General features: G+C 44.1%; 1 protein-coding gene across 1 annotated transcript; it reads right to left on the bottom strand.

The window, feature by feature from the left end:
- Positions 1-2,354: 2,354 nt before the first annotated feature.
- Positions 2,355-57,995, bottom strand: FRS2 (fibroblast growth factor receptor substrate 2). The gene is made up of 7 exons (XM_066634002.1): positions 57,910-57,995; positions 12,488-12,588; positions 11,719-11,810; positions 10,961-11,147; positions 5,124-5,282; positions 3,979-4,142; positions 2,355-3,467 (listed from the first exon to the last, which is right to left on the bottom strand). Exons 3-7 carry the CDS (start codon positions 11,782-11,784, stop codon positions 2,499-2,501), a joined length of 1,545 nt encoding a protein of 514 aa, XP_066490099.1. The 5' UTR covers positions 11,785-11,810; positions 12,488-12,588; positions 57,910-57,995; the 3' UTR covers positions 2,355-2,498.
- Between the last annotated feature and the right edge of the window lie 2,953 nt (positions 57,996-60,948).

Genomic DNA, 60,948 nt, shown 5'->3' with positions numbered 1-60,948 from the left:
CCCTAATTTCCCCCAAATGTCCATTGTTTTCCACACACCCAGAAACTTTTCCTGGCCCTGCCCTCATAATTTCTGTAAATAATTAACATCCCTATATGCATGATACCAGCTTACATCCAATTACTTCTGTTATAATTGTATGTTCAGGTTAGTCAGTGCTGCTATAAGTCTTCTACGGTGCTGGCTGTTCAGTAAGCTTCTTTATCTGAGTCTGAGGGATTACAGACCAGGTAAGATCAGGAGATATCAGTTGTATTGGGAAAATTAAGCAATAGCTATGCTATCAACCAATCTATTAAACAGTCATGTTCACAAATCCATGGATATTAACTTTCAAAAATGCTCTTTGATGCTCAAAGATTTTAAGTAGGTTCTGGTCCTATGACTTACTGCACCAGCAAACTGTGTGATGCCTGCCGTGCTAGCAGTATCAACACAATATCACTTCCAAAGAGAAAATATTACGGCAACATAACAAGCATTTTATGCTGGCATCTTGGGTAGACATGCCAATTCAGAGGGGGTTAGGACTGGGATGTCAGTCTCAAAGAATATATGAAAACTGCTAGAATGGAACCATCTTACTTTTTTATATCAGTAAGTCAATGGACTTGCACTGCAGTCAAACACAGCATTCTGGTTAATTGTTCTCTTCTGGAAGAAATTAAAAATAAGCTCTCAATATGCCATTTAGTCTCTAAGAAGATATCACAGCCCTTTGTCCTCAACCACTTATAATGTACCCTTCCATTTGTGCAAGTAATGAAGAAGGAAATATTGCCAATGGGTCTCTGGAAAGCTTTTCCATTGCAATATGAACACTGAAAAAATGAAGCACAAAAATACACTGAACAAAGACTATGTTCAAAATTAACAATTGCAACCAAGACTGTACAGGACAGATGGACACACAAATGATAAGCAAAGAAGGGAAGTTAAAAGAACTAAAAGCAAAAAGATCACACCATAGATACAATACAATTGTGAATCACATCACAAATGCCTTTTGAGCCTAGTATCTGAACAACTGTACAGAAAAACTTGAAGCTGCCACTTGAAAATCTGTTGCAGACCTAAACAAAGTTTGATTGAAAGGTTCATCAGACTCTGATGAAAGAGAACATGGTTGTGACCTCTCACATACTGATAGTGGCAAGTCAACCTTGAAGCTCTTTTCTCAAGACGATATGAAAACACAAATCTAATGAACATATGAACTGAAATCCAAAAAGCCCTGTTACACTAGCTTATAGTGCTTCTGGGTGCAGATGGGGGGAGGTTTTTTTTTCATTCCAACTGGATGATTCCACAGGATGATGCTACAGAGTGACCCCTGATCTTCCGGAATTGGGGGGGGGGGAGAGCTGCAGTGAGATGAGAATCCAGAAAAGTTATCTGCATATGGAGACCACCATATGTGATCCTTTGTATTCTGGCCAGATAAATTATAGCCCTTTTGCCATGCACATACCACAGTACAACTCTTAATACCACAAAATGGCCAAAAGTACAATTTATCAAAACGTATCCCATTTTCCCCTGAACGGTATTACCTGCTTCACACTGATTACTATTCAGTTCATTTTGTTTGATCAAGAAAACAAAATTCTATTACATGTTTTTGCAATTCTAATTGATTTTACAACAGAGCATTTTTTTCCAAATTACTAGTTCCTGGAATCATGGACTAGTTTGTGGTCTTAAAGTGCATATGGTCATTAATTTATGGACTGTTTTAAAACTGAAACCAAGTGCTAAGTGATATATTCGTAATATATGTTCATGAAGTTTATCATTTCTTCAGTTTTTCTTCCTCCCAAGCCAGCCACTCCTAAGAAAGGGCATCCTAATTATTATAAAATCCTTTTAAAATTACTAATTAGCTTTATTAATAGGCTTGCACTCATCAGCACCATGACAAGCTGCTCCTATTGAGATGGCTTGAGGATGACAGCTGGTTGTCTGCCCTCTCTCATCAGCTAAACAATTGGTTTGTGAAGCAGGAAGTAATTTAGTCCAAGGATGCTAGATAAAAGGATTTTGTAGCAGAGCCAACTTAAACTGACCAGAAAAAAATCTCTCATTTGTGCCACATGCAGCAGGAAGATGAAAATCTACAGAGCCAGAGAATGAGAGACTACAATGATCTGCTAGTATTGCAAGTTTCTGGAGTCACACAGCATCATAATGCTTTCAGTGACTTTAGGCACGTAGTCAGTGTCAAAACTGGCATGTTACTCCAACTTTCAGTCAGTGAAATAGGCACTGTAAAAAGATGGCACAGCTTCCACAAGCTGTTACTACAATTGTAAAATGAAACAGTGTTATTTAATACTCTTTCTACTTAAATTCCCTTTAGTTAAGCAAGCACAAGAAATAGAAAAAAAATCTATCCCTCTAGGAAAAGTGGTAGTGTTCGAAGATCTGAAACTGAGCAACTCATTCAATTAAAAAAAACTTCACAAAGGTGCAAACAATTTAACTAATGCTTTCTGGGCTCACATAGGCAGGTCAGTGCTGTTATGTCTCGTTTTTCTAGATGTGCCGTCGTCACGTGGCAGTGCTTTCTGCAAGCTTGACATAGCAGCTGTTCTTTCAATGTCTATCACAGCATATAGCTCTGTGCGCCTGGTTGGAGTCTGTGGAAGTGGCGTGGTGGGAGTTTTCGGCGTTTGAGGGTTGTCAGAGTCACTGCCACCTTCCAAATCCACCTGTATGTAATTGAGCTGCCTGTGTTCCGAACTTGGTCGCCTAATATCAAAATTAAAGACTGTCGGAGTACAGTCCCGACGCCTTGCATATTCTATTTTGTGAGCACTTGATGGCACTGTTACATTCTCTGTATTGACATAATTATGCATGGGATCTAAGTTATTGTGATAGCCATTCAGAGAAGGGGTCTTTGGTCCTAAACTCTCATCATCCCCTTTGCTTAACTTGTGAGCTTCCCAAACTGGAGGCAAAGAAGGCAAATTTTCATAGTTTAGCAATGCAGTTCTCCTCTGAGCTGAATTGTTGATATTCTGAGTGTCAGAAGTACTGGAGGAGATCAGGCGACCTCTCCGGAGCCCTGGGCCACTAGGGATGGATAACCTATTTACATTTTCATATGCTAGTTTATTGCCAGAGGAGGCTTCTTTACGTTCATCACTGTCATACCCAGTGTCCCATTCGCTGTTACTGCTCCCGCTAGCTTGAGTACTGTTCCCGCTCATTTCAGTACTGTTCCCACTCAATTCCAGTTTTTCTTTTTCCATTAGCTGCCTCTGGACAGGCGTTGGTCCCAAAACAAATCTGACCGCTTCGGGTTCCAGTATGACCTGGGCATCTCTGTTCTCTGAACAACTTTCATCTTCTCTTGCCTGGCTTGTTTCTGCATTAGAAACCTTTCGTTCCAGAGGTGTACACACAGCTGGTTTGTTTTTTCTTTCTTCCTGTACACCGGTTGTATTCACATACGTATGGACCTGCAAAGGAGAGAGACAAAAATGTCAACTGCAGTGCCGTGTCTTACATTTTACCTTACTCTTTTCTTTGGGGGGGGGGGGTCATGACCACATTTTCCCCCATGTGCTAAAGCAATATTCAGTAACATAAGTATATTCTTAAAATAACTTCAATTATAGCATTTAAAATGTAAGTTTTATTAATAGTTTTATATAAAACAAGGCAGAAATGATGACTCCATCATTATCAGACAACAGGCTGCATCTAAAACTTGTCCTACACAAGTGGAATAACTTGATATACTATGGCGGGAGGGCCAATCTTTCCTTCTCCCTTGAGCACCCTGTGGCACAGAGCATCCTGTTCCAAAAGGTCTCCTAAACATCAGGAGCAGATTTTTGTGGTGCAGAAAGCTGGAGAGATCAGCAAAAATTGTTCACTCACCCACTTCCAGGATACAGGTTGTGGACACAGTCCAATGGAATTAGAATGGAATACAAATACTGTGAAACTAAATTGGAAATTACTTACTTGCTCCTCTGCTACAAGTAAAGGGTGTGTTGACTCTTCGCCCACTGAAGGAAGACGTGCACTTCCTACAGAGGGGTGTCTGCTGGAGGGATGTGATGAAGCATCTCCATAGGAGGGATACCTTGGATATCCATTCGGTAAACTCTGCCCCACCAATCCAGGCGCTGATCAAAGAGAAAATACAATTATCCTTTCTTTTTGGTAAACATGTACATAAATACTCAGTCACTACAAGCTAAGCTGTTGAATTGGATAAAGAGGGGACATGTCAGTACTGCAGGAAATATGTAGGTACTTTAAACTCCTTCAAAAGTTATGGAAGTAATAAAAAGCCACAGATTATTAGTACAGGAAGGCACATTTTCCCGCACTGAATCTAATTATGGCTACACTGTACACTTTTCCTATTAATATTTATATAAAATTGAAATCCATGACAATTACACAAGGTATAATAATATGCCAGCTACAATATACTATACTACTAGAATAAAAATCTTTTAAATAGATTAATACTTCCCTAACCTTCTTTACCAATTGGTGCTCAAGGCCATTTACAGAACACAATGTAGAGTAAAATTTGAAGGGAGGGCAAAAGTGAGTCATTGGACTGAGATTCAAAATCTCTAACATAAAAAACATATAAAAAATAAATCAGTCTGATATCACAAGATCCTGGGGAAAGAATGAGCTTTCTCTGAGCCACGATGACTAGGAAACACCCCCCACGTGTGCTTTCATCTACTAACTCAGCAATTTTCAACTTTTTTTTTATCTCGTGGCACACTGATAAGGTGCCAGAGTTGACAAGGCACACCATGCTGCTGGTAGGGGGCTCAAACCCCCCAATAGCCCTACTAATAAATGACCCTGCCCAAACTTCTGCGGCACACCTGCAGAACATCCGTGGCATGGCAGCGTGCCACAGCACTGTGGTTGAAAATGGCTGTACTAACTGGTTGAACAGGAAGAAAAAAGCACATACTTCTATAAAGGAGTTCTTTAATCAGCAATTACCACATTAAAAAAAAAAAATTCATTCAATGGTGTGGTTTGCCTAACCACCAACTCTGCTTTGCTTGCTTCATTGCTGCTAACTTGGCAACTAAGCTTACATTTCAAATTCAACAATTGGACAAGCTTACTGGTAGGTGTTCGGGGAGTTCTTGGTGCTTCCATCTCTGTTTGATGAGGATTTCGTTCTACCACTGGTTCTTCCACCACATTTATGCTATTATTCTGCATGATTTCTTGCAACATATTAAATAATTCTTCTGCACGGGTACACTTGAAAGCAAATATTCCTACAACAACAAATCATCTATTAAGATACCTTTTAAATGGAGATAGGTACGTTTTCAATGAAAGATGTTGATATAGTCCATTTAAACACATACCAGTTAAAGAGAGAGAACCATCAAATTCACCACAAAAGTAAAACCGAAAAAGGGTTCTAATCTCTTATAATCACAATTTTTTTTTAAAGATAAAGTGAACAACATAAAATAACCCAAGAGAGGAAGTTTGATATGCACCAAGAAAACAAAACAACTTTCTTGGTGAGCAGTATTCTTTGTGAGAACAAAGTTTTGCAGCAGCAAAACTGTATTTCAGTTTTCTGTACTTCAGGTTTCTGCTCAAGTACTGTAACAAACCTAAGATTCCTGCACAAAAGGAAAGGAGGGTTTGACATGGGGTACAGTTTCAGGTTGATGTAAAGGTTAAGGGTGAAGGACTGTAAAATAGATTTGGGTGGAACAGACAAAGTCAGTTTGGGTTTGTCTCAAGGATAGACACAGAAACAAAGCAGACAATACCATGGATTCTCCTCTAGTATTGTTCCATTTTGCTTTCAAACAGCAGAGGGAGCCCAACTTACCATCATCAGCAAAGAGAAAAGCAGTGCAGTTGCATCTTTGGATTATTCTTCCATTGAAAGCATTAAGTTAAAGTTGACATTCTTGTTAACAAGTGTGTGTTTTTGCTATTGCTGAACTTTAGCTTATCTACCATGCTAAATCTATTATATACTACTCTAGTTCAAACAAAGAAACCAGGTCTGCAAAGAGCTAACAAGTTGTAAATTCCAAGGATTTTGGTCTCTTAGTTATGCCAGGAATAGGCACAAAAATTGTAACATTAAAAAAATCTCAAAGGTTATAGCAGTGAAATTAGTTTTAGATATCTTCTCATACTATTAATGTAACAATAGTCAATAATTACAGACTTAAACGACTTTGTCTACAACAGTCGTCCACAACTAATTCATTTAAAAATAATGATTGAAACACGTTAATGCTGCAGATTAAGTGGGCTGTGATGGTTACAAAAGGTCCGTAGCTTCTTTAGTCAAGAATAACTTAGTTTTCCTAAGTCAACAAATAGCAAAAATGAAAAATTATTAACAGTATTAAAAATGGCAACATGGTTTGTCTTGTAACAGAAATTCCTTCCTATTTTCAACAAACTACTTCCAGAACAGCAACTGTGGGTCACAAACTGATTTCTGGTGGGTCGTGGAATGCCGCCTGGAACCACCAACACTTCTGGGTTGCCAAGCTCTCTGCTGAAGGTGAGTCACAAGACGGGAAAGTTTGAGAACCACTGTTCTAGAATTAAGGAAGTAAGTTTAAACTTGAATCACAGCACAATGGTTTTCAAATGTGTGCCTCTGGACAACCTTTTCCACCATGATTATCCACTGAAGAACTTGTAACCATGCACCTTGGAAATAATGCATAAAGTACTGCTCAAGGTAGCTCACAATCCATTAATAAAACACAACAAAACAGAATAAAACATTTTTATTTAAATTTTATTTAAGGATTTTTATTCTGCTTCTCCATGCTTTTCCCCCTGTAACTTAAAACAACCCCACATATTAAGCAGTATACATCAGTTGAGGGGGGAGGAGAGAGAACCACACATGCACACAGCATAACTTTGAGGAGCCAGAATAAAGCAACATAAATTTCAGCTTAAATGAAGTGTTTTCAGTTGCTAATAAAACAGCCAAAGTGATGGAGCCAGACTTATATTCAGGGGCCACGAGTTCCTTAACCTGGATGCCCACTGGAGAGAGGGACACTCAAGTGTCCCCAACAAAGGAACCTCTGTAAGCGATGGGACCTGCAAGAAACTCCCACCAGTTATATCAGTGGATAGGCAGTTTCACACAGAGAGCCAAAATCTTTCAAGTACTCTGTTTAGGAGCTTTAAAGTTCAAAATTACCATGTTTCCCCAAAAATAAGACCTAGTGTGTTTTTTGAGAATTGCTGAAATATAAGACCTACTCCGAAAACAAAACTTAGTTGTGATCAGGGCCAGGATGGGGGAGGGCAGGAGGGGTCCTCCAGCAGGGCAGGTGGACAACGTGACTGGAACGCTGCACTCCTGCGCGCCGCCTAGAAAGTTCCTGCTGTGCTGCCTTGGGCAGAGGACGCTGAGGAGGAGCTGAGGAGGGAAGCAGCAGGCGAGGCAACCCTGCCTACTGGGCTCTGAGGCTCTCCACATGTTTTAGGGAGTAAGTCCCATTAACTATAAAGGGACTGACTTCTGAGTAGACAAGCAGGCAGGGATCCTCCTGGGCAATTAGGGAACACCCTCTCCACACCTTCCAGGGAGTAAGCCCCACTGACTATAACTGCTGAGTAGACAGCAGGCACCCGGCACTTCTCCGCCCTCCCCCTTTGTGTCCTTCCCCGTGAAGGTGCAGAGCAGTTCTCCTCAGCAGGGCAGCAGTTTCAGGCTGCAATCCTAGTCACACTTTCTTGGGAGTAAGCCCCACTGACTATAATAAGCTTACTGCTGAGTAGACACACATAGGCTTGGGTTCACAGGCTGCAGTCCTAGCCACACTTTCTTGAGTAAGCCCCAGGAAATAAGTTAAGACCTACCCCGAAAATAAGACTTAGTGTGTTTTTTTGAGCCAAAAAAAATATAAGACAGTGTCTTATTTTCGGGGTAACACACCAGTACACTGCATTGCACTTCAAAACAGGCTGGCAACTAATAAAACACAGGTGTTATATGTTCACCATGCCTCATGCCCTCCAACAATCAAACAGTAGTGTTCTTCGATAGTTGAATTTTACAAATTGTCCTCAGGAGCAGTCTCACATAGAGCAGTCTCACATACAATAATCCAATGTAACCAGTGTTTGGACCATCATAATCAGGTCTCAAGGAAGCTGACACACCAGCCTAGATGGGCAAAAAGTAGGGCCACAGACTACACCTGATCATGCAGGTGCAAGAGTAGGTATAGGAGCATTCCCAAACTGCAAACCTGCTCCCTCAAATTCTGTCTTTTTTCTGATTTAATTTCAGTTTGTTTACTCTTATCCAGCCCAGTATCAACAGCGGTTCAGAACCCCCAGTGTCTCCCGAGCAAAAGATGGATAAGAGATACAGAGCTGGACTGTGTCAAGTGCATACGGGGGACATCCTATCCCCACAAGAGTGTGTGTGTGTGGGGGGGGGGGAATTACAGCCATTATATAGCTTACAGAAAGCCATTATGTGAAGCAACTTAGGCCCAAATCCTAACCAACTTTCCAGCCCTGGCCTAGCTGTGCCAGCAATGAGACATATGCTGCATCCTGCAGTTGGGTGGCAATCACAGAAGCCACCTCAAAGGAAGAGAATGTTTGTTCCCTTACCTCGGAACTGCACTGTCCTTATGCTGGTGCTGGAAAGTGGGTTAGGACTGCGCCCTTAGTCATGCAAGTCTACAGTTACAAAGGCAACAACTCTTACCTGCTGTTTGCTTCCTGCAACTCAACACACTGACTCTCAACACGGAGCCTCCATTTAACTAGCACGGACAGTAGTCATGGTCAGATATATGCTTCCTGAGTTTTAAGGTCATTTAAGCCAGTCATCACAACCAAGAAATGTGGTAGCATACTCCATAAATTAAATTATGCTTTGTGTGAACAAGTTGTGTTTTTTTTGGGGGGGGGGGGGTTGTTCTCGCATCTACAGTTAATCAATACTTTTGGTTGAGTTCTACTGTTATGAGAGAAAGGCAACTGTTTACTTTCTGCACACCAGGATTAATGTTATAAAACCCAGCCTACATGTGTTAGCTTTTCCTAGTAGGTTAAGTGCTCCAATGCCTCACTCATTCTGATCGCATCTTTTCCAGTTTTACAGCATCTTTTTAAAAATGGGCAACAAGAAATGCATTCAGTATTCCAAAATATGGCAACACCAGAAATGTACTGTATATAAAGGCATTACAATAATGGCATTTTCAATCAAATATGAAAATATGAATATTTGCCCTTTTTTGCTGAACACCTGTTGACGTTTTCACTGAGTTATGCACTATAAACTCAAAGTTTTTTTCCTTGTTTGTCACCACTGGTACAGACTCTTTCAGGGTATGTGAAATATAGTATTCACATCAGACTGCTGGGGCCTCTTAGGCACACCGGGTACTACCATCAGTACTGAGTGTTTAGTCAGGTGGGTCCTCTGATAAGCTTGGACACTTAGCCAGTGCTCAACCCCCAATGTCACCACAGAGGAATGGTAAGGATTTTTCACCCCATTTGACACCACATTACCTTTTTAACAGCACTCATTTATCATTTTGTTGCCAAGTCACCCAGTTTAAAAAGATTGTTATGGAACAAACTGCAACCCATTCAGATCTGCACTATCGTGAATTATTTTGTGTCATCCAAAAGCTTCACTGTTCATCCCTAAAGCCAAATCATTTCACAGCAAATTAAACAGCATTGAACCCAGAACAGATTCCTCAGGAAATTCCACTCTTTGATAGCTTTCACTGTTGAAGGAACACATTTATTTTTAGTTTCCTGTTCTTAAGCTAGACACCTCCATAAGAAAAGCCTTCCTCTTATATAGCATGGAACTTCGTAAAAAGGTTTTTGAAGATCTATATAATATCGATGCATTTGCTGACACTCAATTTAGTAAGAAAAAGGTTTTGAGAAACCATGCTCATTTTTCCACAGCAGGGCTTGTTCTTCTCTGTGTTCAAAAATTCTCACTTTAATAATGCTTCCTTTCACTTTAATTGGGATCAAGGTTAAGCTAATAGGCCAGCGATTTCTTGGCTCCCCCTTCGAAAAATGTGCTACACTGGCTTCTTCCAATACTCCGGAAAGGGGGCCTGTTAGGCAGCGAAAAATACACCCTTTTACAGGCAGATCAACAATTCCATATTTGATCTCTTTAAGAAGTCATACATTTTGGGTGTATACTGCCCATACAAATAGCTCATTAATTTTTAAATCTTCTTTTGACTTTTATCTATTTGACCAAGTTCTTCAGATGTGCCTCCCACGCATTCCATGACAGTGTAGAATTATATTTGGCATATTTTAGTGAAAATATCAAATGAAAATGCATTACTCTAAGCCAGGGGTGTCCAAAGTTTTTGGCAGGAGGGCCACATTGTCTCTCTGACACTGTGACAGGGGCTGGGGAAAAAAAGAATTAATTCACATTTCAAATTTGAATAAATTTACATACGTTTACATAAATGAATATATTAAAGATGAACTTATATGACTGAATGAAGGTCTTGCAATAGCTCAAGGCCTATAAAAGGCCTTGCACAAAGCAAGGCTGGCCTTTCCTTTTCTGCTGCTACTGCATCACAGGTGTGAAACAGCAAGCAGTGCAGGGAGCCCTCATCCCACAGCTCACTGAGAGGTCAAACAATTGCCCTCACACTGAGAGCAGTTGCATCGGGCCAGTGTGGGCTCCAACAAATCACTAGAGGGCCAGAGGCTCATTGGAGACTGGGAGCTCTGTGAGGGCCGCATTGAGAGGCTTCGAGGGCCGCAAGTGGCCCCAGGGCCGGGGTTTGGGCACCCCTGCTCTAAGCCTTAGTGATTTCACTAAATCCCTATTCTTATTACATCTTCTTTGGGATCAAAATGGCAACTGCACCTTTATTCTGCATTTCACTTATGGGCTGGTAAATTAAGAGGACATACATACCTGGTCCAGTTTGACACCTTCGACCACTTTCAAAAGAGAAGAGATTGGAATCGTAGCCATAGCGACGCAGGCAGAGGTAATGCCATTTGACAGAATCCCGTTTGCGGGTATACAAGATTAATTCTGTATCTGTAAGTTCCATTATACCAGAACCCAATTCATTACCATCATCATCCACATTAATAACCTGTAAAATAAAATTAACATATACACCACTTCAAAAGGCTAATATCATAGCTATTTAAAATGTGTTTACCAAAACTGTGTCCCATATCCAATTCAACTGAGTACATATTGTGACATATTGTGATATCATATTTAGCATGTTTCCCTAGTATAATGACCAGTTCAAATGTATTTCATCTTCTCCCTATAAAGGGCTTATGAGTGTGCAATGCCACATTTACTTTTCTCCCCTGCCCCCTGACATTTAAAGACTAGCTGGAATGTTTTCTCCCAATCATGAAGAAAGATTGTTAATATGGATTGTGTAATCCATATTTAGCTTTATAATTCTATAAGAAAACAGAAAAAGGTTATCTTAGTAGCTGCTTTTGTAGACAAGGGTAGCCCTACAATACTTGTAATGCTGTGGCTTAACAGTTAATCAAGCTATCGACTTGAAAATTCAGAATTTGAAAAATATTTCCTTTTTCCAAATAAAAGTCCCTACCAACCCCTATGATGTTTTCTCTTCCCTTCCATATCAAACTCAGAACTCTGTAGTCAAACAGATAAAATTCCACATAGACTGTTACCTTGAATTTGTTTTGATGGTTATCAGGGATTGTTTCTTTATCTGGACAGCTACAACAGCTACCCATGACTTCTTTAGAAGACCATGTGATTGCTACAACAAAGCCAAAAGTTAGAGATAAAAGCAATGCAGGCAAGTGACCTACAAGTTGCCTATAGTTCCCAGGATGTAGTAAAGAAAATAGGAAGAGGTCATTGGGCAGCAATGCTGGGTGATAGAACGAAAGCCTTATGACCAAAAATTAAGTAAAAGTACTTTGCTTATGAACAGTAATTAATAATGCTAGGAACAGACTGAATAATTAAAAAGCAAACCATGTTTACAAATTTTACAGCCACTAAGCACTATAATAATGGAATAAGCATCTCAGTTCATAACTATTTACCCATTATTTTCCAGTGAAACTGCGTTAACTATTGCATAACTTTTAAAAATTTAAATCAGTTGATAATGTTTGGGATAATTTTTGTAGTACATGCTGAAGCGCGGGATGGTGCAAAGTAACTCAAGAAACTCGTAGAAGGGCCTTGCCATAAATACATCACAATGTGTTTTAGGCAGTGATAGTTTTCATGTGAAGAATCCTTAAAAGTCACTTTTTTGGCTAATAAATAATTACTGGGGAAAGGAAGCTCCTGAAGTGCTTGGGCAAGAATCATTTCTTTTGCAAGCTACTTTCAGAAAGCAGAGAAGATTTAGCCAACTCAGGAAAATATTTCTGAACCAAGTGAAGAAGAACAGCTGCTCAAACTGAAGCTGAATGCACTCACCTCGATTTGGCCATGAATATTCCTAGCCTCTGGTGCAGCATCAGTACTTCTGTCATACTTCAAAACATCATGTTGCCCTTCCAGATCAAAAGTCACTTCACCTAGAAAACAAGTTTGAGAACATTTCAGAGAAGTGTTTCAAACAGAAAGCAACTCTGACAGCAAAACTGTTTAAATAAGGGATGACTGTAGAGAACAAATGTGTATGCTACATATGCTTGCTGACCATGTGGTGCTGCCCTCATGCACCATCATTCACCTGAGCTGAAGGTGGCTCTCAATCTCCCTCTCTGAAAGCAAGCAAGCATGCAATCACAGGCAGATCAATAGTGGAACTCTGTATAGGGGACAGGGCATTAATGATAAATGCTTGAAACCTCCAAAATAAGTCAAAGATTAGAATACAGCTTGATGGAACACTTGTCAGGTAGCAGATTTTTCCAGTTTAATTCATGCTTCATAATAAAATGCTTCCTCCATAAAGAAAATATAAACTTGATTGTTTTTACTTATTACTCCACAGCTTTCCTGCAGATTATTGCCACTTATCTCATGCATATTGCAGTTAGCTCATGCAGTGGTGAGACAAACGGGATGCAGGGGGAGGGGCAAGATGGGCTTGTGGGTATCAGGTAATTGGAGAAGGACCAGTGGTGAGACAAACGGGATGCAGGGGATGCAGGGGGAGGGGCAAGAGAGGGGATTGTGGGTATCAGGAAATTGGAGAGGGACCAGTAGTGAGACAAACGGGATGCAGGGGGAGGGGCAAGAGAGGGGTTTGGGTATCAGGAAATTGAAGAGGGAGCAGTGGTGAGACAAACGGGTAGATGAGCCTCGTCAGCCTGGAAAGGCAGCTCATCTAAGAGAAGGAAAACTCTGATCTCAAACCTCCACTGCCTTGTGGCTACATCCAGTTGTGGAAAAGGCTTCAGGAGTCAACCTCAAGGCAAAATCAGGAGCCGGAGTCCCTGAGGCAATTTGTGGCTGAACACAGTCACGCTCTGGCAACTCCTGCGACGCCGCTGGAACCAAACGTATTGGCTTCTGCCTTTCCATTGGATCATTCCAGCGACGTGGAGAGGGGGGATTTGCTGCATGGGTAACAGCCTATCCTCCATACCTTCTTTACCCAGGCTTCGCGCACTGTAGAGGACACTCCAACTTCGCCATACGGCGTCGGCACAACACGGGAAGCAGCAGTTACCGGTTATAAGTCTTCGCTTGATTGGCGTAGAGCATGACGCCAGGGGCTGCTTCCGACGGTGGGAGAGATCATGGCATCTCATTGGGCAGCTACCGCCCGCCTTAAGCTGGGCAGTCCCCAGCCAGTAAGGTGTTGCCTCGCCACGGTCCGTTAACCTCACGGGGTGCGTGGGGTTTAGGGTGAAAACCGACAAGCGGATCGACAACTCTGCACCATGCAATAGAAAACAGAAAACTCCTGCCCTAAAGCTGGGCACCTGGAACGTAATGACACCTGTTCACCTGTGCATTACGTGTCACCTGTAATGACACGTAATGTTCATAAGAATGACACCTGGTTTCTCTGATGACCTGCAAGAAATAGACGACACACGCAAAACAGCTGTCATCGACATGGAGCTGAGCAGACTGCAGATGGACATTGTCGCCCTTCAAGAAACAAGGCTGCCAGATTCCGGATCTGTCAAGGAGAGAAATTTCTCATTTTTCTGGCAGGGAAAACCACCAAATGAAACCAGGGAACATGGTGTTGGCTTTGCGGTCGGAAATACCCTGCTGAAATCCATCATCCCACCTACTGTGGGAAGTGAAAGAATTTTGTCCCTGCAGCTCCAGTCATCAGCAGGACCTGTCACTTTCATCAGTGATTATGCACAGACTCTGTCGTCTCCAGCAGAAGCCAAAGACAAATTCTATGATGACCTGGCCACCACTGTCAAGAAAATCCCCGTAAAAGAGCCATTGTTCATCCTTGGCGATTTCAATGCTAGAGTTGGTGCTGATAACAGTTCATGGCCCACTTGCTTAGGTCAGTTTGGCACTGGGAAGATTGGCCAACGCCTGCTAGAGTTTTGCTGTCATCACGGTCTCTGTGTCAGCAACACGTTCTTCAACACAAAGCCCCAACATAGAGTCTCCTGGAGACATCCAAGATCAAAGCACTGGCACCAGCTCGACCTGATTCTCACCAGACGCTCCAGCCTTCCCAGCATCAAGATCACACGCAGTTATCAGGGTGCTGCTTGCGACACCGACCATTCCCTGGTGTGCAGCAGAGTGAAACTGCAAACAAAGCAACTGTACCGCACGAAAAAGGAAGGAAGACCTCGCACTGATACCAGCAAGACCCAGGACCAGGGAAAAGTGGAGGAATTTGCACGAGCGCTTGAGGAATCTCTTCCAGGCCCGGTCGATGCAAACGCATCCAATAGATGGGAACATTTCAAGAATGCCGTTTACAACAATGCCTTGTCCATATTTGGCAAGAAGATCAACAAGACGGCAGACTGGTTTGAAGCCCACTGAGGAGTTGACACCAGTCATTGAGGAAAAGAGGAGAGCTCAAGCAGCATACAAAGCCAATCCCAGTGAGCGCAACCTGCAGGTCCTCCGAACTGCTCGCAGCAAAGTCCAGCAGACTGCCAGGAGATGTGCTAACGACTACTGGCTCCAGCTCTGTTCTGAGATACAGATAGCAGCTGACACGGGCAACATCAAGGGCATGTATGATAGTATCAAGCAGGCCCTAGGTCCAACACAGAAGAAAATTGCCCCTCTGAAGTCTGCCACAGGCGAGGTCATCCAGGATCAGACGCAGCAGATGGAACACTGGGTGCAGCACTACTCTGAGCTATATTCCAGAGAAAATGTAGTCACTGAAGAAGCGCTGAACAACACTGAGTGCCTGCCTGTGCTGGAGGAGCTTGACAGTGAACCAACCCTAGAAGAACTTCACGTGGCCCTGGACTCCCTTGCCTTTGGCAAGGCACCTGGAAAAGACAGCATCCCTGCTGAAGTCCTAAAGTGCTGCAAAGAAATCATCGTCACTGAGCTGCATGAAATCCTCTGTCTCTGCTGGAGAGAAGGTGGAGTACCTCAAGACATGAGGGATGCAAACATCATCACGCTGTACAAGAACAAAGGCGACAGGGGTGACTGCAATAACTACCATGGCATCTCTCTCCTTAGCGTTGTAGGAAAGTTGTTTGCCCAAGTTGCACTAAAGAGGCTCCAGGTACTTGCAGAGAGCGTTTATCCAGAATCGCAGTGTGGATTCCGAGCCAACAGGTCCACCACTGATATGGTAGACAACTGCAGGAGAAATGCAGGGAACAGCGACAGCCACTCTTTATAGCCTTCATAGATCTCATGAAGGCCTTCGACCTGGTCAGCAGGGATGGCCTCTTCAAGATTCTCCCCAAGATTGGATGTCCACCCAGGCTCCTCAGCATCATCAGATCTTTCCACAAGGACATGAAGGGCACTGTTGTCTTCGATGGCTCCACATCAGACCCCTTTGACATCCGAAGCGGCGTGAAGCAGGGCTGTGTTCTTGCACTAACTTTGTTTGGGATTTTCTTCGCTGTCCTTCTTCGAAGCATGTCTTTGGAACTGCAACAGAAGGCATCTATCTCCGGACCAGATTAGACGGAAAGCTCTTCAACCTCTCCAGACTGAGAGCAAAGTCCAAAGTCCAGCTGAAATGTCTGCGTGACTTCCTCTTTGCCGACGATGCAGCTGTCACTACCCACTACCCACTAAAGATCTCCAGCAGCTCATGGATCGTTTTAGCAAGGCCTGCCAAGATTTTGGACTGACAATCAGCCTGAAGAAAACACAGGTCATGGTTCAGGATGTGGACTCACCTCCCTGCATTACAATCTCTGAGCATGAACTGGAGGTTGTCCATGACTTTGTGTACCTTGGCTCAACGATCTCTGACACTCTTTCTCTCGATATCGAACTAAACAAACGCATCAGTAAAGCAGCTACCACGTTTTCCAGACTCACAAAGAGAGTCTGGTCCAACAAGAAGCTGACGGAACATACCAAGATCCAGGTCTACAGAGCTTGCGTCCTGAGTACACTTCTGTACTGCAGCGAGTCATGGACTCTTCACTCACAACAGCAGAGGAAACTGAGCGTTTTCCACATGCGCTGTCTCCGACACATCCTCGGCATCACCTGGCAGGACAAAGTTCCAAACAACACAGTCCTGGAACGTGCTGGAATCCCTAGCATGTACGCACTGCTGAAACAGAGACGCCTGCATTGGCTCGGTCATGTCGTGAGAATGGATGATGGCCGGATCCCAAAGGATCTCCTCTAAGGAGAACATGTGCAAGGAAAGCGCCCTACAGGTAGACCACAGCTGCGATACAAGGACATCTGCAAGAGGGATCTGAAGGCCTTAGGGATGGACCTCAACAAGTGGGAAACCCTGGCCTCTGAGTGGCCCACTTGGAGACAGGCTGTGCAGCATGGCTTTTCCCAGTTTGAAGAGACACTTGGCCAACAGTCTGAGGCTAAGAGGCAAAGAAGGAAGGTCCATAGCCAGGGAGACAGACCAGGGACAGACTGCACTTGCTCCCGTTGTGGAAGGGATTGTCACTCCCAAATTGGCCTTTTCAGCCACACTAGACGATGTTCCAAAACCACCTTTCAGAGCGTGATACCAGAGTCTCTAGAGACTGAAGGTTGCCAATAGGGGATTGCAGTTAGCTGCTCACCTGAGTTAATACAAAGGCTTCTTCAGTTCAGACAAAAATCAAGATCTGGCTTTGCAGTTAAAAAAATTTAGCCTGGTAATGGGCCACTTGCCCAAGACAGGTAGCAATTCCCACCAAGCAAACGTGCCACGTGAGCAGCAACTTGGAGAATCTAAGGCTGCAATCCTAACCACACTTTCCTGAGAGTAAGCTCCACTGAACAAAATAGGACTTACTTCTGAGTAGACCTGGTTAGGATTGTGCCCTAAATCACACATGTAGCCAGCTCTGCACCAAGTCAGCAGCACGCACACGATGATAGTATGGGTGCTGGCATGTCAGACTGCATGTGTAGCGAGACGCTTTTAAGGATTACAAGATTTATACATAACATTGCCAATGTGTTGCTAAAATCCTGCTTCAGCTTCCTTTCTTCATTCTGAGCACACAAAATTTCAACTTTATCAGACACTTGCTCCCCTCAAATACAGAGATACTACCAAACTGGGTTCAATTTTTTTTAAAAAAAAACCATAATCTACATGTCATAGCCAAACAGAATTAGAAACACATATACTTAAATAAAAACTGGAGGCAAGGGAAAGTGTTGGATCCAAGATAAAGCATAAATAGCTTTTCCTGAAGAAATGCACTATTCATGAAGCCAAGTACATCCAGCTCCAGGCTTTCCTCGTCTCTTTCTAGGAAGTCAGAGAAGAAATCTGATTTATTTTAGAGAGACACAGAAAGGTCAGAAAGAAGACTGTGCTAGCAATAGTCAAGGTAAGAGACAACCTGAACATATCTGAGCCGAGAGTAAAAAAAAAAAAAAAGCTTGGTGACACACTGAATATGAGCAGCAAATGAGAGGGAAGAATCCAAACTTTATTTATTTATAGCATTTTTATCCTGCCCTTCAGGTCAAAAGCCTTCCAGGGCAGTTTACAAAATCATCACCACAACACAAACCCACACACAGTCCCAGCTGCAAAAAGTCAGCAAAACAAGTCACACAAAAAAGTCAGAGCAAATAAAAAGGAATTCACTGGGTTCCAAAGTTTGAGGGACTCAAACTTCCCTAGGAAGGGAATTCCACAAGGAGGTACAACCACAGAAAAAGCCCTCACAAGTGCTCTCTCAATGCAATTCATTTGCAGTAGGAACCCATAATAGTATTGGCAACCTTCAGTCTCGAAAGACTATGGTATCGCGCTCTGAAAGGTGGTTCTGGAACAGCGTCTAGTGTGGCTGAAAAGGCCAATCCGGGAGTGACAATCCCTTCCACACCGGGAGCAAGTGCAGTCTGTCCCTGGTCTGTCTCCCTGGCTATGGGCCTTCCTTCTTTGCCTCTTAGCCTCAGACTGTTGGCAAAGTGTCTCTTCAAACTGGGAAAGGCCATGCTGCACAGCCTGCCTCCAAGCGGGCCGCTCAGAGGCCAGGGTTTCCCACTTGTTGAGGTCCATCCCTAAGGCCTTCACATCCCTCTTGCAGATGTCCTTGTATCACAGCTGTGGTCTACCTGTAGGGCGCTTTCCTTGCACGAGTTCTCCATAGAGGAGATCCTTTGGGATCCGGCCATCATCCATTCTCACAACATGACCGAGCCAACGCAGGCGTCTCTGTTTCAGCAGTGCATACATGCTAGGGATTCCAGCACATTCCAGGACTGTGTTGTTTGGAACTTTGTCCTGCCAGGTGATGCCGAGGATGCGTCGGAGGCAGCGCATGTGGAACCCATAATAGGTTGATCTATTCTATCCTGAATCTGAGCAATCTTGAGGCACCTGGTCCTAAGCCTCAGGGCACTGAAGATAATGACCAGGACTTTAAATAGGACTCAGAATGAACCAGGATCCAGTTATGTTTCAGTATTGGAAAGATGGTCTCCATACACCCAAACCCTATGATTATAATTAAGAATAAGTTTAGACCATTAATATTTATATACTTATAATTCTACACCTACATTACTAGGTTAATAACCTAGCTGCTGCATTTTGTACTAACTATAGTTTCTGAACTGTCTTTAAAAGGCAAACCCATGAAGAATGCATTGCAATAATTCAACCAGAACGTTACCAAGTCATGAATAACTACTGTATAACTATAGCCAACTCTCACCCCCCCCCCCTTTCGAAAGAAAGTTTAAAGTTGGGGAACCAATCAGAGCTGGTAGAAGGTACTTCATGCCACTTAAATGACTGGATATAACAACAGTACCTCCAAATGTGAACTTGATCTCTCAGGGGAGTGAAGTCCTATCCAAAAAAGCCAAAACATCCACACTTGGTACTGTAACAAAAGCCCTGGTAGAACACAGTGTTCTATGGCAAGAAGGGTGGATGATAATGAGGTTGACAGACACCAAGTAATTAGGGAGAGAAAGAAAAGATGAGCACTTCAGGCTGGGACAACTGCGTTTGAGACAGCAATGAGATATCCAAGTGGCCATATCAGACAAAAAAAAATGTATCTGGGACTTGATAAAGAGAAGGGGCTGAGACAGAGGTATAGCTGGTGACTATCAGCTGGAAGCCATAAGCCTGATGTCTGCCTTCAGTAAAAGGCAGAGTGGTGAGTCAATGGAGCAAGACATAACATCTAAGGATAGGGAGAAACAGAAGCCAGCAAATCTAAGAAAGGGACAGAAAAGATAAGGGAGGTAACACTTCCAAGCAATCACAGCAGACTGCTGGTCAAAGAGGAGGCAAAGTGCAGGGAAAGGCAGAAAGGTGTTAAGCTGGAAATTTATTTGGAAATTTATTTATATGGAAATTTATTTAAATATTTATACTTTGCCTTTCCCTCTGAATAAATGGAGTATTCAAGGGAGCACATAAATTAGAGTGACAAATATAAAAAAAGAAATATAATGCAAACATGGGAACAAAATATAAAGTGGAATACAATAACTGTATCTAATAAACAAGTGGGAAACCCTGGCCTCTGAGCGGCCCGCTTGGAGGCAGGCTGTGCAGCATGGCCTTTCCCAGTTTGAAGAGACATTTGGCCAACAGACTGTGGCAAAGAGGCAAAGAAGGAAGGCCCATAGCCAGGGAGACAGACCAGGGACAGACTGCACTTGCTCCCGTTGTGGAAGGGATTGTCACTCCCAAATTGGCCTTTTCAGCCACACTAGACGATGTTCCAAAACCACCTTTCAGAGCGCTATACCATAGTCTCTCGAGACTGAAGGTTGCCAACACAACAAGTGCAATAAAAAACTTTAAAAGAAAATATGGACCAGAAACCAGTAACCAGTAACCAGAAAACCCAAAAGCAACAAAGTAAGTAGGCCAGTGGGAAAGGAAAGTCTTCAGCCATCACTGGAAGGTGAGCAGTCCTTAATTTCACTGCAAGTGAGTTTCATAACAGCACCATCATTGAGAAGGCCCTGCTTTTTGCTGACTTCAATCTGGCCCTCACCAGAAGTAGCACACAGAACAAGGTTCCTCTGCTGACCTTAAGGGGCAGACCAGTTTGCATGAGAGAAAGTGGTTCCTCAGGTATTCTAGACCTAGCCCCAAACCATATGGAGCTTTAAAGGTCAAAACCAGAACCCTGAACAGGATCCAGAGAAAGATGGGCAGCCAGAGCAGCTGCAGGAGCAGTGGAAGGGCCAAGTGAAATGGCCTTTCCCCCAAGATACCACTGAATACAAAGGTAGCAGTGGTGGAATTGTTGGAGGAAGGGACACAACAAAAGTACATGTTTTGTTGGGAGAATCAGGCGACCCCTATTCTGTCCCACCTTGCTCCTCTTTATTCAAGAGGACACACATTTCGTTTAGCTTTGATAACCAGTCTTAACTCGTACTCAAAGACTCCAACGCCTCAAGGGAGTCACTTTTTAAAATGAGAATCTGTCAGGACCCACCAGAAGTGATGTCATGACCAGAAGTGACATAATCAAGGAGAAACATTTTTACCAATCCTAGGCTGTAAAATCCTACCCACACTTATCCAGGAGTAAGTCCCATTTACCATCATAGTTGAAAGCATATACAGAGTAGCCTGTTAAAAGTACAGATCTGTAACATTTCCCCAGAGCAGTCACACACCATGGTAGCATCAATATATTAAAAATAAAATATTGAAAAGAATGGGGACCCACCTGAAATGGGCTCGCAACCCAACTAGTAAATCCCGACCCACAGTTTGAGAGACACTGCCATAGGCCATTCCACATTTGATAAGTTTTTTTTTCTACACTTCTAACAGTATTTTTTTGCAAATGACTTCTACAGCTCTACCCATATATGCAGAAAATCACCACTTTGATTATATGGCACCCTCCCCCATATCTGCGGTTTCACTGACCTGTGGTTTACAGCTCTCCCCATCATGCTCATGGCTCACTGTTTTTTTTCCCTCCTGTCACTGGGTTGTACATTCAACTGGCGAATATCTCTTATGGAAACTATTCTCTGCATTGGCAATGGCTATTTTGAATTCTGAAGCCATCCCAAAGCTATGTGCAGCCATAATGAAGCTATTCTGCAGCCAGTGAAATACTGGTAGCCCTTGTTACTTCCGAATGCTTTGGAGCCACAGCCATTGCTGCTAAATTCTTCCTAACATAAGAGATCTTGCATTCTGGGCAATGGTAAGTACAGATGTGTGCCACTTAATGATGGGGCTATGTTCTCCTATCTCCATTGTTATGCAATTATATCATTAAGCGAACATTCAGCCCAATCTACTGCCTTTGTTGTGTAAACAGACATGCCTTACCAGAAACTAGCTGACTGCACAGGCTACTGGAGATAGAATCTCTCTTCTTTGCATTCAGAGCCTCTTTGTTGTGTTTAACACACACTCTGCTGCAGGCTATGGGAGACCTGACTGCCTCATTAGGAGTTTCTTAGTTGTGTTTTGACCACTGTCATATATGAGATTAGCTGTTAAGTGAAAGGTCATTAAGCGGCGCACGTCTGTATAGAGTTCACTGTTATCAGCAGTTTTGGGTATCTGCGATAGTGGTAGGAACACATCCCCTGCAGATATGGAGGGGTGCCTGTACTTCCAGTATCTTAATGAAATGACATACATATATTTTTTCTTAAATAGAACACAGTATCTTTGATATATTCTTTTGATGATACACCTACAGAAAATCCCCAACCATTTCGCCCCTGATAACAAAAATATCAGTGTGGAAATACTGCCTAGGATTCAAAAGGTGGCACTGTGCATGCGGAAAACACTTCTGAACGCCAGGGTTCTAAATATTTTGCTGTTTCCTTCTATCTGCTGCAGCCATTATGCTTCTTTAAATGTGAATCCTAAGGTTTGGGGGACCCACAGGAGCAGCATGAAATATAGCTTGGGGGGGTGGTAGATCTAGGGGAAAAAAACTGGTGAAGATTCAGATCCTTGCCTTGTGCAAGTCTAGTTTTTCATGGAAATAGCAGTCCTTTCGACTGCTATTTCCAAATTTGGAGGCCAAATTTGGAGGCCAAATTTAGGCTTTTAGGCAGGAAGCTGAAAGCCAGGACCTCAAAGGTAGCGTTCGCTGAAGTGCTACCTGTTCCACGCGCAGGGCCAGCTAGGCAGGCGGAGATCAGGGGTCTCAATGCGTGGATGAGACGGTGGTGTAGGGAGGAGGGGTTTAGATTCGTTAGGCACTGGGGAACGTTTTGGGACAAGCGGGGCCTGTACAAGAGGGACGGGCTCCATTTGAACCAGAATGGAACCAGACTGCTGGCGCATAACATTAAAAAGGTGGCAGAGCAGCTTTTAAACTGATCCCTGGGGGAAGGCCGACAGGAGCCGAGGGGCATCCGGTTCGGGACTCCTCATCCCTATGGGATGAGGATGGGGAGGTTAGAGAACAACAAGACAAAGGCAGGGTAGGAGAAGAAATTGGGAAAGGTAGGGTGATGGGATGTGATAGACGGTTTGGCACAATGAGAGGATGCGGGGACAAAGGAGCTGATAAGCAGCCCATCCTGGGGCATTCCGTGTATAAATGCTTTTATGCGAATGCCCGAAGTCTACGAGCAAAGGTGGGAGAACTGGAATGTCTGGTGACAAGGGAAAATATTGACATAGCGGGCATAACGGAAACCTGGTGGAATGCGGAGAATCAGTGGGATACCGCAATCCCGGGCTATAAACTCTACAGGAGGGACAGGCAGGGGCGTGTTGGAGGTGGGGTGGCCCTTTATGTTAAGGAAGGGATAGAATCCAGCAAAGTAGAGATTGAAGGTGGGTCCGACTCCACCGTAGAATCTCTGTGGGTTAAGTTACCAGGCTTGTGCAGCAATGTAATACTGGGGGCGTGCTATCGTCCTCCAGACCAGAAATCTGATGGGGACCTTGAAATGAGGAAACAGATCAGGGAGGTGACAAGGAGGGACAGGGTTGTAATCATGGGGGACTTCAATTATCCTCATATTGACTGGGTCAATTTGTGTTCTGGTCACGATAAGGAAACCGGATTTCTTGACGTGCTAAATGACTGTGGCTTAGATCAGCTAGTCACGGAGCCCACCAGAGGACAGGTGACTCTGGATTTAATTTTGTGCGGTACGCAGGACCTGGTTAGAGATGTAAACGTTACTGAGCCATTGGGGAACAGTGATCATGCTGCGATCCGTTTTGACGTGCACGTTGGGGGAAGAATACCAGGCAAATCTCTAACAAAAACCCTTGACTTCCGACGGGCGGACTTCCCTCAAATGAGGAGGCTGGTTAGAAGGAGGTTGAAAGGGAGGGTAAAAAGAGTCCAATCTCTCCAGAGTGCATGGAGGCTGCTCAAAACAACAGTAATAGAGGCCCAGCAGAGGTGTATACCGCAAAGAAAGAAGGGTTCCACTAAATCCAGGAGAGTGCCCGCATGGCTAACCAGCCAAGTTAGAGAGGCTGTGAAGGGCAAGGAAGCTTCCTTCCGTAAATGGAAGTCTTGCCCTAATGAAGAGAATAAAAAGGAACATAAACTGTGGCAAAAGAAATGTAAGAAGGTGATAGGGGAGGCCAAGCGAGACTATGAGGAACGCATGGCCAGCAATCATTAAGGGGAATAATAAAAGCTTCTTCAAATATGTTAGAAGCAGGAAACCCGCCAGAGAAGCGGTTGGCCCTCTGGATGGTGAGGGAGGGAAAGGGGAGATAAAAGGAGACTTAGAGATGGCAGAGAAATTAAATGAGTTCTTTGCATCTGTCTTCACGGCAGAAGACCTCGGGCAGATACCGCTGCCCGAACGGCCCCGCCTAACCGAGGAGTTAAGTCAGATAGAGGTTAAAAGAGAAGATGTTTCAGACCTCATTGATAAATTAAAGATCAATAAGTCACCGGGCCCTGATGGCATACACCCAAGGGTTATTAAGGAATTGAAGAATGAAGTTGCAGATCTCTTGACTAAGGTATGCAACTTGTCCCTCAAAATGGCCACGGTGCCAGAAGATTGGAGGATAGCAAATGTCACGCCTATTTTTAAAAAGGGAAAGAGGGGGGACCCGGGAAACTATAGGCCGGTCAGCCTAACATCCATACCGGGTAAGATGGTGGAATGCCTCATCAAAGATAGGATCTCAAAACACATAGACGAACAGGCCTTGCTGAGGGAGAGTCAGCATGGCTTCTGTAAGGGTAAGTCTTGCCTCACAAACCTTATAGAATTCTTTGAAAAGGTCAACAGGCATGTGGATGCGGGAGAACCCGTGGACATTATATATCTGGACTTTCAGAAGGCGTTTGACACGGTCCCTCACCAAAGGCTACTGAAAAAACTCCACAGTCAGGGAATTAGAGGACAGGTCCTCTCGTGGATTGAGAACTGGTTGGAGGCCAGGAAGCAGAGAGTGGGTGTCAATGGGCAATTTTCACAATGGAGAGAGGTGAAAAGCGGTGTGCCCCAAGGATCTGTCCTGGGACCGGTGCTTTTCAACCTCTTCATAAATGACCTGGAGACAGGGTTGAGCAGTGAAGTGGCTAAGTTTGCAGACGACACCAAACTTTTCCGAGTGGTAAAGACCAGAAGTGATTGTGAGGAGCTCCAGAAGGATCTCTCCAGACTGGCAGAATGGGCAGCAAAATGGCAGATGCGCTTCAATGTCAGTAAGTGTAAAGTCATGCACATTGGGGCAAAAAATCAAAACTTTAGATATAGGCCGATGGGTTCTGAGCTGTCTGTGACAGATCAGGAGAGAGATCTTGGGGTGGTGGTGGACAGGTCGATGAAAGTGTCGACCCAATGTGCGGTGGCAGTGAAGAAGGCCAATTCTATGCTTGGGATCATTAGGAAAGGTATTGAGAACAAAACGGTTAGTATTATAATGCCGTTGTACAAATCGATGGTAAGGCCACACCTGGAGTATTGTGTCCAGTTCTGGTCGCCGCATCTCAAAAAAGACATAGTGGAAATGGAAAAGGTGCAAAAGAGAGCGACTAAGATGATTACGGGGCTGGGGCACCTTCCTTATGAGGAAAGGCTACGGCGTTTGGGCCTCTTCAGCCTAGAAAAGAGACGCTTGAGGGGGGACATGATTGAGACATACAAAATTATGCAGGGGATGGACAGAGTGGATAGGGAGAAGCTCTTTACACTCTCACATAATACCAGAACCAGGGGACATCCACTAAAATTGAGTGTTGGGAGGGTTAGGACAGACAAAAGAAAATATTTCTTTACTCAGCGCGTGGTCGGTCTATGGAACTCCTTGCCACAGGATGTGGTGCTGGCATCTAGCCTAGACGCCTTTAAAAGGGGATTGGACGAGTTTCTGGAGGAAAAATCCATTATGGGGTACAAGCCATGATGTGTATGCGCAACCTCCTGATTTTAGAAATGGGTTAAGTCAGAATGCCAGATGTAGGGGAGAGCACCAGGATGAGGTCTCCTGTTATCTGGTGTGCTCCCTGGGGCATTTGGTGGGCCGCTGTGAGATACAGGAAGTTGGACTAGATGGGCCTATGGCCTGATCCAGTGGGGCTGTTCTTATGTTCTTAATATTTTCAAGACAGGCTAAAATACTTGGCACAGCCACCAAGAATGGCTTACCAAGCCTCAGCTCAACAATTCAGTGCTTCAATGTCAACTATTGAGCCCAACTTCCATTTTTGCAAATCTAGTCTGTTTCTATTTAAATGCCCACTTCAGTCAATTCTTTTCCATCTTTCACAAATGAAAACAGAGTTGCTTTACTGAGGTCTGTGGGAATCCTAGATTAATTCAGCACACATGGCACAAATTAATAAGATCAGAACCTGGCTCATATTATACAGTCATTATGACTAAGAAGAGTCTTGCTGAAAAAACTGTTTAATTATATGTATTGTATAAAGCATTACTTTTTCTTAAAGCAAGTTTTCATTGCCACTGGGCATTCCTTTAATCTGGCATAATTAAATTGCACTGAGAAGGCTCCATTTATGTTCCCTATGCTTACATACAACTACGATTGCTTTTTACATAGCTCACACATATGAGTCCTCACAACTGTAGAGCCCAATCTTTAAGAGCACCATATACAGAATATAATCTAATTTTTTTGACTTCTTTGTGGCCAAAGGGATAATTCGTAAAAGTCTAATTTTCACTGCCAAACTGTTCTTAAGTAGTTTTGGAACCCCTGTGGATTAGAAAAAAAATCAGTGGATACAAAATCAGTGGGAAAATAGCTTCAAAGACCCACTTCCAGGTTTCTTTCTCCTCCATTATCATGCCAGAATGCACTGGTATAGATGCTATACCACATTCAGCCACTAGATGGGAAGAATAATGGAATCTAATGGAATGAAAGTACGTATTTGTTTAGATTCCATTATGCACCCCATCTAGTGACTGAATGAGGTACAGTGTCTATACAGGTGCATTCTGGGGTGATAATGGAAGAACAAGAAACCTGGAAGAGGGTCTTTAAAGCTATCTTTAACTCTGAGAAGCTCGCAACCAGTGCAGTTTAACAGCATGAAGGTAGGAAATGGGATTTTGGTGCTTTTTTCCCCTTGTTACAAGGCATTTAAAAGGTGGACCCTGGTATCAGTGGTGGGTCAAATCAGAAAATACTGAAGTCCCACCTCTATGTGTGTGTGTGTGTTATATTACATTACATTATATATTATAGTCTCTCTCTCTCTCTCTCTCTCTCACACACACACACACACACACACACACGGGCCAATACTGTAAAAAAAATTTTTTAAAGTATATGCCCTTCAATATAAATATTTCCAGGGCAACATACAAGAACAACAATTCAATTAAGATACAAGGCTGAAACTTAGAAACTATAACAAAAACCAACACCTAAACAAAATTAAGAGGCAGAAGAGTCTCTAAAAGTAGATCAGACATTAAAAGCTTGTTGAAATAAAAAAGTGTTTTCTAATAACAAACACACAATTAAGGAGTCTGGCAGGTCACCAGAGCAGAGGACATGCCAGAATCTTGAAATGACCATCTCTTGCTCTGCTCATCCGATTTCACTGTGCCACAGAGCAGATACATCAGTAACAGAGGTATGACTTCTCACAACATAGCAGGTACTCATGGATTAATCTAGGGTCTTTATATGAAAGAGTAAAGGTCCTAGAGGCAACCTGGTAGACTGGAAGAGGCTCAGTAGAGCCACCCCTCACAAGAACTTACACGTGGGGGGGGGGGTGTCTGAGGACAGCTCCCTCCCACAGGGATGTTCCAGGGCAGAGACCAAGACCTGATGCTACAAGTGCTTATCCTCAGTCCTTTTCCAGGCCTGACTAGAAGAATTCCACCAGGTGCTTAGATTGATGGTGGATCAAAGGGCACCCTTCTGCCCTGGCACCACATGATAAAAACCTGGTGTGTTTTGTAGACCAGAACATGGAGGATTTCCTGGCTAAGAGCAAGGTAGCCATAACTGATTCAGAATAACCGAGGACAGAAAGGCTCTGTCACTCAACCTACATGCTGTGAATTGGAGGATGCCTAGTTGCAGGTGGTGAAATGGTCACTGCCTTCTTCACAGTTCTGCAGTCACCCCTGCTTTTGCCCTTGGGTTCATGGAACTTGTGAGATAGGGTCTTGCCTGGGACTGTAGATGGAATGGGTATGGCCATGTCTAGGGAGCTGTGTACCTCCTTAGTAATCAGTTGTTAGAGACACATTGTGAACCCATCCAGACTGGGCAGGATGAGGCCCTAATCCCCTCTTACTTCCTGGGATTGTTGGCCCAACTGGGTCTGAGCTATTTTGAAAAACCTAGAGAGCTGGTGGTAAGGCTAAGTGTTTCTCCTGGTCACTCATCTCTGAAGCTGACAATGCCATGGCCTCGTAACCCATCTATCTGGGTAGAGTAAGGAGAAATTGATGGGTTTTTGTTTGCTTTTGCTAGGCATTGATCATGGGGGGAGGCAATCACTATGTTTCCTGAAGGTTGTAGTCTATCCTGGCCCAAGGAGAAGAAGCAGAGTTGGAGTGTCTAGTCACACAGAGGAGCACAATGGTGTTGGTCACTTCAGAGGGAAAGGCCCATGCTGTTATGCGCTACCTGCTCTTCAAAGTCTGCTTATGGCAGAGTGGTGCCAGCAAAGCAGGCTGTACCCCATCTTGTGAAGACAGACAAGCCCTTGAGGAGCTGCCATCTTCTGAGCTGCTTGTCCACAAGATGCAAGTATCCGCTTCTGGGCTTGTGAGCTCCCTGATGCATCCAGTGGGCTGATGTGTGATACAGGAAGCTGGACTAGATGGGTTCTGGGCCTGATCCAGCAGGGCTCTTGTTATGTTCTTTTGCTTTTCTATGGCCCCATAGCCTTCCTTGTTGCAAGGGGAGGAATGACTGCCTTCAGGCAAAAACCCATGTTCTGTCTTCATCTTTTCCCAGGCATTTATGGGAAAGCCACAGGCTGTTTTAACCTGCTCAGGGTCAGCAGCTGTCAATCTTTACCCTGCTGCACCAATGACAGCAGGATATGGGGTCTGTGTTGATGGATCCATTGTGGCCTGCTGTTTTAGGATTTGGTCACTCAGAAGAGACAACTGAAAAGACTGAGAGCTTGAAACTGACCCTGCCTGCACAAGGGAGAGGAGCTTCCCTAATGCTCAAGACTGAGCTACTAACAGAGAACCATACAATACAGCAGAAAATTACTTGTAAGTGAGCTGCTGGACAGAACATTTATTGAAATGCTGTGATTGTTGTGGATCACATACTACCAAAATGGTAATTCAGTCCCAGGATTCAGGAGTTCAGGATTTAAGAGTGGAATCTCATGCCTTCTCTTGCTCTACAAGGTTCAATTCAAAGTATTTGAGTACGTATTTAATAGCTATTGCCTCTTGAAAATGTCAAATTTTGAAAATATGACTATAGCATTTTACAGGTTAAGTAAAAATCAAATAGAAGGAAGCAAGAAGCAACAACAGTTCACTATTCTGAAAAGAAACCAAAATATTTATTTTTAAAATGAATAACACTACCTTATTAGCCTCTCTCTATGCATCTAAACATCTTCATTAAAAACAAACAATACCATAAAAGGAGGATTTTACTACTCCCAAGGGCTCATGACCATCAGACTCACAGACTATCAATGCATTATTTGTACTAGTTTTGAAGCAGAATTTGAAAACAAGCTGACACAGTGCTGAGAAGGAAGGACTTGTGAATGGTAAAATACATTAAGCTGCACCTTAAGCACTGGTCTTTTTGCTCAAAGCGCCTTGGTTACTGATGAAACCAAAACTACGACATACTTTTCTTTGAATTCAGAAACGCCCATCCAAAATGGCAGACCCTCAGTCTCAGTAGTTGAGTGTTAGCTAAATTGCTTCAAGCTTTGTCTAAATCAAAATATATTAGTGCACAAACATCCATTTGTTAATTATTTTAGCTGCTCCTATATTAGCTTGAGTGACTGGTAGCTTGGTCCAGATCCAAATTATTCCAACAGGGCTGGAAAATACTAGGCAACTGGCTGTCAGAGCTCTTAAGACTGCAAATATTTTCCTAGTCTCAAAACAGAACTGCCTTGCTGAATAAAACCAGGATCAATCTAGTCAAGCAGACTGTTTTCAACAGTAATCAGACAGATGCCACTGAAGGCAGGCTATGATGGCCAAGGACAGCATAGGCAGTGTCTGATGTTTGATCTGTTACTTAAAGGTGTGCGACCTCTGTATGAAGGCTCCATTTAGCTACCAGGGCTAATAGTCTTCATCTATCCTGAATTTGCCCAATCCTTTCTCAAAGTCATCTGAGACCATGGCCTTCCCCATATCTACAGTTGTGAATTCCATGCATTAATAAAAAAACCAGTTCCGTGAAGTTGAGTGGGTTGATGTTATTAATTAATTAATTAACATTAATTAACAGTATTTATATACCGCTTTTCTATCATTATAAAGTCTGAATATTCTAATCCTCACTACGTAAAGACTATTTCTGAGCACAGTATAAAGTGAGACAGAAAGAATCAATCTTGTAAAGGGGATATAATCTGATCAGGTTTTAGAAAAATCAGATTTAAAATGAATTATAGGAATTTTGAAATGTTGCTTTGAATTTGACTAGTCATACCTGTTTGTACCATTTTTGTTCACCCCAAAACATATTTCCCCTCTGGTAAATTACATTATGGGGGAAAAATTCCAGGATGTTGCAAGGATTTGCTTTTCCATTGGTCTGTTGAAACTAATTATTAGATGTTAAAGTTCCCATTTTAAAGTACTCGTGTAACTAAGGGTGCCAATTTGCAACTCATGTCTGTCTGGCAGATGGAACCTTCCCCAGTGGAATCAGCTTCCCAGAACAAAAGTGACTGTCTGGGGCAAGTAAGGGCAGATTCGATTCACCAATTCAGATTCAAAGCTTGATTTCAATAGTCCAAACTTTTAACACTTAGCCACTGGATGTTATAATGTTCTTGTACCAGCATGCAAAGAAAACATCTTAAATGAGCAATACAAAAAGTCTCACACACTAAGAAAACTCCACAAAATAAAGTTTTTACTAAGCTTCAAAACAAAGCGCCACAGCTGAAAGAAGACTTTCAGTTTGGACTTTACGAACACATTCTTCAAATACCAGTAATATTAAAAGTCTCAGAAGAGGCAAGACCTTGTTCCCTAACCGTAACATTACAGTTTAATCCTTGAAACAGCTGATAAAAACCCCTGCAGTTTAGCTGGACAGCTTGAAGGGAAAATCTGGCATTCTGAAGAAGAAAAACTGAATTTGTGAAACATCTTACAATGTAGATAATATCTGAACCTCTGAGGACCCTCCATGATTGCTACTCCAAATGCTCAGATCTTTGCTGACTTATGGCAATTCTGCTGATGATTATTCAATTCATTTTCATCAGTCTTCCACATCATTCAGTCATGCAACACTTGTTCACAGTGTTGTAGTTACAAAAATAATTTTCTTACATCTTAACACACATCAGAGTACTAATCTAAATGTAAATAAATCTGTTAACACAATATTAATAGCACTGGATGAGTCAAAAGCGTGGTTTTGCAAAGACTGATTAGCATTCTTTTTTGGACAGTCTGTTGGTTACAGTTCTTTAAATCTAACATGTTGAGGGGGAGTCGTGGTAAAAACATTCAACAATACCAAAATCACACACTCAACAGCAATTCACTTTTCAAATATCTTGAATTTTATAATACATACCAATTTCACAATGTAAATTGCCACATTGTCAGCCTTAATTGAACATTTTAAGGCACTGACAATTCATTTTTGGATCCATCTATTTACCTTCAAATAGGTTTTTACTACATGAACTAGCTCAACAAATCCTTCACACGATACTTTATCAGGCATTTCTCAACCATGAAGAGAAGCTTTCAGACCTGTTAATTTTCTTTAGTATTATCAATTCCCTTTTCACCCATTCTCATACACAAGAACGTGCAAGGCAGACTATACTTTATTTAATGCATTTATACCCCGCCTTTCTTCCAGTAAGGGCATTCAAGGCAGCTTACATGACTAAAAACATACACCAATAAGACATTAAAACCACAATTAAAACAAAAGTATCTACTTCCTTTACATACTTCTATTCAAGCTTCAACAAGAGGAATGAAAACAGGAGCTGGGGAAAAATGCTATGGACCATAACTAACAGCAAAAAATGATCAGGTATGCATGCTGGGTTTTCCCTATCTTTTTTCTTTAATCGTTTGAATCAAATGATTTGGGAAACAAGAATGGCCATTAGATAAAACATTCAGAGAGCTAAATCTACTATTTTGGAGGGGAGACACATTATCTGAAGATGGGTCTCAATGTTCCTCGACAATGTGAAAAGTACACCACTGAAAATCCTGAGGTTGATGGTATCCACCTCTGTAATATAACTTTAAATGTCATCGTTGCAAATATAGCATTGAGGCTCTCATCACTCTGCCTCAAAACCTATAATGTGGGGGTTTTCGTGGCAAACTCCAGGCTCCAGTTCCCAAGAAAATGAAGTAATTGGAAGCCCCACACAAGCTTCAACAGAATTGCAAATTGTTACACACTGCCCACATAGCTCTGAGCTAGAGAGTGTGTGTGATTAGGAGGACTGATGCATGATCACACCAAATTCCTTCTCTCAACTCACAGATCAAAAACTTGCCCTCTCAGCTACATTTTTCTTTAAACAGCCACTGTTACCCTGGCAACCCTATGCTGCTGACACAGACAGCTGGTCCATTTAAAGTCAGCCCAAGCTGAAAAGTGAAATGTTTGTTCAATCAGTTGGGAATAGTTTCTCTCAATTCCCAAGCTACATATAGGAGCTGCTGCTCTCTACTTCCAAACTCAATTATTTTAAAGAACTATATCCATTGTGGTATACAATTTTTTGATACACAGACATAACTTTACTTACTTCTATGTAAAGGGAGGAGAGGGAGAAGGAAAATCTTTATAAATTGTTTTCCAGTACATGCAGGGTCCTTGCTCTTCTACATCTATAGTATAGGTTGCTGTAATTCTGTTGACATACTTTAAACATATATGAATATTGAACAGAAGTCTTCTGCCAAATTGCTCCAAGCCCAACTCAATGTCTTTCAATTTCTGACAGCTGAGAAACACAGTGTTTTCCTAATGAAAACTCTTACGACTGAAAAGTTTAACTCTTTGAACGTGTAAGAGTTAAGAACTAACCCAATGTGTGAATTACTGTTCTTGGCATATCTTGTTCTTAAAACGGGTAATTCTACTAGATCACTTGAAGAAATGATCCACTCACTCCACAGTTACCATCCTCGGCTGAGGCTGAGTGACTAGAAAACAAGGCCACAGCAATGAAACATACCAAGACACAGGGGAGAAGGGAGAGGCATCTGACAGCTGGATAACTTGATCAGATTGAACTTCCCTCCTCTACAACCAAGTACCAACACTCGCTCACACTCCAAAGTCCCTGTTCTTGGCTTTTGTGAGATCAGTCAGTATAGCAATGTCAGTGAACTAGAGTTGGGTGGTAGTTACAACAGTGGTTACCAAACTTTTTAAAATAGGGACCCATCTTTTAAAAGACACTATCAGTATACACCTTGCTTTTTGAGATTTCACTTTTAGCAGCTGCTCAAGCCTTTGTTTTTATACTATGGTGGGGGGAACTGTCTTCTGGAAAGTTTGTGGAGCACCACATTCATTGGATCAGAACCACTCTGGTGGCCTTGTGTTCTCCTTTGATAAGAATCAAGACACGCTTGCCTACGCATGAGTAAACATGCACATGTGGCTCAGTTTCTCTTTCCATAGGGCTCAATACATTTTTCTTGTCAGCTGGAGGACTTCTTTCTCAAGACTTTTTGGGGCCCGCGTTAATCAGAACAGGACCATTCTGGTGGTACTGTATTCCCTTCAGTCCGCCCTTCTAAGTGGACCAAGGCATGTTCACCTATTGCAAGTAAACAGGCACATGCTGCTCCATTTTGGTTTCCATGGGTCTCTACACATTTTCCTTATCAGCTATCAGCTTGTCAGTTTCACAACCCACCAAAAATGCGGTTGCATCCCCCTGGTGGTTTGCGACCCAGTTTGAGAACTGCTGAGTTAGAGTGTTGGATATGGCCAGCAAGACCCAGGTTTAAATCCCCCACTCAGTTCTGAAGTTCACTGGCTCTGCTGCTAAGTCTCAGCTAAACCTACCTCGCAGGTTTGTTGCATGGATAAAATATTAAAATTCACATATACCACCTCAAGGAAAATGCAAGGATGGAATATAAATAACATCACACCTGTGTGTCAAAACACACATATCTCAGCTGCTTTATAATTTATAAAAGTTACAATGTAACTTGGTTGCCTTGACTGTTATTAAGAAAGCCTTTGCAGTTCACATACGAGGATAATTTTTTATCAAGATGTGAACAAAAACGAAAATTCTCTTACTCCTACCTCCCCACCACCATAATGCTAACAAGCCAACTAATTTTAAGACTTGAAGAGTGGTTTTTTTTTTATATTGTGCCTACAGATGCTTTTTATCTCACCCCAGGATTTGCTCAATTAGATAAAAATAGTTTCTGTTGCTAACGACTTCATTTTATTGCTTAGAAAATCGTAACTGTATAGGGGCAAAATGCAGGCTAAACACAGTGAATGGCTAAGCTTCTTAAACTGGGGGGGGGGCTGTCCATTAACAGTAGTAGAAGCATTAGGGAAGATTTCATCAGGCTGGTATCAGCCAAGCACCATCTGAAAAACAAAACAAGCACAAAGACCTTTAAACACCTAGGGTAGGTGGTGCCAACTTCTTACTTTCTATTCACTTCCTTGCTTTAAAAATGCCTTGAAAATGCCATTGTTGCAAAACTTTTTGCAACTATCGGTATTCTTCCTCTTGGAAATTCTTATAGTTGATTGCATTGGCATACTAATCTTGATTGACAGTGCAACAAATAAGGAAAGCAAGCAAGAATACAGGGGGCTTTCAATCCACGGATGCTGAGCATGCAACTAGAGGTCCTCAAAGGACCTCCCAGATGCAACCAGAAGTACCTTCCAGTAATGTCTAGAAGGTCTTCTGAGGCACAGGGAGGTCACACATGGTTTGCTCTCCCCCCCCCCCGTGCATTTCACTATTCGCGGAATTCAATATCCACGGGGGACCCAGGAACAGATCCCTGCGGATACCGAGGACCCACTGTAATCTGAATTGGGAGTGATTGAAGCAAGTAAATATTAATACTAAATCAAAAAGGTATGATTATTATTGCAGAAATAGCTACCTGGAGCAACATGCAGAAAGGCAGCATATTTTTATAAGGCCTTTAATTGCATTTAAACGCATGCAACGACAACAAATGTCACTCATCTCTATCCTACTACTCTTGCTGCATATTTTTCTGTTTTTGGAATATTAAATACACATACTGTTTAGAAAAACTAATTCTTGCAAGGGTAGAGGAAATACCATTACATTCCACTGGCCTCTGGCATTTTTTGCATCGTTGCTTTCAATTGCAAGGGCCTTCATGTATGAAGAGCTGTTTTAGGACATTCACACTTCAAGATGAAGAATTATAACCAGAGAAAGTTAGCTTGATGAAGTCCCACTGGAATTTATGAGACTTCAGTTGATTATGACTAACTTGTCCCATTGATTTCAATGGTGCTTAGTCATGGCTAACTTCTTTTAGGATAGAACCTTGAGTATTTTCTTGTTTCTTTTTGCACTCCTAATGATTTCTATGCTTAACCATTACTGGAACTGTAGTGAAGTTAAATGATCATTTAGCTAAATGGAGAAGTAGGTCCTCATCAACAAATCTCTCTTGTTAGCAAGCACCACTCCCTTATGGATAATTTGCTTGCTCAAACAACAGGAGGCAGACTTTGCTGCTCCTGAAACTAAGTACATTACCATTCATTCCCCCTTTGGAGCCCAAGTGGATTTTCCACACACAGTAAAATTCCAATAATACAGAAATGATGGATTAGGGCAGCCATTTTCAACCACTGTGCCATGGCACATTGGTGTGCCGTGAATGGTCCGCAGGTGTGCCACAGGAATCTGGGGGAAGATCATTTATTAGTAGGGCCAATGGGGGATGTGACTGGCAGCATAATGTGCCTTGTTAATTGTCAAAAACCTGATGGCGCGCCTTGACAATTTTAGTGCCTTGTCAGTGTGCCATGAGATGAAAAAGATTGAAAATTGCTGGATTAGGGGGTCAATGAAGAACTCCTGCTGAAGAATGCATCCCTAGATCATTTTGCCTTGATGTAAGGACTCAAGATCAGTGTTTCTCAAACTGCGGGTCACAAGCCAATTTCAGGTGGGCCTGCACTCATTTTGGTATTTTATTTTTAATATATTAAACTTGATGCTACCATGGTATGTGACTGCATTTGGGGAAATGTTATAGACCTGTACTTTTAACAAGCTAATATGTATATTCTTTTAACAATGGGCAATGGTGGGTAGGATTGCAGCCTAGGATTGTTAAAAATTTTCCTGCTTGATGATGCCACCTCCAATCATGACATCACTTCTGGTGGGTCATGACAGATTCTCATTCTGAAAAGTGGGTCCCAGTGCTAAATGTGTGAAAAGCACTGCTTCAGATCATAAGAACATAAGAACAGCCCCACTGGATCAGGCCATAGGCCCATCTAGTCCAGCTTCCTGTATCTCACAGCGGCCCACCAAATGCCCCAGGGAGCACACCAGATAACAAGAGACCTCATCCTGGTGCTGTCCCCTACATCTGGCATTCTGACTTAACCCATTCCTAAAATCAGGAGGTTGCGCATACACATCATGGCTTGTACCCCATAATGGATTTTTCCTCCAGAAACTCGTCCAATCCCCTTTTAAAGGCGTCTAGGCTAGACGCCAGCACCACATCCTGTGGCAAGGAGTTCTCGTCTAGACAGGCTGGTAGACAGTGCTGGGGGAGAGGTAGCGGCTGTGGTGCATGTCGGCACCAACGATGTGGGCAAGTGTAGCTGGGAGGTCCTACCTGTTCCACGCGCAGGGCCAGCTAGGCAGGCGGAGATCAGGGGTCTCAATGCGTGGATGAGACGGTGGTGTAGGGAGGAGGGGTTTAGATTCGTTAGGCACTGGGGAACGTTTTGGGACAAGCGGGGCCTGTACAAGAGGGACGGGCTCCATTTGAACCAGAATGGAACCAGACTGCTGGCGCATAACATTAAAAAGGTGGCAAAGCAGCTTTTAAACTGATCCCTGGGGGAAGGCCGACAGGAGCCGAGGGGCATCCGGTTCGGGACTCCTCATCCTATGGGATGAGGATGGGGAGATTGGAGAACAACAAGACAAAGGCAGGGTAGGAGAAGAAATTGGGAAAGGTAGGGTGATGGGATGTGATAGACGGTTTGGCACAATGAGAGGATGCGGGGACAAAGGAGCGGATAAGCAGCCCATCCTGGGGCATTCCGTGTATAAATGCTTTTATGCGAATGCCCGAAGTCTACGAGCAAAGGTGGGAGAACTGGAATGTCTGGTGACAAGGGAAAATATTGACATAGTGGGCATAACGGAAACCTGGTGGAATGCGGAGAATCAGCGGGATACCGCAATCCCGGGCTATAAACTCTACAGGAGGGACAGGCAGGGGCGTGTTGGAGGTGGGGTGGCCCTTTATGTTAAGGAAGGGATAGAATCCAGCAAAGTAGAGATTGAAGGTGGGTCCGACTCCACCGTAGAATCTCTGTGGGTTAAATTACCAGGCTTGTGCAGCAATGTAATACTGGGGGCGTGCTATCGTCCTCCAGACCAGAAATCTGATGGGGACCTTGAAATGAGGAAACAGATCAGGGAGGTGACAAGGAGGGACAGGGTTGTAATCATGGGGGACTTCAATTATCCTCATATTGACTGGGTCAATTTGTGTTCTGGTCACGATAAGGAAACCGGATTTCTTGACGTACTAAATGACTGTGGCTTGGATCAGCTAGTCACGGAGCCCACCAGAGGACAGGTGACTCTGGATTTAATTTTGTGCAGTACGCAGGACCTGGTTAGAGATGTAAACGTTACTGAGCCATTGGGGAACAGTGATCATGCTGCGATCCGTTTTGACGTGCACGTTGGGGGAAGAATACCAGGCAAATCTCTAACAAAAACCCTTGACTTCCGACGGGCGGACTTCCCTCAAATGAGGAGGCTGGTTAGAAGGAGGTTGAAAGGGAGGGTAAAAAGAGTCCAGTCTCTCCAGAGTGCATGGACGCTGCTTAAAACAACAGTAATAGAGGCCCAGCAGAGGTGTATACCGCAAAGAAAGAAGGGTTCCACTAAATCCAGGAGAGTGCCCGCATGGCTAACCAGCCAAGTTAGAGAGGCTGTGAAGGGCAAGGAAGCTTCCTTCCGTAAATGGAAGTCTTGCCCTAATGAAGAGAATAAAAAGGAACATAAACTGTGGCAAAAGAAATGTAAGAAGGTGATAGGGGAGGCCAAGCGAGACTATGAGGAACGCATGGCCAGCAACATTAAGGGGAATAATAAAAGCTTCTTCAAATATGTTAGAAGCAGGAAACCCGCCAGAGAAGCGGTTGGCCCTCTGGATGGTGAGGGAGGGAAAGGGGAGATAAAAGGAGACTTAGAGATGGCAGAGAAATTAAATGAGTTCTTTGCATCTGTCTTCACGGCAGAAGACCTCGGGCAGATACCGCTGCCCGAACGGCCCCTCCTAATCGAGGAGTTAAGTCAGATAGAGGTTAAAAGAGAAGATGTTTCAGACCTCATTGATAAATTAAAGATCAATAAGTCACCGGGCCCTGATGGCATACACCCAAGGGTTATTAAGGAATTGAAGAAGGAAGTTGCAGATCTCTTGACTAAGGTATGCAACTTGTCCCTCAAAACGGCCACGGTACCAGAAGATTGGAGGATAGCAAATGTCACGCCTATTTTTAAAAAGGGAAAGAGGGGGGACCCGGGAAACTATAGGCCGGTCAGCCTAACATCCATACCGGGTAAGATGGTGGAATGCCTCATCAAAGATAGGATCTCAAAACACATAGACAAACAGGCCTTGCTGAGGGAGAGTCAGCATGGCTTCTGTAAGGGTAAGTCTTGCCTCACGAACCTTATAGAATTCTTTGAAAAAGTCAACAGGCATGTGGATGCGGGAGAACCCGTGGACATTATATATCTGGACTTTCAGAAGGCGTTTGACACGGTCCCTCACCAAAGGCTACTGAAAAAACTCCACAGTCAGGGAATTAGAGGACAGGTCCTCTCGTGGATTGAGAACTGGTTGGAGACCAGGAAGCAGAGAGTGGGTGTCAATGGGCAATTTTCACAATGGAGAGAGGTGAAAAGCGGTGTGCCCCAAGGATCTGTCCTGGGACCAGTGCTTTTCAACCTCTTCATAAATGACCTGGAGACAGGGTTGAGCAGTGAAGTGGCTAAGTTTGCAGACGACACCAAACTTTTCCGAGTGGTAAAGACCAGAAGTGATTGTGAGGAGCTCCAGAAGGATCTCTCCAGATTGGCAGAATGGGCAGCAAAATGGCAGATGCGCTTCAATGTCAGTAAGTGTAAAGTCATGCACATTGGGGCAAAAAATCAAAACTTTAGATATAGGCTGATGGGTTCTGAGCTGTCTGTGACAGATCAGGAGAGAGATCTTGGGGTGGTGGTGGACAGGTCGATGAAAGTGTCGACCCAATGTGCGGCGGCAGTGAAGAAGGCCAATTCTATGCTTGGGATCATTAGGAAGGGTATTGAGAACAAAACGGCTAGTATTATAATGCCGTTGTACAAATCGATGGTAAGGCCACACCTGGAGTATTGTGTCCAGTTCTGGTCGCCGCATCTCAAAAAAGACATAGTGGAAATGGAAAAGGTGCAAAAGAGAGCGACTAAGATGATTACGGGGCTGGGGCACCTTCCTTATGAGGAAAGGCTACAGCGTTTGGGCCTCTTCAGCCTAGAAAAGAGACGCTTGAGGGGGACATGATTGAGACATACAAAATTATGCAGGGGATGGACAGAGTGGATAGGGAGATGCTCTTTACACTCTCACATAATACCAGAACCAGGGGACATCCACTAAAATTGAGTGTTGGGCGGGTTAGGACAGACAAAAGAAAATATTTCTTTACTCAGCGTGTGGTCGGTCTGTGGAACTCCTTGCCACAGGATGTGGTGCTGGCGTCTAGCCTAGATGCCTTTAAAAGGGGATTGGACGAGTTTCTGGAGGAAAAATCCATTATGGGGTACAAGCCATGATGTGTATGCGCAACCTCCTGATTTTAGGAATGGGTTAAGTCAGAATGCCAGATGTAGGGGACAGCACCAGGATGAGGTCTCTTGTTATCTGGTGTGCTCCCTGGGGCATTTGGTGGGCCGCTGTGAGATACAGGAAGCTGGACTAGATGGGCCTATGGCCTGATCCAGTGGGGCTGTTCTTATGTTCTTATGAGTTTCACAGACCAACCACACGCCGAGTAAAGAAATATTTTCTTTTGTCTGTTCTAACTCTCCCAACACTCAATTTTAGTGGATGTCCCCTGGTTCTGGTGTTATGTGAGAGTGTAAAGAGCATCTCTCTATCCACTTTATCCTTCCCATGCATAATTTTGTATGTCTCAAATCATTAAGATCTGAACCCAGCACCTCCTCAGCACCCAGAAAGTTCAGAATCTGAAAAGATATTTACTTAGCTGGCTCCGTTGCTTTTGCCAGGAGGACTGGAGGGGCATTCAGCAACACAGATTAGTGAATGTTAACCAGTTCTTTATTTTCACTCATTATGCTAGAACCCCAGTCCAGAATTCCCTGGACAGCAGGGAAGAGGAAGCTTCATGGAAATGGACGAGTTCATCTTGTTGGACCACAATGATTTAAAACTATGAGACCCCAGTTGCTACTGTTACAGTAGCTGTGCAAGATGACAGTACCTGTAAAAGAGGGAGCACTCCAGATACTTCACAGGCAGTTTCCACAATGTTGCTTCCCAACACGGTGAAGGGCCAGAAGATGATCACAATCACAGGTTGGTGAACAAAGTGAGTTGGTGAACAAACAGTTATAGAGCACTACTTGCTGGCCTCTCTAATGCTTCCCTTTTGCCATCTGGCCACAGAGGTAGGTAACGCCTTCCTTTGCTGCCCTAGTGCCTCAAGCATACAGTCAAGTTCACATTATTAGCTAGGGTTAGGTTCCTGGAAAATCTAGTGGATACTGAAACATGGAGACTGCGGGAAAAATGGGGTTTGTTTCCAGGGAGTCCTCTTCACCATACACTCTTATGAACTTTATGAACCTAAATCTTAACTTGAAGATTTGAGTGACAGCAAGGGCTCATCAACATCTCCAACATCTAAAGCTTTCTTCTCCGTGATGGATATCTGCCGCGTACTGTAGAGGCATCTATTTTGCATTTGCATCTGTCTTCATGGCAGAAGACCTCGGGCAGATACTGCTGCCCGAAAGGCCCCTCCTGACCGAGGAGTTAAGTCAGATAGAGGGTAAAAGAGAAGATGTTTCAGACCTCATTGATAAATTAAAGATCAATAACTCACCGGGCCCTGATGGCATCCACCCAAGAGTTATTAAGGAATTGAAGAATGAAGTTGCAGATCTCTTGACTAACGTATGCAACTTGTCCCTCAAAACGGCCACGGTGCCAGAAGATTGGAGGATAGCAAATGTCACACCTATTTTTAAAAAGGGAAAGAGGGGGGACCCGGGAAACTATAGGCTGGTCAGCCTAACATCCATACTGGGTAAGATGGTGGAATGCCTCATCAAAGATAGGATCTCAAAACACATAGACGAACAGGCCTTGCTGAGGGAGAGTCAGCATGGCTTCTGTAAGGGTAAGTCTTGCCTCACAAACCTTATAGAATTCTTTGAAAAGGTCAACAGGCATGTGGATGTGGGAGAACCCGTGGACATTATATATCTGGACTTTCAGAAGGCGTTTGACACGGTCCCTCACCAAAGGCTACTGAAAAAACTCCACAGTCAGGGAATTAGAGGACAGGTCCTCTCGAGGATGGAGAACTGGTTGGAGACCAGGAAGCAGAGAGTGGGTGTCAATGGGCAATTTTCACAATGGAGAGAGGTGAAAAGCGGTGTGCCCCAAGGATCTGTCCTGGGACCGGTGCTTTTCAACCTCTTCATAAATGACCTGGAGACAGGGTTGAGCAGTGAAGTGGCTAAGTTTGCAGATGACACCAAACTTTTCCGAGTGGTGAAGGCCAGAAGTGATTGTGAGGAGCTCCAGAAGGATCTCTCCAGGCTGGCAGAATGGGCAACAAAATGGCAGATGCGCTTCAATGTCAGTAAGTCTAAAGTCAGGCAAATTGGGGCAAAAAATCAAAACTTTAGATATAGGCTGATGGGTTCTGAGCTGTCTGTGACAGATCAGGAGAGAGATCTTGGGGTGGTGGTGGACAGGTCGATGAAAGTGTCGACCCAATGTGCGGCAGCAGTGAAGAAGGCCAATTCTATGCTTGGGATCATTAGGAAGGGTATTGAGAACAAAACGGCTAGTATTATAATGCCGTTGTACAAATCTATGGTAAGGCCACACCTGGAGTATTGTGTCCAGTTCTGGTCACCACATCTCAAAAAAGACATAGTGGAAATGGAAAAGGTACAAAAGAGAGCGACTAAGATGATTACTGGGCTGGGGCACCTTCCTTATGAGGAAAGACTACGGCATTTGGGCCTCTTCAGCCTAGAAAAGAGACGCCTGAGGGGGGACATGATTGAGACATACAAAATTATGCAGGGGATGGACAGAGTGGATAGGGAGATGCTCTTTACACTCTCACATAATACCAGAACCAGGGGACATCCACTAAAATTGAGTGTTGGGAGGGTTAGGACAGACAAAAGAAAATATTACTTTACTCAGCGTGTGGTCGGTCTGTGGAACTCCTTGCCACAGGATGTGGTGCTGGCGTCTAGCCTAGATGCCTTTAAAAGGGGATTGGACAAGTTTCTGGAGGAAAAATCCATTGCGGGGTACAAGCCATGATGTGTATGCGCAACGTCCTGATTTTATAAATGGGTTATGTCAGAATGCCAGATGCAAGGGAGGGCACCAGGATGAGGTCTCTTGTTATCTGGTGTGCTCCCTGGGGCATCTGGTGGGCCGCTGTGAGATACAGGAAGCTGGACTAGATGGGCCTATGGCCTGATCCAGTGGGGCTGTTCTTATGTTCTTATGTTCTATTCCTCTCCCCCCTGCACAGTGCTGGTTGTGTTGCCTTCTGCCCATAAGGAGGCCACTGCCTCTTATTCTCCGCCTCCTGCAACCTCTCACACCCCTTTCTGCCTGTTTGCAGCTGTGCTGAGCCCCCTGCCCATGTTTGCTGTTTACACCAGCACAGTATTCGTGGATAACAAGAGCAAAAAAAATTATCTCACAGATAATGAGAGCAGGTGGCAATTCTGCCCCTTGCAGATAAGGGAATTCACAGATAGCGAATTTGCATATAAAGAGAACTGACAGTAATTTAGAAAGGGAACACCAACTTTTTCTGTCTGAAATCACTGGATAAAGGGAAATTTAGGATAAAGCTCTTAACAGCTCTTCTGGCATCCAGTGTGCCAGTTCAAATTCTTTAACGGAATGACAGTAATGGCTCTGTGAAGTTTCCTGGAACTCGCTCAGACTTATGAATATTTGCCTGGCTGCAGATTTTGCTGGTCAGACTCCTTTATGCAGATATCTCTTGATGTGCATTGTCCTTAATCAGGGGTTCACAACATTTGTGTTCGATGTCAGTTCTGCCTCTCTCTGAAAAGGGAGGGGTAGAGCCTTTTTGAAATTGTCCCATTTACATGGGAGGGGAGAATTTCACAATAGCGACTGTAGAAAACCAATCTGTGCCCAGCCCCCAACACTGTTCACAAGGAGATGTACAAAATACCAACAATCTGTTTTTACCCAGATTGATTAAAGCAGCAGCCACTGTCATAACATGAAGATAACAGCCACAGAAAGGTGGGGGTGACAACAATTGATCTTCATCCTTCACCAGAGGATAGAGGGCCTCTTGGAATGAAGTCTGTCTATCAGCTGAGAGAGAGGATTACTCACCAGGGAGCACTGCCTAGTACCAACAGTGAGAATGGAATAAATCATGAGCAGTCAGAATACTTGCTGGCAACTCCCCTGAAACAGGTCCCCCCTCTGTTCTTTTAATAATGGTACAGTTTGTCAGCGATTTTCAAGGTAGCCACCTGGTAAAACTCTAAGCTGCTATCTATACAGTCTTTCCTGGGAGTAAGTCACATTGAATTAAATGGGACTTACTTCTGAGTAGACATCATAAGAGTCTGCTGTAAGAAATGGATTTTCATGAAGGTGCAATAAAGCAAACAATATGCCAGTAATTCAATTTAAAGGTTGTGGTCACTGGAACACTGACTTCCAGTCCTGGAACCTCCAGCATGTAGGACTCGGGAAGGGAAGAACTTCCATTTACAATGTAATAACTCCTCCAATTATGCATTGGTATAGTGCTTTCTGAATGTGAAAAGCACTTCATACACATCATTCCAGTGTTACAGTGGAAGACTGAATGTGAACAGGTGAGCATGTTAGACACACACAGAGAGAGAGAGAGAGAGAGAGAGAGAGAGAGAGAGAGAGAGAGAGAGAGAGAGAAGAGCTTGCAAGATCAGAAACAGAGAACCAGAAAAACCCCAAAACAAACAAAGACAGAGATAGGAAAATTGGGAACAGAGAGTACTGGAGAAGTAAGGTTGACTGTTCCATGTTGAAGATTCCCACTAAGCCTAACAGTGTGACCCAGGGTATGTTTACTCTGAAATCCAGTGAAACATACTCCCAGGAACATGTGCACATGGCTGCACTTTGCTGCAGGATATGCTTCTGCTTTTCAGTTTCACAGGGCCTTCTCCCTTTAAGTTAACCTGCTCTGCATTTATATTTTTAGCTGTTGGTTTACAGTTTCACTGCTTGCTATATTTTTATACAGTTTTACTGTGACCTTGTTTATGTATTTTACCTGCAAGGTGCTTTGAATTTCAAACAAAAATGAACTAAATAAATATCTTATACCTCAAAAAGAAAATCTTAACTTGTGCTCCAGCTTAGGATACAGCTAACAATGTTATGAAACATAAGAAAAAAAATTATTTCTGTCTGTCAGAGTTAACAGCCCCTTGGGGCTACAGTCCCAGAATATAAGGAGGAGACATCAAAGCAACACTGTTTGCCTGTGTAAACGCCTTTTTATACATCAGCCTCTTACAGATATTGCCAAAGTTCTGGCTCTCTTGTCTTGTCAACGTCATCCAGAACTACCCTCATTCTATTTTTATGCAATTCAAAGTTACAACACAGAAAACATCAAACCTCACCATCTGAAAAAACAGAGTGGAAACATTTCTAAATAGACACTTGTAATTTAGATGAAAACCTTTGCATGCTGATCCTAAACGCAGAACATGAGATCAATGTATTGAAACTAATGGGACAAATATGCACATAATGTTTTAGGAACAAAGGATCAGTAAGTCCATTCTGCACAATCCTTTAGATCAGGGCAAGAAAAATGTTTCTTCAGCTGCGATTCTATACACTTTCCTGGGCATACGCCCCACTGAACATAATCGGACTTACTTCTGAGTGGACACTGGGCTGAAAGTCTCAGGCATCAACCTTAAATTCTTTAAGTATCATTCCTTCAGTTACACAGATTAGAAACTAGTTGTATCGGTGTCGTCCCCCCATATCTGTGAGGGATACATCCTGGGGACCCCTGCAGATACAAAAACCAAGGATAAGAGGTTTTTATCTTCTATCTTCGCAGCCCCGCTCCCACATCTATTAACGCAACTTAGGTAGGTGTTTACCACTGGCACCAAGCAAAACTCTTTCTTCCTTTTACAGAACCAAGGATGCAAGCTTATAGCGCAACATAAAGGCAAACAACCTGAATCCTTTAAGCGACTCATCAGATGTTTACAGGAAACAGTTAACTTCTTGGTCTCTGTTAACATTCAATTAACCTCTTCAAGCATTCAAGCTGCCTGGAGCTTCAGCAACATGGATGGGAAGGTTTTGGACTTCCTGCTGGCATCCAGTTGCCTGCTACTAAGCGTGCTGCTGGGAAGTACTTTCCGGCACTTTTTCAGCAGTGGCTGGCAGTGGAATGTGGCTGCCACAGCCTGTAGAACAGGGCTGTGAGAGTCTCACCAAGTGCTCTACTTCTTCCTATCCCTCAGAAAGTGATACTTTTAATACCCTTACTAATCATTCCTTCCAGTCATTAATACTGCTACATATGTGCCATGCAGTACCTTATAATTTTATCTAATTCAAGAGCAAGATAAGCAAGCAAAGCTGGAAAAAGACCCCAAAGCTGCTGTTCAAGAACGTTTCTGAAGTAATGTGCCCAGCCAGCTGAGGAACTGATACAGGGGTAACAGAAACTTAAGTGCCCATCACTGGCTACGTTGGTTCAAAATTTTGGCTGTTCCGTATCAAACTATCCAAGTACATAGAACAGTTTTCTCACTCCGTGCAAAGTCAGCAATTTTCTATGTGCGACAGAACCATTGGCTAATGCACTGCCATCATCACATGCAACTGAAGAAGCAACTTCTAGACTAGTGGTACCTAACAAGGTTCTCATGGATGTTCCTGAGGGTCACAGGAAGGTGTTGGCGGGGGGGGGGGAGGATTTGTTGATTTCTGGGTCCAGAGTCACCTGGCTCCAGCAGACAAGCTGCTGGCAGAGCCCCTTCCTCTACAGAGCAAGCTTCTTCTAAGGCAGGGGTGCCCAAACCCCAGCCCAGGGGCCACTTGTGGCCCTTGGATGCTCCCAATCAGGCCCTCCGGGAGCCCCCAGTGAGCATCTGGCCCTCTGGAGACTTGCTAGAGCCCGTGCTGGCCCAACACAGCTGCTCTCAGCATGAGGACGACTGTTCAACCTCTCACCTGAGCTGTGGGATGAGGTCTCCCTCCACTACTTGCTGTTTCATGTCTGTGATGCAGCTGTGGCAGTGAAGGAAAAGGCTGGCCTTGCTTTGTGCAAGGCCTTTTATAGGCCTTGAGCTACTGCAAGACCTTCATCCATTCATATAAGTTCAATCTCTAATAAATTCATTTATGTAAATTTATGCAAATTTTAAATGTAAATGTAAATTAATTCTTTTTTTCCCTGGCCCCTGACACAGTGTCAGAGAGACACTGGCCCTACTGCCAAAATGTTTGGACACCCCTGTTCTAAGGTGTTAGGCTTTGAGGAACCTTCGGAGTCTGATATGCAGCCTCTAATGTTGAGACACAGGTCATGGTTCAGGATGTGGACTCACCTCCCTGCATTACAATCTCTGAGCATGAACTGGAGGTTGTCCATGACTTTGTGTACCTTGGCTCAACGATCTCCAATACTCATTCTCTCGATACCGAGCTAAACAAGCGCATCGGTAAAGCAGCTACCACGTTTTCCAGACTCACAAAGAGAGTCTGGTCCAACAAGAAGCTGACGGAACATACCAAGATCCAGGTCTACAGAGCTTGCGTCCTGAGTACACTTCTGTACTGCAGCGAGTCATGGACTCTTCGCTCACAACAGGAGAGGAAACTGAGCGCTTTCCACATGCGCTGCCTCCGACGCATCCTCGGCATCACCTGGCAGGACAAAGTTCCAAACAACACAGTCCTGGAACGTGCTGGAATCCCTAGCATGTATTCACTGCTGAAACAGAGACGTCTGCGTTGGCTTGGTCATGTCGTGAGAATGGATGATGGCCGGATCCCAAAGGATCTCCTCTATGGAGAACTCGTGCAAGGAAAGCGCCCTACAGGTAGACCACAGCTGCGATACAAGGACATCTGCAAGAGGGATCTGAAGGCCTTAGGGATGGACCTCAACAAGTGGGAAACCCTGGCTTCTGAGCGGCCCGCTTGGAGGCAGGCTGTGCAGCATGGCCTTTCCCAGTTTGAAGAGACACTTTGCCAACAGTCTGAGGCTAAGAGGCAAAGAAGGAAGGCCCATAGCCAGGGAGACAGACCAGGGACAGACTGCACTTGCTCCCGGTGTGGAAGGGATTGTCACTCCCGGATTGGCCTTTTCAGCCACACTAGACGCTGTGCCAGAACCACCTTTCAGAGCGCGATACCATAGTCTTTCGAGACTGAAGGTTGCCAATACAATAAAAAAATGTTGAGAAGTGTGGCTGGCCAAGCCATGAGTCCAGCAGGAGCAACTGAATGAACTACCTTTCTGTGTTACTTTTACCCAAATTAATTGCTTTGTCATCATCCTGTACCAACTCCAGATCACCAGACTGCGAGAAAAATCTGTATTTAAGGTCATGGTCAAAAAAGTTTGGAAAACCCATTTCTAGATGCCCAATGTAAGAGAATTTTATATTTGGTATTGCGTGAATTAGATCTCAGTTTCATTCTTCTCTTGCAGTAGTTCATTTCATTCTACCTATACCATGTCACATTATGAAAGCCAGTTAAGGCAAGCTTTTTATCCTGCAATATATGCACAAATACAGTATTCAATCTCTTCTCACTCTGGCCTTGCAACCTACATGCACTCTTAGGGTGCAATCCTAACTCTTATGTCAGTGCTTTCCAACACTGGCATAGCGGTGCCAATGGGACGTGTGCTGCATCCTGCAGTTGGGGGTCACTCACGGAGGCCTCCTCAAAGTAAGGGAATGTTTGTCCCCTTACCTCAGAGCTGCATTGCCCTTATGTCAGTGCTGGAAAGCACTGACAGAAGGGGTTAGGATTGCGTCCTTAATGCACCAATTTCAAACCAGCTCCTATTCATAAAGAATGAAACAGAAAAATCTGGAACTGTCTTGGGTGCCCTTCGGGGAGAAAGGCAGATTACAAATCCAATAAATTATAAATAAAAATCAACCATTGTCATAACTATCGGACAGCCCAATACTAGCCTGCACTGAAACAGGTACTATATCCAGTGCAGGTATGAAGAGGGATGGAGTTTAATCAGAGGACTTAGGTAATGCCCCAGGGGACCCCAAGTAATGCCCCAGTCACCAAAATGGGGCTACTCAGATCAGATCCAAGCAGTTCAGTGGAATGCCGAGTTGCTTGGGAGGAGGGTTAGGATTCATCCTAAGTGCCAGAGGCCAGTCCCATTCCGCTTCCGGGTCCAGTCTGCTCACAAGCCCTCCCACCACCCTTCCTCCCCTTGCTTAGCCCCAGTTCCACCCTCCCCAGTCCCCCAAGCCAGCCGGCCTCTGCTGGCACAACCTTCTGTTTCCTAGCGGCACAGAGGTTGGATGCTGCCTCTCGGGCCAGTGTAGCCAACTCCTGAAGATGTGCAAACATGCCATAAGGCATGTTTGCAACATTCCTGGGCCAGCGCAAGAGACCAACATGCAAGTCTCTCTCAGACTGACATGCAAGTCTGTTTGCAACAAGAATTTTGTCAAGGGCAAAATTCTGAAACTCCTAGTTCTGGACTCAGCACAAACTGTGCTCCGTAAAAATTAACCTTGCATCATTCCCGATTACTTATTCACTTGCTTTCTCAGTCACATTAACCAAATTAACTGCGGCGGCAGTGAAGAAGGTCAATTCTATGCTTGGGATCATTAAGAAGGGTATTGAGAACAAAACGGCTAGTATTATAATGCCGTTGTACAAATCTATGGTAAGGCCACACCTGGAGTATTGTGTCCAGTTCTGGTCGCCGCATCTCAAAAAAGACATAGTGGAAATGGAAAAGGTGCAAAAGAGAGCAACTAAGATGATTACGGGGCTGGGGCACCTTCCTTATGAGGAAAGGCTACGGCGTTTGGGCCTCTTCAGCCTAGAAAAGAGACTCTTGAGGGGGGACATGATTGAGACATACAAAATTATGCAGGGAATGGACAGAGCGGATAGGGAGATGCTCTTTACACTCTCACATAATACCAGAACCAGGGGACATCCACTAAAATTGAGTGTTGGGCGGGTTAGGACAGACAAAAGAAAATATTTCTTTACTCAGCGTGTGGTCGGTCTGTGGAACTCCTTGCCACAGGATGTGGTGCTGGCGTCTAGCCTGGACGCCTTTAAAAGGGGATTGGACAAGTTTCTGGAGGAAAAATCCATTATGGGGTACAAGCCATGGTGTGTATGCGCAACCTCCTGATTTTAGAAATGGGTTATGTCAGAATGCCAGATGCAAGGGAGGGCACCAGGATGAGGTCTCTTGTTATCTGGTGTGCTCCCTGGAGCATTTGGTGGGCCTGCTGTGAGATGCAGGAAGCTGGACTAGATGGGCCTATGCCCTATGGCCTGATCCAGTGGGGCTGTTCTTATGTTCTTAACTACAATTCCCAGGAGGCCTTGCAGGTCTCTTGTTATCTGGTGTGCTCCCTGGGGCCTTTGGTGGGCCGCTGTGAGATACAGGAAGCTGGACTAGATGGGCCTATGGCCTGATCCAGTGGGGCTGTTCTTATGTTCTTATGTAAATAACTATCTCATTCATTCCACCCACTCTTTCTGCACAGCGTAGCGGTCCTTTTTGTTTATCTGTTTAAGCCACTGATCATGCCAAGTACAGAAGAGGTTAACAGACATTGCAAGAAACAACTTGTCTTGACCAAACTCTACTCCTAGAGTACATATATTGAAATCAATTCTGCACAATAAACACACACAAAAATCTCCTCACCAAGAAAGAAAATGAACTAGACACTTGCAGGTTATGCCTCTTTTCCATAAATGTATTTAATTTGTTAAACACAGCCTTTTGAGGCCCATGGAGTTTGCAGCCATGGTCCTCAGAACCATGTTGGGCCAATCACATGGGTTCAGGATACTGAAATCCACAAGTCCCTAATCCACTGATACAGCAGGCCCACTGTAATATGCTACCACAGACCCACTCTAAACGATGAGGGGAGATACAGTAAATTGCTGCTGGCCCATATCAGAACACTTAAAATAGCAATTATGAAGCTCGTGCATATTATCTGAATAATATTCACAGTCAGAGCAGGCTACAACTGTAGTCCCCAGTGGAGAACTAATGTTTAGATTTTTTCATTTTAGCATTCCATGCATCTTTCAAAGCAATCCTTTGATATTTTTACCTATTTAACTTTTCTTCTTACCCTTAAAAAAAAAATCTAACCTAAGACTTCTCAAAGTCACATCTTCATTGGCATAAGAACATAAGAACAGCCCCACTGGATCAGGCCATAGGCCCATCTAGTCCAGCTTCCTGTATCTCACAGCAGCCCACCAAATGCCCCAGGGAGCACACCAGATAACAAGAGACCTCATCCTGGTGCCCTCCCTTGCATCTGGCATTCTCACATAACCCATTTCTAAAATCAGGAGGTTGCGCATACACACCATGGCTTGTACCCCATAATGGATTTTTCCTCCAGAAACTTGTCCAATCCCCTTTTAAAGGCATCCAGGCCAGATGCCGTCACCACATCCTGCAGCAAGGAGTTCCACAGACCGACCACACGCTGAGTAAAGAAATATTTTCTTTTGTCTGTCCTAACCCTCCCAACACTCAATTTTAGTGGATGTCCCCTGGTTCTGATGTTATGTGAGAGTGTAAAGAGCATCTCTCTATCCACTTGATCCTTCCCATGCATAATTTTGTCTCAGTCATGTCCCGCCTCAGGCATCTCTTTTCTAGACTGAAGAGGCCCAAACGCCTTAGTCTTTCCTCATAAGGAAGGTGCCCCAGCCCAGTGATCATCTTAGTCGCTCTCTTTTGCCCAGTAATCATCTTAGTAATCATCTTAGTCGCTCTCTTTTGCACCTTTTCCACTGTATCCTTTTTGAGATGTGGTGACCAGAACTTGACGCAATACTCCAGGTGTAGCCTTACCATCGATTTGTACAACAGCATTATAATATTAGCCATTTTGTTCTCAATGCCTTTTCAAATGATCCCAAGAATAACAAATAACCCGCTTGAGAGATACATTTGGCACAGAGGAGTTTAAGCGCTTAGTTGCTCAAAATAAACCTGAAACACACTGTCTTATTTATCTCACCTCTAAGAAATCTTAATTCTTTCCGTGTATAAAAATTAATAATATTTTCAGTTCTTGGATTAATTCCAACAGTTAAGTCTAAGTTTTGTCATTTTCAGTGACTAGCTTTTGTATACAATAGTGATGGAAAAGCTAAAATTACTTATACATTTTAATAGAAATAAAGTCAATTAAAGTTAAAATTATAGACACCATTTTAGTGACTTGAGAAGCTGGACTGATTTTGCTACATAAACTTTGAACACCACACACAAAAGTAACTAGGTAAAAGTACAAGAAGATTTAAATATTTTTAACATTATCCAGCCTAAACATTGAAACACAATATAAGAGATTAGAGATCACACACAATCTTTAACAGAGTTACTCCAGAAGCGACTAGGATGCCTAAATACTGCAGTTTAGCAGTGGTTCTCAAACTCTTTGGACCCACTTTTTAGAATAACAATCCTCAGGACTCACCAGAGGTGATATCATTAACCTGAAAGTGATGACATGGCCGGAAGTGACATCAACAAGCAGGAAATTTTTAACACCCCTATACAACAAAATCAAATCAAACTAATTAAGTAAATAAATTAAAAGTTTACAATAAGTATTAAAATGTATTTAAAATAAAGGAGAACCCCCCCCCCCCAACTATCCCAAGCAGTTGCTGATCTGTTTAAAAAAATTTCCCAAGGCTGTAATCCTATCCACACTTACCTGGGGGTAAGCCCCATTAACGATCATTGTTAAAAGCATGTACATAGTAACATAGGCTAGTAACATACATAGTAACAAACATAGGCTGACAATCAGCCTGAACAAAACACAGGTCATGGTTCAGGATGTGGACTCACCTCCCTGCATTACAATCTCTGCACATGAACTGGAGGTTGTCCATGACTTTGTGTACCTTGGCTCAACAATCTCCGACACTCTTTCTCTCGATATCGAACTAAACAAACGCATCGGTAAAGCAGCTACCACGTTTTCCAGACTCACAAAGAGAGTCTGGTCCAACAAGAAGCTGACGGAACATACCAAGATCCAGGTCTACAGAGCTTGCGTCCTGAGTACACTTCTGTACTGCAGCGAGTCATGGACTCTTCGCTCACAACAGGAGAGGAAACTGAGCGCTTTCCACATGCGCTGCCTCCGACGTATTCTCAGCATCACCTGGCAGGACAAAGTTCCAAACAACACAGTCCTGGAACGTGCTGGAATCCCTAGAATGTATGCACTACTGAAACAGAGATGCCTGCATTGGCTCGGTCATGTCGTGAGAATGGATGATGGCCGGATTCCAAAGGATCTCCTCTATGGAGAACTCGTGCAAGGAAAGCGCCCTACAGGTAGACCACAGCTGCGATACAAGGACATCTGCAAGAGGGATCTGAAGGCCTTAGGAGTGGACCTCAACAAGTGGGAAACCCTGGCCTCTGAACAGCCCGCTTGGAGGCAGGCTGTGCAACATGGCCTTTCCCAGTTTGAAGAGACACTTGGCCAACAGTCTGAGGCTAAGGGCAAAGAAGGAAGGCCCACAGCCAGGGAGACAGACCAGGGACAGACTGCACTTGATCCCAGTGTGGAAGGGATTGTCACTCCCGAATCGGCCTTTTCAGCCACACTAGACGCTGTTCCAGAACCACCTTTCAGAGCGTGATACCATAGTCTTTCGAGACTGAAGGCTGCCAACTAACTAACTAGTAACCTCTTAAAAGTACAGATCTGTAACATCTCAAAGCAGTCACAAATCATGGCTGCATCAAGTCTATTAAAAATAAAATAAACATTGAATGGGGACCCACCTAAACTTGGCTCGCAACTCACCTAGTGGGTTGCAACCCACAGTTTGAGAAACACTGCACTAACAGATTACAATATCCCAAAGAGGGAGGGCTAAGATTAGGAAATGCAAGGCAAATATCCCTGAAACATAAATTTTCACTTCCCTCCCAAAAACAGGATACTATAAGTTTTTAAGGAAACTGACCTTAAGAAGTCAAGGGGAATTTATTAGGATTCAAGGAAAAGTATTTCCTCCAACACCAGTTAATATGCTCTTCAAGGACTACTTCAGTTGCAGATTCACAGGGTACCCAAAAGTCTGAAGTATCCAGAAATGGCAGGGTGGGGGGCGGTTGGAGAAATAGTCAAGGAAGTTGCAAAGCCCTCAAGCTAAATTCTCCCCAAACCTGTCCCAAGCAGCGTTAGGAAAGCAAAATACATATACACAGTCTAAGATTGAGTTGCAAATCAGGACTTTCCTGGTTCAAATCTCACTTCAGGACAAAGACTTTCCCATTCATAGTGATGACTAGAACTGGGCAAAATTCATAGTTCTGAGTAATTAAAATCTAAGATACAAAATAATCAGTTGAACTAAATTTTACATAATACAAATGTTTTAAAATGTTTAAGCATCTCAAATGTGTACAGATCTCAAATGCATCTCAAATGTGAAAAATTTGCATAAAACACCATGTTTTTTCAAAAATATTCACATTGATTCAGAAAAATCTAGTAACACTCAGGCAACAGGTTCCATCTTAAAGTTTCTTGTCTCTGGAGAATGGACCTGAAGGAAATCTTAGGACACAATCGAATGGATATAAGCAATTTAAATTGTAAAATAATTTACTCCTTGTATACTATCAATTACAAGGACTTAAAAACAAAAGGTAATAAGGAATGTTTAAAAAAAAAAGTTGTGAGGAAAGTAATTTTTGGAACCAAGCTGTCTTCTGTGTAAATTCTGAGTTTGAATTAACCTAAAATATAACTGATTTCTCAAAAGACAATTACAAAGACCTTGCCTCTTTGGTTAAACACAATGGAATATGAAAAGAATCTTTCCACATATGCAAATCTTGTGTGGTCCCAGTTTAACAAATTCTGAATGTAAAATATATTTAGCATTCCAAGATTTTACTGTACCATTTAAGTACAGTAATGGAATACCTACATAGAATGTTTCAATTTAGAACTATTTAGTTCCATCACCCTCAAAATACAACATTCTTCTGTATGAAAAGATCTTTAAAATACTAGTCCCTGTACTATTTTATCAACCTTAGGAAAGGCACTGGTTTCATTAATGAAAATAGTTGCTTCAAAGGTAAAATACAGCTGAGGCTGATTTATTTACCTTATGAAGGAGAATTAAGAAAAAAATTGGGATTAATTTGCATTCTGTGCACTCCCACAACTCTACAGAATATGCAAAACCCTCCTAATTCTGGTTACTACATTCATCATAAGTGTATTTCAAACATTTACAAATGTAATTTACATTTTATCCAAAATACCAATATTCAGTACTTTTCAACTCTAGTTTTCTCCTCAACTCTCATCTATTTTTATAACACTACAGAAATTCAGCAAAGTTAGCATGCCCTCTAACTCCACATTGATAGCTATCATTATACTATCTACAATTCCAACTAACATTTATTCCTCAGTTCTATAATCCAATAACAGCAATGCAAGATGAACTCATCCTTGAACATGTGAGCAAGACAGAAGCCAACTTATAAGAAACCTGTCTGCCTTCCCCCACGTTCAAATATAACTCTCTTCTTGTAACTAACCCCATGGGAAGTTGCTTGAGAAGGCGCATCACTGCTATCCACATACATGCATTTCAGACCATACTCTGCTTGAAAGCCTAATTAGTCTTCGGACACATAAAATATGATTAGTGTTCTTAAGGATTTATGATTGTTAAAATTAGAGGCATTATCCAGAATTAGAAACTCATCATTAATGTCTATTTGAATTTGCATGGTCCAAAAAAGAACAACATTAAAATACTCAGTGCAAACAGAATGGCACTCTCAGAAGTTCTTAATTTCTACCAGAAAACAGACATATTATATGGTTTCATCAATTACAACAATTCCAGACCAACTCTGGATTCTCTCCCTTCCCCCTGAAAATGTTCAGTTAGCATCTGGTTACAAGGTAGGCTCCAAGATACCATCAGAACCACTAATTTGTTCCAACAGTAGATCACCAAATTTGAATAGCTATTAGCTTTAAGTACTGTACTGTGAATATCACATTGGACAAATTAAGTTTTTTTTTCTCAATAGTTCATGAAAACCAACTTCTCAAACTGCTTAAACCATGCTTGCCTATAAGGTGTTGAGTCATGCTGGGACATTCTGAATTAATTTAAGGTCGCAGAGATTCAACTTCAGGGATGGAGAAAGAACAGATCAGTTTATCCCTGCAAACCTGAACATTTGGATTCTGAAGTGATTCCTACTGAGTCCCTTAGTGTGTTTAGGATTGCAGTCCAACTACAATATCCCTCTTTGACTTACAGACCATACCTGTCACTGAGCCAGATCTCACCACGATAAACCAATGTTCTTCAACCTGTGGGTCTGGATCCCAATGGGGTCACAAAACCTCACTTTGGTGACTGAAGCAAACTTTCAAGAGAAGGCTTGGATTGAATCCAGTAATGGTACTGCCTTATCAAAACTGAATTCTTGATATAATCCTACACAGCTTCTTGTCGCTGTCTAGCCCCACAGTTCCGAAGGTTGGCTCTGCTCAGAATGGTACCTTACAGAGTTGTTATGAAGACGCAAGAAGTAGGGGACGGGACAGACAGGTGAGTGGCGATAGAGGCAGACTGGGTCCTGGGAGGGAGGCAAGACTGGTGGTGGGACCCCAGTCTCATACTAATTCAATTACTGGGGTTGAAGCATGAAAGATTGAAGACCACTGCCACAGGCAAGCCCATGCCAGCTTTTCAAAGCTCCTTTCATCACATCGTTATTTTCTTTAACTTATCCAGCATCAGGGCACGTAACATGCCTGGTCTTTTAAAACACAAATGTTCAGGGCAGCATTTTCACCACTGAGAAATCAGTTCTCTGGCCCTAACTGGAGGCCATCTGTGGGAACGTCCTCCAACAGAGACGGGCATCAGGTGGTGGCCCCCCAGACACACCTCGTGCCTGCACTGAACAGAAGAAGACACACCCCACAAGAATCGCCCCACTGAATCAGGCCAAAGGCCCATCTACTCAGCTTGATGCACCTCCCAGCGGCCCACCAGATGTCTAAGACGGCACACAAGAGGAGACCTGCGTCCTGGCGCCCTCCCCTATGCCTGGCACTGTGAGGCAGCCTGTCTGAAAGGAGGAGGCTGCACAGAACATTCTGGTTGCAGCCTGGGAAGAACTTTCCTCCAGAAATCTGCTCAGCCCCCTTTGAAAGGCATGTAGGATTTCAGGTGGCCACGTCCTGTGGCAGGGAGTTCCACAGACCAATGACATGCGGGGCAAGGAAATGTTTTCCTCCAGAAATCTGCCCAGTCCCCTTTGAAAGGCACCCAGGCCAGACGCCACACCACCTTCTGTGGCAGGGAGTTCCACAGACCGAGGACCTGCCAGCAAAGACCTGCTTTCTCTTGCCCGTCCCTATTTTGGACGCGCCCCGGTCCTGGGGCTGTGTGAGGGGGAAAGAACCTCCCGCTGCGCGCTGTGTCCACCAGCACCCCACGCCCTGTGGCAGTGAGTTCCACAGACCAATGACCTGCCGGCAAAGAGCTCTGGGCGCGCCCCGGTCCTGGGACAGCGTGAGGGGGGAGAGCCTCCCTCTTGCGTCCCGTGGCAGGAAGTTCCACAGCCCTTTCCTCTGCCGACACTCAGCTCAAAGGGCGGCTTGGCGCAGCGGGAGCCTCCCTCCGGTACCCCGAGGCGGCGCCGGCCGAGCGAGGGCCCAGGCAGAGGCAGAGGCGGGCGGGCGGCTCCTCACACGGTCCCCGACCGCCGCCACAGACCCGCCGGGGAGCGGAGCCTCCCGCCCACGCAGACCGCTCACCTGCTCCATGGGGCCGCCGCCTCCCGCCTGCTCGCACCGCAGCGCCGTCCCGAGAGCGGCAGGCAGCAGGCCTCGCTCGGGCCGGACTCCGCCCAGGACCGCTTCCGGGGCCAGGCGGGGGACCGCTTCCGGGGCGCGGGCGGGAGGGGCGCAGCGCCGGTCTCCCTGCTGCCGCCCACGCGCCGCACGCCACGCCTCCCGCCGTCGCTACGCAACGCCCGCCCGGGGCTCAGCCCGCCCCCGCCCCGAACGGCCCTGGGGGGCGAGGCCTCCGCGAGCTGGCTGCGAGGCCGCCCTCCTGCCGCGCCCGCCTGGGAGGAGGCCCCGTTCACCGTCGCGGCGCTGGCTTCTGAGCAGAACGCATAGAAGGTGCCGAGGCAGCCGTCCAAGCCGCACCTACCTGGGAGTAAGCCTCGCTGGACGCAATGGGACTCGCTTCTGAGTAGGCCTGCATGGATGGGGCTCCGAGGCTGCCCTCCTAGCCAAGGTTACCTGAGAGTAAGGCCCACTGACTCTCATGAAACTTACTTCTGAGTAGACGTGCATAGGAAGGGGTGCTGAGGCAGCCCTCCAAGCCGCACCTACCTGCAAGTAAGCCTCACTGGACACAATGGGACTTCTCTCTGAGTAGGGCTGGGCTCTGCCAGAGTAGCTATTATTGACCACTCCCACCCCTCAGAAAAAAAGACTGCAAGATAGGCCATGTCTACTCAGAAGTAAGTCCCATTTTAGTCAGTGGGGCTTACTCCCAGGTAAGGGTGCACAGAAGGGCAGCCTCAGCCTCCTGGATGGGTGCTCTGGCCAGGCAGCTCCAGCACAGGAGAGTCCGCACCGCACCCCATTCAGATCCCTGTCAAGTGCCACAACCTGCTGCTTTCATTTATCTTCTTCAGTTTGTGACCCACTTGCCTTGAGATATGAAAGCGACGTTAAAAGACAGTAACATGCAAACTCCAGGTTTGAGGCAACTAGTTCTTTGATCTTTCCATCACCCTTTGGCAACCCACAGAAATCAGGTCCTGACCCACAGTTTGGGAACCACTGTTAAAGCATGATGTTATACATAAGGGCTGTATTTTTAAAAGTTGAACAAATAAATACCGCAACAGATGCGAGGACAGGGAAGCAATCACTAGTCAGGCCATCCAATTTCACCTTAAGTAGCTCTTTATCCAGTATTGAAATTTATTTCCAGCTTTTCCAATATTCACTCTTCTAGTTAGGGTTCAATCAATTGTATTCTATACACAGCCAGCCTGGTGCGATGCATGTTAACTCCAAAGTAAGTCTCATTGCACTTAGTGGGACTTATTCTCAGACAAGTGCACACAGGATTGCCAGTCTTCACAAGAAAGTTCTAGACTCTAACAGTCTGAGATTGCAATCCTATCCACACTTACCTGGGAGTAAGCCCCATAGGCTAGAATGGAACTAAGTAGGCATGCATAGGATTGGGCTCTAAGGCTACAGTCCTATATACACACTAACCTGGGAGTTAATCACATGGAATTCAGGGCCGTAGCCAGGGGGGGAAGAGAGAGAGAGTGCTTGCATGTGTATAGAGTGAATAGAACAGGGTCCTGGGGGGCTCCTTGGAAGTTATGACCTCTGGTCACTCTGTCCCCCATCAGGAGCACGTGGAGAGCAGGGCTGCTCAGAAGCAGCTACAAGAAGGTTGGAGGAGATTTCTACTTGTACTCACTGGGGAAGAGAGGGTGCTGTTTCATCTACTGTGGAACATGCTAATTACTACAGTGGTACTGCTGTGGGGGGGGCAGGGAGAAATGTTTCTGTTTGAAGAAATGGGGGCAGGTTCTTGCCTTCCAGATATACTTTAAAATTAATGGCTGCTGCTTGGGGGCTGGGGAGACCCTTTTTCTGGTGGGAGATAACATGGAAAGCATTTGAGCTAAAGAGAACCAAGAACTTAAGTGTGGGAAAGGTTCTAAGCAGGGGCGGATCCAGGGGAGGCCATGGATGCATACCCCCAGCTCTCCTGCCAGCAGGGAAGGGTGCCCACCAGGATGGAGAGCAAAATCAGGTGTCAGGGGAACACCCACTGGGTGGGTGTGAAGGAGATTGGCTGGAATGGGAGACCAGTCTACCCACCCATCAAACAGCTACAGCGAAGAAAATCCCAAACAAGGTTGGCGCAAGAACACAGCCCTGCTTCACTCCGCTTCAGATGTCAAAGGTGCTAGATAGGTGCTAGATAGGCGTTATATAGGTGATAGGTGCTCAACAGGTGCTAGATAGGCGCTATATAAGTGTTAGACGCTATATAGGTAGGCATTATATAGGTGCTATATAGGCGTTAAATAGGTATTATGTAGGCATCTGAGCATTCTGGAGGCAGGCTGTGCAGCATGGCCTTTCCCAGTTTGAAGAGTCACTTTGCCAACAGACTGAGGCAAAGAGGCAAAGAAGGAAGGCCCATAGCCAGGGAGACAGACCAGGGACAGACTGCACTTGCTCCCAGTGTGGAAGGGATTGTCACTCCCGAATCAGCCTTTACAGCCACACTAGACGTTGTTCCAGAACCACCATTCAGAGCGTGCTACTATAGTCTTTTGAGACTGAAGGTTACCAACAGGCGCTAGATAGGCGCTTTATAGGTGTTAGAAAGGCATTATATAAGTGCTAGATAGATGCTAAATAGGTGTTAAATAGGCGCTATATAGGAGTTAAATAGGTGTTATGTAGGTGCTAGATAGATGCTAGATAGCCACTATATAGGTGTTAGATAGGCGTTATATAGGAGCTAGATAGGTGTTGAATAGGCACTAGATAGGCATTATATAGGTGTTAGATAGGTGCTATATAGGTGTTAGATAGTTGCTAGATAGGCACTATGTAGATGTTAAATAGGCACTTTCAATACAAGTAAATACTACCTCTTCATAAATGACCTGGAGACAGGGTTGAGCAGTGAGGTTGCAAAGTTTGCAGACAACACCAAACTTTTCAGAGTGGTGAAGACCAGAACTGATTGTGAGGAGCTCCGGAAGGATCTCTCCAGGCTGGCAGAATGGGCAACAA

The sequence above is a fragment of the Tiliqua scincoides genome, chromosome 7 (assembly GCF_035046505.1).
Source record: "Tiliqua scincoides isolate rTilSci1 chromosome 7, rTilSci1.hap2, whole genome shotgun sequence".
NCBI lineage: Eukaryota > Metazoa > Chordata > Lepidosauria > Squamata > Scincidae > Tiliqua > Tiliqua scincoides.
Note: the sequence above shows the minus strand (reverse complement) of the source record. Positions and strands in the feature narration are given on the sequence as shown.

Bases quoted from the DNA above. Each gene is read 5' to 3' on its own strand.
- FRS2 (XM_066634002.1), bottom strand. From the start codon at position 11,784: ATGGGTAGCTGTTGTAGCTGTCCAGATAAAGAAACAATCCCTGATAAC. The intron at 5,283-10,960 runs GTATGTATGTCC...TTGTTGTTGTAG, and splicing joins AAGGTGTCAAACTGGACCAG to GAATATTTGCTTTCAAGTGT. The intron at 4,143-5,123 runs GTAAGCTTGTCC...CTCTTTGATCAG, and splicing joins AACTCCCCGAACACCTACCA to CGCCTGGATTGGTGGGGCAG.